Source organism: Trachypithecus francoisi, unplaced genomic scaffold, assembly GCF_009764315.1.
Source record: "Trachypithecus francoisi isolate TF-2019V2 unplaced genomic scaffold, Tfra_2.0 Contig00812, whole genome shotgun sequence".
NCBI lineage: Eukaryota > Metazoa > Chordata > Mammalia > Primates > Cercopithecidae > Trachypithecus > Trachypithecus francoisi.
In genome coordinates this window covers 1-57,691 of record NW_022680918.1, presented here as the reverse complement: position 1 = coordinate 57,691, position 57,691 = coordinate 1, and the positions used below count along the sequence as shown (strand labels likewise).

Sequence of the window (57,691 nt, the reverse complement as noted above, 5' to 3'; positions counted from 1 at the left end):
CTCACCAGGGCCCACCCTCAAAACGTGGGGACTATGGGGATTACAATTCAAGATGAAATTAAATTATCCAGTCTCAGCCAAACCATATCACCCAGTGAACAGTGAGGGGGGTGGGGACAGAGGGCCAGGGGGGAAAGAGCCACTGAGCTGTAGCCAGAGTGATAAGCAGGGAACTGTGCTGAGGTGAGGCTGGCGGCCAGGCCAGAGCAGCTGGGTGTGCATGGTGCATTTCACAGATGCCTGGAGGGAAAGGGCAGGGCCTGGGGGAATGTGGAGCAGCAATGACTCTCATTCACTACTGGGGGAATGCAAAATGATACAGTCTTTGGAAGAAAGTTTGGCAGTTTCTTACAAAGCTAAATATATACCTACCATGGGACCCCAAAGCACTCATAGATATTTACCCAACTAATTGGAAAAGTATGTCCACATAAAACCTGCATGCATCATTCACTGCTTTGTTCGTAGTCATTAAAAACGGGAAGCAGCCAAAATGATCAACAGGGGAATGGACAAACTGTGGTACACCCATAAAACGGAATTCAATTTAGTGATAAAAGGAACAAGCTATTGATCACACAGTAACATGGATGAATCTTTTTTTTTTTTTGAGATGGAGTCTTGCTCTGTTGCCCATGCTGGAGTGCAATGGCGTGATCTTGGCTCACTGCAACCTCTGCCTCCCAGGTTCAATCGATTCTCCTGCCTCAGCCTCCTGAGTAGCTGGGATGACAGGCATGTACCACCAAGCCCAGCTAATTTTTATGTTTTTAGTAGAGATGGGGTTTCCCTGTGTTGATTAGGCTGGTCTCGAACTCCTGACCTCAGGTGATACGCGCGCCTCGACCTCCCAAAGTGCTGGGATTACAGGCGTGAGCCACTGCACCCAGCCACATGGATGAATTTTAGATGCATTTTGCTAAGTGAAAGAAGCCAGATCCAAAAGGCACATGTGATATGATTCCATTCATAGAACATCTTGGACAACGCCAAACCATAGGGATGGAGAACAGATCAGTGGTTGCCAGGAGCTGATGGAGTGGGGAGAGGTTGGCTTCAAAGGGAATGCATGGGAGACCTTGAGGATGTAGGAACTGCTCCTTATGTTGCTGGAGTGGTAGATGGGAGACTCTACAAGTTGACTCAGATCCTGAGATTGAACTTTCATGTGTACAAACTAAAAAAATCAACCAGGATGGAAATAAAAACTCATCAAACGTATACCTGGGACACTTGCATTTCACTGTATGTAGATTTTACCCTAATAATGTAGAAACTGAGGTACCCTGCAGACCTCACTACTCACTTGGCAGACAATAGGGCCTCGGTTGCACTGTCAGGGTTTGCTACAAAATTAAACAGCATTAGCACAAAACAAACACAACATTCTTTTGTCTCTTCTAGGCAGCAGGCTTTATTTTGTGTGCTTTGGGCCTATTCTGTCAGGAGAAGGGTGCCTGGTGTCAAATCCTGCAAGGCCTGAGGTGGGGGCCTCTCAGGTGACCTTAGGCCTCCCAGGTGACCTCAGATCTCTCAGGTGAAGTCTGGTGTCCCAGGTGACGTCTGCCCTGCCAGGTGAGGTTCTAGCAGAGTGACTTTGACTCTTGCAGGAGATGGGCTACTGCCAGGGTGTGAGCCAGGTCGCTGTTGTCCTGCTGATGTTCCCCAAGGAGAAATAGGCCGCCTTGGCACTGGCTCAGCTGCTGACCAGCAAAAACCTGCCAGACACTGTAGATGGACAGCTGCCCATGGGGCTTCACAGCTGGGCCAGGTGATGGCTACACTGGCCCAGTGATGGCAACTTAAAACTATAGTGCCTTCTGTCCCTGCCTCATGTGGTGGGCTGGGCAGGGCATCCTCCCAGACACCAGGCTCACCACGGACACAACACAGATAACAGGAATATGGTGGGTGCTTCCCTGGCCAGGCTTCACACCAGTTGTGGCTTCCTGTGCACAACTGTACCCCCAAGGGCAGGTGATCCAGCAGCTGCTCAGTGCAAAGCACTGGGGAGGGAGCAGGGTTTGGGCACTGACCCCTCCCAAAGGGCCCTTCCCGGCCTGATGCCCACCCCCATGCCTAGAACGCCTCCTGAGGCTGTCCCTGGATGGATTTCTATAGAACACGCTATACCAGGCCTAGGCCCGGAAGGACGATGTGGTGCCGAGGCACCCACAGGCCTCCCTGGTACAGCTTCAAAGAATAAAGTGCAACCCGCCCCCAGGGGGCTCCAGCCTGAGGTGCCCTCCTGCTTCACCATCTGGAGCAGAAAACAGTGGGGAGTGCCTGGGGTACCCCCAGCCCTGCTTCCTAGGCCTTCCTCCTCCTCTCCTCCTCCTTCTGTACTCCAAGAAGCTTCTGAAAACCAGGCTGGCTCGGCCTCTGGCCAGGTGCTGACCAAGAGGTTACTGGATATGCCTGGAAGAGGAGATGGGGGATGTAGGCCGGACACCACTGAGCCCCTCCTCCACACCCTTGAGGGCCACCTGAAGGGCACAGGAGCCTTCAGACCCATCCAGGAGCTGCAGCAGCCCCCCAGAGAGCAACAGGGACCCCTCACTCCTGAGCACCCCTCCAAGGGGGTCAGGACAAGCCCTGAGCCAGAGAGTAGAGAGAACCAGTGTTCAGAGCCAGACAGGATTCAGGGAAAGGACAGAGGTGGGACCGTGGGCCAAGGGGCAGAAGTGAGGGTTCCACTGAGTGTGGGAACAGTCCAGGCCTGGCTTGGAAAGGACAGAGGGCAGAGGGGGCTCCAAAGGACAGGGGGAGCCCAGTGCCCTGGGGGCATCTTACCCACGGTGGAGACAGGCCCCAGGTTAGGTGGCAAGTGGGTTGGATGACAGTTAAGGCCTCTCCCACCTGCTCTGAATCAGGGCTGAAGCAGAGGTGAGGGCAAGGGTGTGAATCAGGGAGACTGAGCCACCTGAACCCCACGGGGCCGTCCCAGGAGCAGCCTGAGATGCCCCGACAGCTCCCATCCCCGGACGGCACACACCCTTCACTCTGGGATCAGGGCCCGCAGCGGTGTCCTCAGTGTCACTCAGGAGGGCCATGCAGGGACCTCAAGGACTCCAGGGATCCAGGTCCATGGGGCCCATCCCTGCGAGGGTCAGATAGGCTGGGTGGAGAAGCTGACCGAGCCTCCTTTCCTTTCAGGGAAAGCTGAAGAGTCCCCAGGATGGCCCTTGGCCTGGAACGAGTGTCCCAGCCCCCAGGCCTCTGCTGGCCTCCCCCAGCCTGGAGACCCTCCCCAGAGGGCATGGGCTGGCTTTCCTTGGCCCAGCAGCCCATAAAGGTAGTCCCACGAAAACAGGAGCCTGGTCCTGCCCGACCCTCACCTGGCTGGGCTGTCCCCATGGCTGAGGCCCTCAGTGGCACCAGGGGGTCTCCAAAGAGCCTGGGGCCACAGGCCTTTCTCTGGGGGCCCTAGGGGCTCAGGGTCTGGCCAGCCTGTCTCCAGCCCAAGACAAACCACTCATTGTTTAATGGTTAGTTACTGCAATGCAATTCCATGGTCTGGAAGGAGCCAGGACAGCAGCCTACCCTGCAAGCTGCCTGGAAGCCCCAGACAGCCTATCAGCCAGCTGAAACCAGCATCCACAGGGAAGCTGGATACTTGGAGGCCTCCGGAGGGGAGGGTGTGTATGTCATCCTCATAGCTCTGGCCAGCCAGCAGCATGTCCTATGTCCTCATGCTGACCTCCTATGGGACACCTCAAATGCCCCAAGCCTGAAATCCAGAGGTGTCCAGCCAGCATCAAATGAAGCCCCCATGGGACAGAGACACCAGGGTTGTCATGGGCACTCCAGCCATGACCTTGGAGGAAACCAAGACTGCTGTGGCCCTGGCCAGTGACGGAGTCTGGCCCAAGGTAGGGTGAGTGGGTGAGCCCTCTCAGAGCAGCGCATGGCTACGGGGCTTGTGCATGTCCCACAAAACCAAGTTGGTGACCTTAGCTAGCTCTAAGAGCAACCAGCCGCCTCAGCAAGGGGGCTGCAGAAGCAGAGAGGCCAACCGCTACCCTTGTTCATACAAGGAGGCAGGAATGGTCAGGCTCCAGGACCTGGGTGGTCACCTGATCACCAATGGGGCAGAGTTCTATTCAATATTGAGAAGCTGGCCAGGCGTGGCGGCTCGTGCTTCTAATCCTTGTAATCCTAGCACTTCGGGAGGCTAAGGCAGGAGTATTGGTGAAGCCTGGGATTTTGAGGCCAGCCTGGGTAACATAGTGAGACCCCATCCCCACAGAAAATACAAAAATTAGCCAGGTGTGGTGGCATACATGCACCTGTAGTTCCGGTTACTAGGGAGGCTGAGATGGGAAGATTATTTGAGCCCTGGAGGTCAAGGCTGCAGTGAGCCATGAGCATGCCACTGTATTCCAGCCTGGGTGGCAGAGCAAGACCCTGTCTCAAATAAATAAATAAGAATGAAAAGAAAATATACTGACTTCATGTAAACTGTTCGGGACATATAGAGTCTAATCGACATGTCTTAAAAGACAAGACGAATGTTTTTCATGAAATAGGTGAGGCTAACACATTTTCTTGGACAAACCTGCTCCCAGCACGGGGAGGCTGGCTTGCTGCGGTGTGGAAACTGTGCTTTGATTGCTCTCTTCTGTCTGTCCGTTCCCCTAATCGATGCTCTTCTCTCCCTTTTCAGATCCCTCGTGATAGAGCTACTAACTCAACTCTTCTTTCCACAGCTACCAACTCAGATTTTCATGTTCGAAAACGTCTAGTGAAGTTCCAAGCCAAGGAAATGAAGGTGTGAAGGACATGGCATCCCAAATATGCCAGATTGGTGTATGGATTATTTTGAGTTGATAATATTGGAGAAACTGTAGTTTCAGAAAGGGCGAGCTGACATGTCTCTTATCAACAAAACAAGCCATAAAGCTTCCTCTGGAAGGGGCACCCTCACCATACCAGGGTGAAGGAAGAGCCCTATCCCCAGAGACTGGGAATTGGAGGCTGCAATGGACCTAAATACATGTACTTAATGAATAAGCCCTATCTTCCACTAGTTTGACAGCCCCCATACCTCCTAGTGACTCCCCTGGGAAATTTACTGCCTGTTGCCAGGTTATCTGTGTCCTGTCGTTTTTTCTTAAATTTATCGCTCTTTATCTAAAAAGTATAAAAGCATCTTGCTTTGGCCAATTCTTCAGACTTCACTCTCTTGTAAAGATCCTCATGTTCATGTAAAACTCATGAAATTTGTATACTTTTCTTTTGTTAATCTACCGGCTGTCAGGATGGGCAGTGGCTCATGTCTGTAATCCCAACATTGTGGGAGGCCAAGACAGGAGGCTTACTTGAACCTTAGGGGTTCGAGACCAACCTGGGCAACACAGTGGGACCCCATCTCTACAAAAAATGAAAAAAATTAGATGGGCGTGGTATGTACTTGTAGTCCCAGCTATTCAGGAGGTTGAGGTGGGGGGACTGCTTGAGCCCAGGAGATCAAAGCTGCAGTGAGCTGTGATCGCACCACTGCATGCGAGCCCAGGCAGCAGAGACCCTGTCTCAAAATAAATGAATAAATAATAGGTTAAAAGAAATAAAAATGATTTGTTACATATAAAAAAAACCAATCGGCCTGGTGTCAATTTGGTTTCTAGATCCAGATGAAGAGCCCACTGAGAACTAAAACGGGGGCTAGAGGTGATCTCTGGCTCCCCTAACAGTCTTTTTTTTAATATTTTTATTTTTTATTTTTTTGAGATGGAGTCTCGCTCTCTCCCCCAGGCTAGAGTGCAGTGGCGTGATCTGGGCTCACTGCAAGCTCCACCTCCCAGGTTCACGCCATTCTTCTGCCTCAGCCTCCCAATTAGCTGGTATTACAGGCACCCACCACCACACCAGGCTAATTTTTGTATTTTTAGTATAGACGGGGTTTCACCATCTTGGCCAGGTTGGTCTTGAACTCCTGATCTCGTGATCCACCCACCTCAGCCTCTCAAAGTGCTGGGATAACAGGCGTGAGCCACCACGCCCGATCACATCTCCATTTCTTCAAGAGAGGAGGCCAGAGTCCAGACTGAGCTCCTTCCCTCAGAGCAGCCCTGGGATTCTGGCCCGTCTCAGCCACCATGAACTACCACACTGAACCCAGGAAGGGCTGCTTTCTCCTCTTACAGGCTAGCAGGTGTGGGAGGAGAAGAGCAAGGAGGGAGTTTGTGTTCACTTTTCCTGTGCTGTCCAGGACAGCAGCCCTGGGCCACACACGATGATTGTGCACCTGAACATCGCGAGGCCAAATTGAGCTGTGCTGTGAGTAAACAACACGACACACACCACATTTTGGAGACTTACCATGGAAAACAGAATGTGAACTATCTCGATGATTTTTATCTGCATTATATGTTGAAACAATAATTTTTTGACATATTGGGTAAAATAAATATTAAAATCAATTTCACCTATTTCTTTTTAGTTGAATGTTGTTACTGTAAAATTTAAGGTTGCATATGTGGCTCAGATAATATTTCTTCTGAGCAGCATGGCTCCAGGAGTGTGGACATTGAAACTACTCTCAACCCGCACGGTTGTGCAGTGGAGCTGTGCTGCCAATTCAGACCTGGAGACTGGTGTTGTCCCCACAGTTCCATGGAAACAGGTATTCCTAAGAGAAACACCAAGCCTCTTCCACCTAGGGACAGCTGTTTGTTTTATTTTATTTTATTTTATTTTATTTTATTTTTTTCTTAGTTGAGATGGGGAGGTCTTGCTATGTTGCCCAGGCTGGTCTTGAACTCCTGGCTGCAAGGTGAATCTCCCGTCTTGGCTTCCCAAAGTGCTAAGATTACAGGGGTGAGTCAATGAGCCAGCTGGGGACAGATGTTCACGTCCTCCTCTCATCTTTTCCCCAAATTGCCCTTGGAAACTCTTGACACGTCTTGGCCCCAGTTCTCCACCTCTTCCTCACCTATCTAGAAAAGGCAACTGGAGCCCAGAACACTAGGAGAGATGACAGCTTTCAAGGTGCCGAGATAAAGAGTTCCCAGAAAGGAGATGCATTTTGGAGACTGTGAGTTGTCTCCGTAGTGGAGAGAAGGACAAGCTCCCGGCACCTTTCACCCTCTCGTTTGTTCTGGGACCTGCCGCTGCCTAAGGAATTCTTTGGCAAAAGACTGCTTCCTGGGTGTCAGGGGTCGGACGTGGGGCGGGTCAGGGCGGGGTCAGGGGCTGTCTTGGGACGGGGTTAGGGACTGGGTTCAGCGCCAGTCTGGGGCTGGGGTCAGGGCGAGGTCAGGACCTGTTTCCCAGGAGTCAGGGCCGGGAGTCACCGCCTGTTTCGGGGGCTGGGTCGGCTCCAGTTCCCCTTCCTTCTGTCCTTGCGTCAGGCGATGGGTGTGGGGTCAACGCGGACCAGAGCCCAGCCGGGGCCCCTGCTGTGGTCTCTGCTGCCGCTGCTGCTCTGAGCCCAGAGGCCGCCCGTGCCCCACAGTCCCGCGCCCCCAGCCCCTCGCAGGCTCCGGGGGAGACCAGAGAGAGCTCCGGGGCGGCCACAGAGAGCTTGGGGGCGCAGCCGGGCCGGGAGCCCGCAGTCAGAGCCCAAGGTCTGTTTGAAGCAGAGGGTGTGGGGCCGAGCCGGCCTCGGAGGCAGGGGGCAGGGGGCAGGGGGCATTCGAGGGGGCCACTGGGCCACGGGGACAGGGGTCGAGGGCTCGGCAAGACCGGGTGGGGTGAGGAGTGTCCGGAGAGGCGGGCGTCACGGAGAGATGGGGGAACCGCAGGCCGGAGGCGGTGGGGGGGAGGGCGGGGCTCTGGGCCTGGTGCCAGGGCCCGAAGTCAACCCAATCCGTTGTCTGGCTCCCCTCCCCTCCCCTCCCAACCAGGTGGCTCCAGAAATGACATCGAGCAAGGTGGGCCAGGCTGCCCGCTCTCGGTCCCAGGACTGAGTGTGGGGCCCACGGAACTGGACGGGGCACAGGGCCTGGTGCGGGGAGACAGCACCAGGACTGCTGCTGGGCACCGGGAGTAGGGTGGGCCCTGGAGTCTCATGTCCCCTTCTTGAGGCCTGGAAGCGTAGGCCAGGGATGAGGACGCTGGGTCTCAGGGGTCCAGGCCCACAGCTCCCCCTCCCAGGTGTGAGTCTCAGAACCAATGTTGTCCACATCAGCCACATCCCCTCACCTTCTAAAAATCAGGAATCAGAGAGGGGTAGCAAGTTTCCCCAAGTCACACAGCACAACAGACTCCTGCCTGAGAATCTCTCTCCCTGGGGTGCTGGGGTGAGATGCAGGGGGCACAGTCACTTGGACACCCCCAAGACCTTCAGTTCTTTGATCTGCAAAGTAGGCATACAGGTGTTCTGAGGGAGGGAAATAAAGTCCCAGGGCTGGATTCCAGTCCACCAGTCCTTGGCAGGTCCGGATGAGCTGCTGTGGCCACCCTGGGTCAGCCTTGCCCTGCCTGCCAGACCCCTGGGCCCTCATTCCCACAGAGCCTGCTCAGTTGTACTCTCATCTGGTCCTGGTAGTGGCCATAGAAGGCAGACGCTGGGGAAGCCCTCAGTCATTTTGGCCAGGTCACCTATTCTTTGGCCTTGGTTTTCCCATCTGTGAAGACAGCAGAGGCCTCACTGGGGTGGCATTCATGGGCACCACTAGTGTCTCTAGCAGGTGGACCGGGGTGTCTCCACAGTGTGTGGGAAGCCTAAGGTGCTGGGGAAGATCTACGGTGGCCGGACGCAGCGGCTGGTCAGTGGCCATGGCAGGCCAGCCTTCGCTACCGGGGCTCGTACCTCTGTGGAGCTGTCCTCATGGACTCCCGCTGGCTGGTGTCGACAGCCCACTGCTTTCTCAAGTGAGTCCTCCTTCCCTGGGCCCCAGCAGAGGGGCTGATGGGGAGGAAGATGCAAGGGACAAGGGTTAGCGGGCTGGGGGGTTATGCCTTTCTCCTCTGGGCTTTGCTCTGGGCAAGTCTGCTGCCACCAAACTGACGCAGTGCCTGCCTTTGACCCGCAGTCCCCTCCACCAGGACTGTCCTCCCCACTCTCCACCCACTGTCCCTCCATCTGCCCAGATCCTCCTCATCCTTCATCCTCAACTCTGGCAGGGAGTCCCCTGGCTCCTATGTCTGTCTGTTCAATCCAGACACGCCTGAGAGCATTGGCAGCGTCTGTGCTGCCCGCCTCGCCAGTGTCTACCATGCTCTTGTGAGTCAGACTCCAGGCAGGGACTGGGGACTCTGCATGTAGCTAGCAGCCAGGCAATGCTTTTTTTCTGTAAAACTGTGTGCCTGGAAGGAGCTGTGCCAGACTGCATGCATGGGTGGGAAGAGTGGGGCCCAATGACATGGACAGTCAGGGGTGCAACTCCTCTGACCCTCCTGAACCTGACTCTGTGCCCAGCTTCTCAACAGTCATGGAGGGACCCAGAGGGAGAGGAAGGCATCACAGTCCAGGTATGGAGTCAGCTTGGGCACTTAGTGGCTTTGAGACTCCAACTGGGCGCTGTGAGCATCTCCTGGGTGTCACACCACCCAAGACTGTCTATGGCACAGGGTGTGGCAAGACCCCAAGTGAAGGTGCCTCTATGGGAAGGCGAGGCACAAGCTCCAACAAGCAGGATGCAGGAGAGAAAGCCCACAGTGAGTGAGAAGAGCTGACGTGAGGCCGGGGCATCCAGAGAGATGCTGCAGTCTTGAGGGAGGACGAGGAGCTGCAGGCACTTGCCAGAAGGGGAGGCTTTGGCATGGGGAGTGTGGCAAGGGCTTTCCTGGTGGCTGACCCATGTGAACAAAGTCACAAAGGTCAGAAGTTTCATCACTTGTGTTCAGGAACAAGGAGAGCATCAGTTTCATGCACTCATCTGGACATTGAACAAATCCTTTATGAGTGCTTACAACAGTGGGGAAGACACCCTTGGGGAGGGCAGGAAAGGTGGTTAGGCCAGGAAGCGGGTCATAGGTCGCCTTCGGAAGGGTCAGGCTGGAGCCAGAATTAAGCCAGAGCTCCTCTTGTGTAAAATAAAAGGGCTCGATGTGATGACTCTGCCAAGGACATTTCTGGCACTGGGATTCTCTGCTCCTCTGATTCAAGGGTGTGCTGGGGAGGCCACATGTCCTGAGGTTGTGAGTAGAATATCCATTAGCCTCAAAAAAAGAAGAGCTCCTGAAAGGGGGATACAAAGCTACCTGGAATCGTGTCAGGGGAGAAGGACCCAGAGGTGTGTGGGCAGTTACACGTGGATGTAAGAAGAGAGTGCTGCCCCGCACTCCCAGAGGATGGTAAAAATGGGCCCTTCCTCCTCCAGCAAATCCCAGGCCCCAGAGAACTATCAGGTTCTGTTGGGAAACACCCAACTGTATCATCAAACCCAGCACACCCAGAAGATGTCTGTGCACCAGATCATCACCCATCCAGACTTTGAGAAGCTCCACCCCTTTGGGAGTGACATTGCCATGTTGCAGCTGCACCTGCCTATGAACTTCACTTCCTACGTTGTCCCCGTCTGCCTCCCATCCCAGGACCTGCAGCTGCCCAGTAACGTGTCCTGTTGGATAACCGGCTGGGGAATGCTCACCAAAGACCGTGAGGAGGTGTGGGAGAGGCGGGAGGATGAGGGAGGGGAGGGAGAGGGAGGCAGAGAGGAAGAAGGAAGGATGGCTTAGCCAGGCAAAGAGGAAGCCACTGGACTTGGCCCTCTGTGCCTCATTTCCGTGACCGGTAAGGTGAGGACCACCACGCTGGGGCCCTTCTGGTTCTGAAAGTGTGATCCCGTAGCTTTGAGTCCCAGGCTCTGAAAGTCTGGGAATCTTAAACTTTTGAGAATCCAGAATCTGGGTTCTTTGAGTCTTCGTGGTTCTTCATCTTAAGGTTTTATTGATTGATTGATTGATTGAGATGGAGTCTCGCTCCGTTGCCTAGGCTGGAGTTCAGTGGCATGATCTCGGCTCACTGCAACCTCCTCCTCCCCGGTTCAAGCAATTCTGCCTCAGCCTCTCGAGTAGCTGGCATTACAGGCATACACCACCAAGCCTGGCTAATTTTGTCTTTTTAGTAGAGATGGGGTTTCTCTGTGTTGGTCAGGCTGGTCTTGAACTCCTGATCTCAGGTGATCTGCCCACCCTGGCCTCCCAAAGTGCTGGGATTACAGGCATGAGCCACTCTTTTAAGGTTTTAACCAGTCATGGGTCTGAGATGACTCGACTGAACTCCAAAGACATGCTTGGGAGCTGGCCCATTGTAGGTCACCACCAAACACTTGGATCGTCCCTTGCTTGGGAAAGTGCTTGGGAAGAGTGGAGAAAAAACACGTGGTGGCTCTGCACTCTGAGGCTGCGTGATCCCGTTAGAATGATTGCGACGTAGAACTGTTGACCATCTCTAAACCTCACTTTGCTCTTATCCTAACCTGGGCCATTCATCTACTTCACAGTCTTGTTATGTGACTGAATGACAGAGGAGAGAGTCGTGTGTGTTTTCACTGTTAGATGGGTAGAAAAGAAATGTAGGCAAAGACTTATACACAAGAGCATTTATTGAAGAAAGGAGTGTTTATAGTTTAGGGAAATGCTTATGGTATGATGTTAAGGGAAAAAGGAAGAACATATGTTTAATTATGTGTAGGGTTAGTATTTCTCAACAGAGGTGCTGTATGTATTTTTGATAGAACATGTCTTCACTGAGCGGGGCTCTGCCAGCATCCATGACCTTTGACTACTAGATGGAGGGGGCTTTCCCTGATCATCTGCTGGCTGGCTCCCAGCATTCACACACACAACTGCTTATGACTTCAGGGTAGAGGCAACATATACTTGTTTTAATATCCCAACTGGCGCTCCTGGGCTGGTACCACTGTGCTGCATGACACTGATAGACCAGCATTTCTTGCCTGTAGCTTCAGAACTGGTCACCCAGCTTCCATTCTTCTGTGCCCCCACTTTAGGCTCCACGTGGATGTCAGAGTGTTACTTTAAATATTAGTCATGTCACTTCCCTGTTCAATACTCTACAGTAATTTCTCATTTATGCCTAGAATGAAATCCAGACACCCGGCCAGGCCGGGTGGCTCATGCCTGCAATCCCAGCACCCTTCACATCCCCCACCTCCCACTGTGCCCTTCACGTCCCCCACCTCCCACTGCGCCCTTCACATCCCCCACCTCCCACTGCGCCCTTCACATCCCCCACTTCCCACTGCGCCCTTCACATCCCCCACTTCCCACTGCACCCTTCACATCCCCCATCTCAACTGCACCCTTCACATCCCCCATCTCAACTGCACCCTTTACATACCCCGTCTCCTGCTGCAGTCAATGACATCCCACCTTCCAATGCACCCTTTCCATTCTTCATTTTTTACTGCAGCCATTACATACCCCATCTTTTACTGCAGCCTTCACATACCCCACCCCATCCTCTTGGGCCTCCGGGGTACTCCTTGAATATCTCAAGGCTATTTCTATCTCAGGCCTTTAGCTGCGGCTTTTTTTTTTCTTTTTTTTCTTAGCTTGCTTGTCATTCTCATCTTTGCATGAATCACTTCTTTGCATTTACTATTCAGCTTTTTTTTCTCCGTTTTACTTAATCATATGAGCTAAAATAGGCAACCCCCTCTATCACATCTTCCTGTTTTATTTTCTTCATATCACTTAATCGAAAATATTTTTAAATTTATTATTTCATTTAATCTGTCACTTTCTACTAAAAATTATCTATATCATTAGCATGTAAAATATAGCACCAGGATAGCTGAATAGATGAGTGAATAGATCAGTGATTGGGTTAGTAAATGGGTGGATGGATGGATGAATGGATGGATGGATAAATGGATGGATAATGGATTGATAGAAGGATGGGTTACTGCATGGATGGAAGGATAAGTGGAGGGATGGGTGGATGGATGGATGGATGGATGGATGGATGATATTTGAGTTGGTAGATGGATGTTTGGATAGATGTGTAGGTAGAAGGATTGGTGAGGGGGGATGGATGAAGTGGATAGATGTGTCAATAGGTGGAGAGCAGGATAGGTGGGTGAGTGATGGAGGGCTCGATGGAGAGATGGATGAAAGGATGGATGGATGGGCAAATGTGTGGAAAGTGAGTGGAAGAATGGGCATGTGTGGAAGATAGATAGATGGAGGAATGGGTGAGTGGAAGGGATGATGGGTGGAGAAGAAAGGTTAGTGATAGATGGAGGGAGAATGGATGGGACGGTTCATGAAAGGATAAGTTGGTCAGTGAATAATTGCTAAGTCCCAATAAATGAGTCATGTGTTGGTGGGATTTGCCTCTTGTAGAATAAGAGGTGGATCTATTGCTATGAGAGAGGTAGAGGGAATAGGATGACTATGTGCAAAGGTTTGAGAAAAAGAAGAGAAGCTTATCAAGGATGGGTAGCAGAGTGAAGCAGCGTTGAAAGCTCAGCAGTTCTGAGAAAACCTGCATTTGGGGGATTGTGGTTAGCAGTCAGGCAGAGCAGGGGCTCAGAGTAGCCTCAGCTTTCTTAGTTAACCTGCAGGGCATGTCACTGACCTCCCCCTTATCTCTACAGTGCAACTGTCTCCACCCTTCTATCTCCAGGAGGGCAAGGTGGGCCTCATTGAGAACACACTCTGTAATACCTTATACGGGCAAAGAACTGGCAAAGGCGAGACCTACGCTGTGCATGAGGAGATGCTGTGTGGGGGGGACTTCTCGACAGGAAAGTCCATCTGCAAAGTGAGTAAGGTCATTTCCACTCTTCCTTTGCATATTCTCTTGGCCTCAGTTTCCCTTGGGACGGTCTCTGTGTTGCCTCTGCTCGCTTTGTGGAGTCCCGTGGACTTCCTGTTTCCTCTCCTCTGCGTGTCCTCCTGGGCTCCATCCCTCAGAAGTCTCCCCTAGACTAGCCCCTTCCCCAACCCATCCCAGCAGGAACATCTGCTGGAAGGATCCTCAAACAGCATTTTAAAATACATTTTAAACTTTTTATTAAAGCATAATATATACACACGAGAGTACATAATTAATAAGCATATAGTTTGATGAACTTTCCTGCACTGACACAACATGTTACCAGCACCCTAGAAGCACCCATGTGCCTCCTTCTTATCACTAACGCCCAAGGGTAACCAACACCTTCACTTTTAACACCTTGTATTCTGAACTTCCTATAAGTGGAATTTACAGTCAGCACTCTTTCGTGTCCTAACAGTGTATTTCTGAGATTCGTCCATACTATTACACGTTGTTATGGTGTGTTCCTTCTCATTGCTCTATAGCGTGCTGTTGTGTGAACTGAATTCTACATTGGATAAGTATGTGAGTAGTTTCCAAGTTGGAGGTATTATGAGTAGCTGTGCTATGTACATGTTTGTATGTGTCTTTGGGGCACAGAGGAATATATTTTATTACATAGAAGTCCATGAGTAGAGTTGCTAGATAAAAAGGTGTGTCTGTGTGTTCAGCTTTGGCAGAGGATAGCAAACAGCCTTCCCTCTAGCAGAGGATAAGAGCTTCTTTTTTCACCACTTATTCCTTTTCATCTTTTCTCATTTTGGCCATTTTGGTGAGTGTGTAGTGGTTTTTGGCTTAAATTTTTTTGTATGTTTATTATTATTAGATATCTTCTATGAAGTTTCCCTTCAAGTCCTTTTTCTCCTCTCATTTTTCTGTTGGGTTGTCTGTCTTTTTCTTCTAGGAGCTCTTTATATATTCTGTACATAAGTTCATTGAATTGAGGCCCAGGGAGGAAAAGTGGTTAGTCTAAGTGAGGCAGCACAACCTGGGCCCAGGTGTTGTGACTCCAAGGCCAACCCTGCCTCCACAACCTCTCCCACAGGTTGTAGCCTCCTGAGCTGACATCTGTGGGCTGAGCTTTTGCGTAGACACCACTGTGGGGCAGACAGGAAAGCGCTGGGACCCTGGAATGAGAGACATTGCTTCACCACATGTGCCTGCGCTGTGACCTGGGATAGGCCCTTCACCTCCTGAGCCTGGGTCCTCATCAGCTGTGTCAGGATTCCAAGGCCTCCTCCATGAGGTGGTTGGAAGGATAGCGTCCACTTGGAACCTCAGAGTGTGACCTTATTTGGAAATAGGATCTTTACGGATGTAATTAGTTAAGAATCTCAAGATGAACCCATCCTGGATTTAGGGTGGGCCCTAAATTCAATGACTGGTGTCCTTAAAAGAGGGGAAGGGGCCATAGAGACACACATGCAGAAGATGGCCATGTGCGGACAGACGTGGAGAGGGCAGGGATGCCACCACGAGCCAAGGAGTGCCTGTGCTGCCAGGGGCCGGAACAGCCAAGGGAGAGTCCTCCCCTAGAGCCTTTGGAGGTAGTGTGTCCCTGGAAGCACGCTGACTCCAGATTTGTGGCCTCCAGAACTGTGAGAGAATACATTTCTGTTGCTTCTAAGCCACCAAGGTGGTGGCAGTGTGTTATGGCAAGCCCTTGGAAATGAATATGCTTGTCTAAGGCCTCAATGCTAGCAAAACGATAGATTGAAAACTAGAACCAGGTCTTTCCTGCCCCCTAGTCTGAGCCCTGAATCCCCCGGCCCATGGGTTGGGTTCATTGGCAGCACTGTTTTCGATACTGCCAGGCAGGCTCGCTGAGTAGTGGGAGGGAGCTCGGCCCATCTGCCTGCCCAGCGGGAGCCAGCTCCAGGCTTGTTGGTTTCCCGTCCACCTCCACATACTTTATTGTTCCTCCTTTCTGGCTGTGGCCTGGCCCCTTCTCCTCACAGAGTCATCTGTACCCCAGGGGGAGCAGGAGCTTGCCCAGTGCCCAGCCCTGGTGCAGTTCAGCCAACAAGTCCTTAGTCCAGCTCCCTTCCAGCCTTGTTCTCCATCAGCCTCTCTTGCGAAAGCCATGTCCCTGGAGCCTCAGGACCAGCACACTTTGCCTGCCTGCTGGACATCCCACAGTGCCCTCAGCCCTGCCCCTCCTCTAGTTCCTTGCCCAGGCCGAAGACACCACTGAGGTGGACATCTCCTGAGCCTTTCAGCCACCACTGCCTGTCTGAGATTCCATCTGGATTCATCTCCTGCTGAGTCATCTGCTGTGGTCCCCACCTCCATCCCGTGGCTCTCTTCTCTTCCCTGCATGGAGCACGCAAAAACAGCTTTGAGGAGAGACAGAGCTGAAGGGTGACTCAGTGCTCAGACTGTGGGCAGGACAGAGCTGGACAGTCTTCACTCTGTCACTTGCATGTGCTGTGACCTTAGCCAAGTTTTCTCACCTGTGCAGTGGGCTTGCTAACAGCCTCCACTTCATAAGGTTCCTGTAGAAAATGTAGCACCATGCCTGGCATTAAGCAGGTGCTTAATAAGTGTTGGCTTGCATGTTCTTGGCCTTGCCTGTTTTCCTCTATCTGAGTTGCACTCATTCTTCTGGGCCTATCTTAGACCTACCCTTTCACTCAATGTGGAATTCACCACCAGGCCCACCAGTTACACGTGGCTTCCTCTGTCTCCACAGTAGTCATTAATGTTGGGACTTCCTCTGCCTACTCAGAGCTCCCAGGGGTCAGGGCCAGGAGACCCTTGGAGTCCTTCCTGTCTTTCCCAGACTGGCCCAGAATCAAGCGTGATGTTGGCAAGCAGGTGGTTCACCTGCATGGATCGCTGAGGCCTGGAGTAGCCAGGGACCATTGCCTGGAGGACCAGGCCTCCTCTTGCCCTCAAACAAGCTGGGTGGGTACTCTGAGGAGGGAAGCACTGAGGGCGGATCTGAGACAGCGAAGGCACTTTCCACTCCCAAGAAGACCCCAGGCATGAATTTGCCAGGGCTGCAGGAGCAATCCCCACAAACTAGGTGGCTGACACCACAGATACATGAATTTTCCAGGGCTGCAGGAGCAATCCCCACAAACTGGGTGGCTGAGACCACAGATACATGAATTTTCCAGGGCTGCAGGAGCAATCCCCACAAACTGGGTGGCTGAGACCACAGATACATGAATTTTCCAGGGCTGCAGGAGCAAATCCCCACGAACTGGGCTTCTGAGACCACAGATACATGAATTTGCCAGGGCTGCAGGAGCAAATCATCACCAAGTGGGCAGCTGAGACCACAGATGTCTATTGTCTTGCAGTTCTAGAGGTCAAAAGTCTAAAATCAAGGTGTCTTCTGGAGGCTCTAGAGGAGATTCAATTTCCTTTTCCAACTTCTAGAGGCTGCCCGCACTCCTGGGCTCGTGGTCTCTTTCTCCATCTTCAAAGCTGTCAGTGTGACCTCTGTGTCTGTTGTCATATCTCCTCCTCTGACTCTGACCCTCCTGCCTCCTGCCTTCCCTTATAAAGAGCTTTGTGATGATGTTGGGCCTTTTGAGACACTCCAGAATAGTCTCCCATCTCAAGAGTCTTCACTCCAGCTGCAAAGTCCCCTATGCCATGTAAGATAACACAGTCACAGGTTCCAGATATGAGAATGTGGATGTCTATGGGAGCATTCTTTAGTGACGGCCCCATGTCACCCCTTCCCTCTCCCCTGGCCTCCACTCCCCTAGACCAGGCCCCTCCCTGTCAGTGTGCTGTCTTGCTTCTCATCAAACTGAGAAGATGAAGCCATGAGAAGCTCCCTCCTCTTGGCCCCACATCTGCCCACCCCGATCTGTCTAGTCTCTCCCCCTTGCCCTGATGGCTCACCCTGGGCCAGCCCATCCTTGAGCACTGGGTCGCTGGGACCTTTCCCCTGCTCCTGTGTCCCCTGCTCTCCCTCTCATGCCTCCCACGTCAAGGCAAGGCAAAAATCTCCTCCAGCTACTGCCCATTTCTCCACCTTTCTTCTCTGAAGACTCCTCCCAGGGCTGACTGCACTGAATCACCCAATCCAGGCTTGTCCCTCTCATGCCACCAGAGCCACTTTGTCCACAGCCTCTGCCTTGCCAGAGTCACTGCTCCCTTGACACATCAGTGTGTCTTGCACTCAGTTCCTGCTGCCAGGCCCCAGCCGCTCCACTCCCACTTTTTGCTACCAGCTGCCTCTGGGGAGATAGCAGACTGGAGGCCCCCCGGCATCACCCTGAGGACAAAGAAAGAGGAGTTAGCTTTGGGGGCAGGGGCTGAGTGTGTCTGAGACACCAGGTGGCACGGTCGGACGCTCTGTGCCTCTGCTCTCTGAGTCAGGGTCCCACTGCAGACCCACCAGATAGAAATCTCCAGGCATCAAGCTCCTGAACGGACCCTCAGAGTGGACAATTATGGATCTGAATCTATCACACGTGGACCCACCCTCTGCCCTCTACCCCTGGGACAACACACTGCTTGAAGCCTAGAGGGGACAGCTGTATGTACAGGGCCTGAGAGGGGCTGGGCCTCCCGGCCTCTCAGTGCTGGAGACCCCGGAGCTGAGTTCTCAGCCTTCTTCCTTTTGTCTCCACACCATTTCCCTGGTTGTGAGAAAAGGCCAGAGTCCACAAGTCCTTTGGCTCCTCCTTCAAAATGCCATTCCAAATCTGACCATTTCTTCCCTCCTGTAGTTGCCTCCCTGGTCCCTCCTCTCTACCTGGTGCTCAGCAACTATTCTCTCTCTACATGGCACCAGACTGATGGTTTAAACAGGTGCTGTGTCCCCCACCCTCCGACACACAGTTCTCCAAGCTGCCTCTCTGCGGCTCTGGGACCTCCCTCTGCCCGCTCGCTCCCTACTGCAAGGTTTGCCCCGTCCTCTCCTGGTTTGTACCAACTGGGCCCTCTCTTCTGGACCTCACAGAGGTGGATTCTGTTTCCTATGTTCAGTGTAAGCTCAGGAAAGCTTTTTGTGATCCATGGATATGAAATGTCCTCCCACTTCCATAGCGTCGGTTGGCTTATTTATCTAAGCACCGTGGGGAGGGGATTTGTCTTTTCCCGGTGTTTCCCAAGAGCAGTGCCTGCACTGGCTGCCCCAGATGCACACTGGACTAACAGGTGGAAGAGTCGGCTGTGGGCCCTGCCTCCCACCACCCTGAAGATGAGACCCTTTCCCCTTCCCCTTCCCCTTCCCCTTTTTCTTTTTCTTTTCTTCTTTTTTCTTCCTTCTTTTTTCTTTCTTTCTTTCTTTCTTTCTTTCTTTCTTTCTTTCTTTCTTCTTTTCCTTTCTTTCTTTCCTTCCTTCCTTCCTTCCTTCTTTCTTTCCTTCCCTCCCTCCCTCCCTCCCTCCTTTCTTTCTTTCTTTCTTTCTTTCTTCTTCTTTCTTTCTTTCTTTCCTTCTTTCTTTCTTTCCTTTCTTTCTTTCTTCCCTCCCTCCCTTCTTTCTCTCTCTCTCCTCCCTCCCTCCTTCTTTCTTTCTTTCTTCTTTCTTTCTTTCTTCTTTCTTCTTTCTTTCTTTCTCTCTCTCTCTCTCTCTCCCTCCCTCCCTCCCTTCTTTCTCTCTCTCTCTCTCTCTTTCTTTCTTTCTTTCTTTCTTTCTTTCTTTCTTTGTCTGTCTGTCTGTCTTGACAGAGTCTTGCTCTGTTGCCAGGCTGGAGTGTAGTGGCATGTTCTTGGCTCACTGGAACCTCTGCCTCCTGGGTTCAAGCAATTCTCCTGCCTCAGCCTCCCGAGTAGCTGGGAGTACAGGCACATGCCACCACGCCCAGCTACTTTTTGTATTTTTAGTAGAGATGGGGTTTCACCATGTTGGCCAGGATGGTCTCCATCTCTTGACCTTGTGATCCACCTGTCTTGGCCTCCCAACGTGCTGGGATTACAGGCGTGAACTACCATGCCTGGATGAGACCCTTTCTTTGGGTCTCACTTTTTGGCCCATGATATAGGGGGCTTTCAACTGCATGATCCCACCCTGACAGCATTTCAGGACTCCAGTAACTCCCAGCAACTTTCTGGAGACGGCTGCCTGCTTCCCTAGTGATGTGGACTGTCTCCACGGGGCCTGGGCATAGGCACTTTCTAAAGATACTTTACCAAAAGGTTGAGAGAAAACCAAGGCCCAGATGAACAAAAAAAGGAAGGGGCCCCCGGAGGGGATGTTCTGCTGCAGCTTAGGGTGCACAAGAGCTGTGCTCTGCGCAGAGCTTTCAGCTGGCTGCGCTTTGCTAACAGACTCGGCCCCTCTCAGGCCCTGTACATACAGCTGTCCCCTCTAGGCTTCAAGCAGTGTGTTGTTGCGGGTGTAGAGGGCGGAGGGTGGTTTCACGTGTGATAGATTCAGATCCGTGATTGTCCTGAGGGTCAGCTTGGGAGCTTGATGCCTGGAGATTTCTATCTGGTGGGTCTGCAGCGGGACCCTGACTCAGAGAGCGGAGGCAGAGCGTCCGACGGTGCCACCGGGTGTCTCAGACACACTCGGCCCCCAAAGTGAACTCTGCTTTCTTTGTCCTCAGGGTGATTCCGGGGGGCCTCTAGTCTGCTACCTCCCCAGTGCCTGGGTCCTGGTTGGGCTGGCCAGCTGGAGTCCAGGATGCCAGCCTGGACTGCTGGCATCCTGCCTACCCCAGCATCTTCACCAGGGTCACCTACTTCGCCAACTGGATCGACGAAGTCATGAGGCTCACCCCTCTTCCTGACCCCGCGTTGGCTCCTCACACCCACTCTCCACCCAAGCCTCTGAGGGCTGCTGGCCTGCCTGGGCCCTGCGCAGCCCTTGTGCTGCCACAGACCTGGCTCCTGCTGCCACTTACCCTCAGGGCCCCATGGCAGACCCTGTGATGACCACAGTGCCCCTTGACCCCTTCTCTCTGCTCAGGCCTGGGTGTCCATGCTGGACCCTCTCTCTCCCCAGCCCACTGTCCCTCTAAATGGTTCCTAATCCTGGCTTTTCTGTCTGTCAACTGCCATTCCCCAAATCAAGCTTGGCAACATAAAACCAAACCCAATAAAAGTCATCTGCTCCTCCTCCAGCCCGCACCACCCTCCCAGGCCCCTCCTGCTCCTTAGTGCTTGCCCTCTCCATAGGATTCATTGTCTGACTCCCAGGGCAGGAACCTGGGACCTCACAGAGAGAATCTCAACTGTGGGCTCCTAGGAGGAAAGCAGGGGTCAGGGGACACTAGGGATGCTGAGGGAGCTGAGGCCACCAGCTGGGAGGGAGGGGTCAGTCTGCATTCACACCGCTCCTGCCACAGGAAGCGCCCAGGCCTTTAGAGGAACTGACACTGCAGCTGGTGTCCACAGCGCCAGGGAGCAAGGGCTTCTCTGAAGTAGAGGAACAGCGCTCCTGGGGCATGGAGGAGGGAGGTTCGACGCGACTCCCAGTGGAGACGGGAAAAGGGAAGTGGCTGGTGCACAAAGTAATTGAGCAGGACTGAGGAGCAGGATCCCAGCCATGAGAAGAGGGTTCCAGCCTATAGCTAGAGTGCTTTCAAAACATGAGGGTCTGGGAAAGACTGACAGAAGCAGATGGAAAAGGGTCCTGATGCCAGGCCAAAAGCTGAGGTCTAGGTCAGCCATGCTCAGAGCTCTGCTCCCAGGAACAATTCCTGCTCCTCCTCACCTGTCCCCATAGGCCCTGCTTTCCCCAAGTCTGCAGGCACCTGACCCACTGCCCATCTCCCCAGCCCCCAGTCCTGCATAAACCTGCTCCCTCCTGTCCACGGCCCTTGGCGAACCCTGCCCCAAAAACTCTGCACTCCTCCAGCTGGTAGAGCCTGGTGTTACCTTATTTACTTAGCTGACCCAGGATTTCGTGCCCCGGCAATAAGCCTCAAAATAGTGTCCTAGGCCATCCTTCCTGCAAGCCTGCTGGACACAGACCTGTGCAGCCAGCAGGACTCCTAGAGGTCTCTCAGCACAGCCTACCCCCAGCCTTCAGAGGCCACAAGAAAACGGGAGAGCTCCCATTTAGCACATGTCCGTGTGGACAAGGCACCATCCGAAAGGTCCAGTGCACATTGTCCCCAGTCTTGGTATTGGCCACATTTCCTGTACCCTCACAGGCAAGGGGCACAGATGGACTCACACGCACGTCAACACCAGGACCGCACTGGCTTAAACCCTCTATTACTCATGCAGGAACTCTCATCCCAAAATAATATTGTAAGGCCTGAAGAAAGTGTCTTCAAAGTATCCACTCCTGTAGGGGTATTTCCAGCAGTCCCTGCCTCTGATCAGAGTTCCACCACTGAGGTACTGCTATGCCTAGTAATATGTCCACTAATAGTGTCCAGCCTTGGAGCTCAGCGGTCTCCGGAAGTGGAAGAGAAAGTGTTCCCTGCCCTGGCAGTAAGCTCAGTTATGGGGTCTCACAGCAGGGCTGCTCGGGAGTCTGAGAGGTCAGTGAGTTACCAAGACAGCATGTGCTCCACGCATGTTCTCCACGAGGCTGGGGGAGCTTGGGCAGTTCTGTTTAGAGTATTAGCCACTCCACTGGCCCCAGAGCCACTATTCTCCTCCTTCGTGGCAGCTGCAGGCTGGCTGTGTCCTGAGGGCCTGCCTGTGATACACCTTATTCCAGGGATTAGGTGATTTCCTGTCCTCCCGGATGCTTTCAGGCCTCTAAACCAAAGGATGGGGATACATACCTAGCCCACACGACAGATCAACCAAGTCTCAGTTCCCACACAGTTGGTTTCCCTATTACTTGAAACCAACGTAAGTGCTCAGTAAGTGGTTTAGTTTCTTTCTAAAGATAAAGTGCATCCTGTTAGGGTTGAGTAGCTTTTTTTTTTATTGAGATGGAGTCTCGCTCTGTTGCCGAGGTTGGAGTTCAGTGGCGCGACTGGAGTAGGGCATGGAGGGGCCCTAGAGGCATCATCAGGGCCACCCTATTTTCCCAGATGGTGCACTGGCATGGGCTGCTGCTTTTGTTGCCAAAGTCATCCCCAGACAAGCTATGGGAGGGAAATGAAATGAACCAAGATCAATGAAAGACTTCCAGTTTCCAGTCTGGAGAATAAGAAGCTTGGAAGTCATTACTCCCACTCTCAAAACAAGAAAAAAAAAAAAGCTGAACAAACTGAAAATCAACAACTCTTCTTAGATCTGTCAGAGAATTGAGGTCACAGGGCAAACTACTACCCTCAAAACTGGAGACAGGCAGATACAGAGAATCCCAGTCAATCTGAAGGGAAGCTGAGATGTAAAAGCTGGCCATTGGAGCCAATCCTGGGGTAGGAAAACCTAAACTGTAATTGACAAAGTGCTGAAGGTTCAATGTGGATGAGCTTGACAGTTAAAAACTCCACATCCAGTCTTAGGAGAGCCTCAACTTTCAGGAGTTTTACCTTCGGTAGCCTTACCAGATTCTCAGGGTGTAGATCAGAGAAAAATCCCCTCCTGATTTTGGCAGGACTATGGGAAAATAACCATTTTGAAATAAGGGCAGAACATTAGTTCTACTTTCCTAAAGCCTATCCTTAAGAGAAACTATTTTTACCAGAGCCTAATGTATTGGGGTTTTATCAGAGCCTAACTGACTTGGGGAAAGAGAAGTGTTAAACTCCAGTTCCCTGTGCCTTCCTGTCCCACCAGGGACACGGGCTACTGAGAAGCACATGTGCAGGTCACAGCCTGGGAGCATAGACTCACTGTGCACTGTGCCTGGGACCTAATCACAGGACTACGGAACATTTCTTCTCCCACATAAGCACCTCACCACCACATCAGTAGGACTTTTGTATAATAAGGGAATTATAAGGGAAGGAATTGACTGCCTCAGCACTTATTTAATAAGGAGTCTCTAGGGAAACTCAAAGACAACAGGGGAGATACTAACAAGGACACAAGAGTAAATTTTGCCTCTGATACCTACAGCAACACCAAACATTAAAGACAGTCTAACTACCAGCTAGATAAACACAGAGCCTTACACAAACAACCTCTTCACCTCTGTTCCTTTTGCCCAGTATATCATGTCTCGCTTTCAACCAAAGAAAGGGAACTAAAAGGTACTAAAAGTGTACTAAAGTGTACATTTAAATCTATGATTCATTTTTAGTTAACTTGTGTATTTCTTAGAAATACAATTCCTTTTTCCATTATAGTGCTTTTCTACTTTTGTGAAATATCAGTTTTTTGTTTTTGTGTGTATCAGTTTCTGCACTCTTTTACCCTGTTCATTGATCGATATATCTGTTCTTCCACAGTACCACACTGTCTTATACTATAGCTTTGTGGCAAGTCTTAATATCCTCCAACTTTATTCTAACTTCCCAAAATTGTTTTAGCTATTCTAATTTCTTTACCTTTCCATACACATTTTGGAACAAGCTTGTCTATATTGACAAAAACAAATTTTGTTGGGAGTTGATGTTTTACAATACTGAGTCTTCCAATCTATGAAAGTAGTATGTCTCTCCACTTATTTAGGTCTTGTTTGGTTCCTTTCATTAGAATTATCTTGCTTTTATCACACTAAAATTTACATCCAAAATATTTCAATTTGGGGGAACTATTGTGTATGACATTGTTTTTAGTTTTGTTTCAAGTTGTTCATTGTTAGTATTTGGATATATGATTAATGTTTGTATAATGCTCTTGCATCCTTAGACTTTGATAAAGTAATATATCACCATTTATTAAGAGTTCTCTTGCAGATTCCTTGATATTTTCTATATAGGCAATCATGTCATCATCCATCAATATTAATGGTAATATTTCTTCTTTTCTAAACTGTATGTCTTTATTTCCATTTCTTGTCGTACTGCACTGGTTAGGACCTACAGTCCTAAGTTGAAAAGAAGATGAGAATGGACCTTCTGGCCTCATTTTGGAACTTAGGAGAAAAGCATTAATTCTTTCACCATTAAGCATGATGTTAGCTTCTAGTTTTTTGTAGGTGTTCTTTATTAGGTTGAGGTTGTGACCTTCTATTCTTAGTCTGTTAAAAATTTTTAACATAAGTCATGTTGATTTTGCCAAATGCTTTTTCGCCTTAATTGAACTGACCATTTTTGTTTTCTTCTTTAAATTGTTAATATAGTGGATTACACTGATAATTTTTGAGTATTGAACCAGCCCTACATTTCTGGAAAAAATTCTTCTTGGTTATAGTGTTTTATTATTTCCTTCCTTCTTCATGGTTTTGTTTTATTTCGCTCTTTTTAGGGAGGTTTCTTTATGTGAAAGTGTATATTATTGATTTTAAACCTTTGTTTTTTCAAATATAAGCATTCAATGCCATTTAATTTTCCACTAGCAATGCTTTATCAGGATCTTATCACATTTTATGTATTTTATTTTATATTAATTCAGTTCTATGCCTTTTTAAATTTTCCTCAGAACTTCCTCTTTAATCAATTAAAAAATGTGCATTTTTTTTGTTGTGTTGTTGAGACAGAGTCTCGCTCTGCTGCCCAGGCTGGAGTGCAGTGGCGCAATCTTGGCTCACTGCAAGCCCCACCTCCTAGGTTTAAGTGATTCTCCTACCTCAGCCTCCCAAGTAGCTGGGGTTACAGGTGCGTGGCACCACGCCTGCCTAATTTTTGTATTTTTAGTAGAGCCGGGGTTTCTCCATGTTGGCCAGGCTGTTCTCAAACTCCTGACTTGGTGATCCACCTGCCTTGGCCTCCCAAAGTGCTGGGATTACAGTCATGAGCCACTGTGTCCAGCCTAAAAATGTACATTTTAATTTCCAAGTGCTTGCACGTGTTCTTCTTCTCATTTTTTTTTTTTTTTTGAGACGGAGTCTCGCTCTGTCGCCTGGGCTGGAGTGCAGTGGCCGGATCTTAGCTCACTGCAAGCTCTGCCTCCCCGGTTCACGCCATTCTCCTGCCTCAGCCTCCCGGGTAGCTGGGACTACAGGCGCCGCCACCTCGCCCGGCTAGTTTTTTGTAGTTTTTAGTAGAGACGGGGTTTCACCGTGTTAGCCAGGATGGTCTCGATCTCCTGACCTCGTGATCCGCCCGTCTCGGCCTCCCAAAGTGCTGGATTACAGGCTTGAGCCACCGTGCCCGGGCTCATTTTCCTTTATATAGTTTAAAGTTTATACTGTGAACACATTCAAGTAAAATTCAATTATGTTTTTATGTTTGTTTAGTTATTTATATAGGTTCTTCAAATATCATTGCAGTAAACTTTTTCAAACGTTTTATGTAGTGGTTCTCAGTGTTTTGCATCAATAAGGAATGCCCTGAAAATATGATCGCCCCGTACTCCCCCACCCCACCCACCCTGAGGTTACTGGAGATGTGTTTATGACGAGAAGCTCATAGAGACAGGAATCATATGAAATTTCTTTCTGGTGTTTTGTTTTGTTTTGAGACAGAGTTTTGCTCTTGTCTCGTTTAGGCTGGAGTGCAATGACACGATCTCGGCTCACCACAACCTCTGCCTCCCAGGTTCAAGTGGTTCTCCTGCCTCAGCCTCCTGAGTAGCTAGCTGGGATTACAGGCATACGCTACCACGCTTGGCTAATTTTGTATTTTTAGTAGAGACGGGATTTCACCATGTTGATCAGGCTGGTCTCGAACCCCCGACCTCAGTTGATCTGCCCACTTTGGCCTCCCAAAGTGCTGGGATTACAGGCATGAGCCACTGCGCCCAGCTCAGTCATGTGAACTTTCTAAGTCCCCAGGGCACATAGCCTTCTGGGCTAGCATATAGACATCTGGCAGGGATCCAGGGTCCAGGAGTTAGATGCAGTCCTTGAGCTCTAGTACCTTTATATTGCATGATCACGGAAGATCAGACCATGTGTGGGCAGGGACTAGGACCAGCACTGTGATGGGTAGGGCCCAGGCCCAGCCCTTCTCCATCAAATGAGCACTCAAGGTGAGGGGAGCACCTGCCTTTCCTCTGCTGTGGTCAGGGCTGGAGTTCATGCTTTTGGTTGTAGGGGCTGAGTCACTCAGCAGCACTCACTCAGCTTTGGCCTGAAGCCTGATTTTGTAAATAAAATATTAATGGAGGAGATCAGATGTCTACAGTGTCATATTGCTGGAGATGTGAGTAACCGATGAAGATCAACATATTTTTGGTTCATTTAGATGATTGACTTAACAGAGAGCTTCCATACCCTCTCAAGGCCTGCATTTTAATCTATTTAACTTTTTTTTTATGCCAGGCTGTGATATTTTCTTTGTTATAGGGAAATTCTTTTTAAAAAAAGAATGCACAGGGAGTTAATGTGAAATATTGTGTTCTAATGAAGTGAAGGCCAAAAGATTTCATTACAGGATGCACACAGGAAGCCTCTGTGCAACTTACATAGGAACAAGTGGTGGAAGCATCCAGTTACTGCAAAGCATGGCACCAACAGGTGGATCTCAGGAGAGTCTGCACGTGGGCAGGGAGCTCCATTTTCTCACTGTGGAGGGGAGTGACTGTTCTGCCTTTGTTCCATTACATCAAAATTGTCATTTGAATTTTATGAGGTCCCTACATTTGTTGATCTGCAAGTTTCTTTCGGTTTCATTGTTGCAAGATATCTATATGCCTACATTCTTTATATCTAGTTTTCAGGTTACATATAATTAATATATATAATATTTAATAAAAAATAAAAATATATAATATATATATTATAAAATATATAGACACATGAGCAGAGGCAGAGCAACAAGAATAAAGTTTTAATACACACGATCAGGAGAGAGAAGGGCCCATCAAAGTAAATGGACAAGGGGAAGACGGGCACCTGTAAATAGCAGCGGGCATCCTGCCAGTTCAAAGAATAGAGACCTGGCTGGGGGCTTGGGTCAGCCAGATTAACAGTCAAGCCAGGGAGGGCACAGTTGATGATGACACATGCTGGCTGCTGCTTCTGCCCACAGGGGAGTGTCTCAAATACACTGTGGTTCTGATTGGGCTCATCAGTCCCACACCCTCCAACACACACACACACAGACACACACACACAGGCACACACACACTTTGAGGTTTTGGGCCTCTGGCTTCTATAAGGAGAGAGCAGCTTCAATTTAACTTCAAGGGACCGAGCCCCTTCCTCCAGGAGGAATGTCCATTCATGGGGACCATATGTGGAGGGAGACGTGCTTCTTATTTGTTCCCCGTCATAACACCTGTGTGTACCAGTGGGCCTCAGGTGCTCTTTCTGAATGGGGACCCTAATTGTGTCCAGTCGCAGTAGTTGTGGTGCCGTCCCTACCATCCGTTCTGGGGGAGGATGCTGCAGAGGCGCTGCTCCCTAAACCGGAGGTGCCTGGAGAAGCCCTGATGGGAAGGCTCGGATAAACGGGGGTACTGGGGACAGAGGCTTTTCATTGCTGCCCATTGGGAGGCCCCAAGTGTGGGCCGAGGGGTGGGGCTGGAGAATATGAATGTAGCCAGGCAGACGCAGGCCAGTGTCTTTCCAGGGTGCCTCTACTGCGCACTGAATTTGGGAAATTAAGAGACTGCTCACTCTGGAGCTTGGTGAAGATCTGAAAACCACAGCATTAGTAGCGGGAGTCATGTCCATAGCACAGAGCTGAGGGCCTAAAGGAGGCTGCGAGGTCAGGTGGTCAGATGCCCTTGCTGTGATGGCGGAAACGGCTGCTGTGGAATTCAACAGCTGATGGGTGATAGCAGGGATCCCGGTGGAAGGGGCTGAAAGAGGAGCAGGGGAGGAAAGAGGAGAGGAATGCACACATATGGGTGTAGGAGGCTCCCTTCTGAAGGGAGGCTGGAAGGAGAAAGATGTGGGGCTAGGAGGTATGGGGCAGGGGTGAGAGGTCAGAGGCACTGAAACTGTAGCTGAATGAGAGCAGCCTTCTCATTAGGGGGAACCCCCAAAATGGGGGTCAGGTCAGCAGGAGGAGCTGGGGGGAGAGTTAGGAATTATGGATATCAAATTTTACTCAATTCTTGGTGTGGGCGAAGGTGGAGGGACAGGCAGGGTGAGGGACCCAGCAGCCACATGGGTCAAGTCAGAGGTAGGAGGAGGAGCTGGGATCTGTGAAGTGTAGGTGGCTAAGGGTAGGGAGTCTCAGCAGGTGTGGAGACAGCAGGGGCGGGCTGGGTGGCATGGCAGTTTTCCACGTCTTACTATTTTTTTTTTGAGACGGAGTCTCGCTTTGTCGCCAAGCTGGAGTGCAGTGGTGCAATCTCGGCTCGCTGCAACCTCCACCTCCCAGGTTCAAGCCATTCTCCTGCCTCAGCCTCCCAAGTAACTGGGACTACAGGCAGGAGCCACCATGCCTGGCTAATTTTTGTATTTTCAGTGGAGAAGGTGTTTCACCATGTTGTCCAGGACTGTCTCCATCTGTCAGTTTTGTTGCTGTTGTTGTTGTTTTATTATTTTTTATTTTTTAATTAAAAAGTAAACTTGAGCTGGGTGTGGTGGCTCAAGCCTGTAATCCCAGCACTTTGGGAGACCGAGGTGGGCAGATCACAAGGTCAGGAGTTTGAGACTAGCCTAACCAACATGGTGAAACTGCGTCTCTACTAAAAGTACAAAAAAAAAAAATTAGCCTGGCATGGTGGTGTGCGCCCTCAATCCCAGCTACTCAGGAGGCTGAGGCAGGAGAACCGCTTGAACCCCGGTGGCAGAGGTTGCAATGAGCCAAGATCACGCCACTGTACTCCAGCCCCAGCAACAGAGCGAGACTCCGTCTAAAAATAAATAAATAAATAAATAAATGTAAACTTTAATGTCGAAAATGCAAACTTGGGGAAGGCAGAAATATCACACACAAGGATATCACTTCACACTTGGAGGGTTGCACAGCAGCAGGGTGTGCACACACCACCCACACCACACACATCACATACCACATCCATCACACTCCACACACTCTCCACACATACACAACTTTTTGGGGGAGGTTAAAGAGAGCCCAGCCTTTCCCACGGAGGCAGCACATTCTCCTTTTTTTTGAGGAGTCTGGCCGTGTCACCCAGGCTGGAGTGCAATGGCACGATCTCAGCTCACTGCAACCTCTGCTTCCTGGGCTTAAGTGATTCTCCTGCCTCAGCCTCCTGAGTAGCTGGATTACAGGCATGTACCACACCGGCTAATTTTAGTACTTTTAGTAGAGACGGAGTTTTGCCATGTTGCCCATTCTGGTCTCCAACTCTTGGGCTTAAGTGCTCCACCCACCTGAGCCTCCCAAAGTGCTGGGATTACAGGTGTGAGTCACTGTGCCCGGCCTAGGAAGCACATTCCTGCTCCTAGACAACCACCAGTTCTGCAAACCTCTTCCCAGCTCTGAGGTGCAGAGAACTAAGCCAGGAGACAGAGACTCTTCCTGGCTGCCGCTCCAGTGGGAGAAGCGGACCCTGAGCCTTCAGCCCTCGCAGGCACCTGGAGCTGGGGAGGGAAATGCAGGGCTAGGGCGGCGGCCAAGGGAGAACTGGGAGGCCTGGGGGTCCGCTGTTCTAGGGTCCGCGGGCGGGGTGAGGCTGCCAGGTCTGCGCAGAGGCTGGGGATGTGTCCTTGTCTCAGTACTGAGGAGGATGTGGGGAGGGTTCACGTGACCCCAGAGCAGGGTATGGTCAGGCCCCTGTCTCCTGTGCCCCTAACCATAGTCCAGGTTCCCAGGGAGAGCAGAGCAGCCTCAGGCCTGCGACTGAGGCGTGCTCAGCTCCCCGGGGCATGCAGGATGCTATCTTCCTCCAGGGGCCTGACATCAGGCTGTTCTCTCCCAAGAAACCCTCACCAAAGATGTCCCCCAAATATCGTGATTGTCTTTGGTAACTGATCATGCCTCGGTCGCCCATTCATTTGTTTAACCCTTTGCTGAAGGTGGCTGGATTTCCAGCCAGATCTGCCTTCTGGGGCCTCGAGTTCCATCAGTTTGCTTGTTGTGGGTGTTAAATGAGGTTTAGCCTGAAGCTGCCTCCTTACATATTTAAGTTGGGCCTGAAGGTGTCTCTGTACATTGTGAACTATAACAAGCGGAGGTGTAAACAGATCATAGCCTACACTTGCGCCAATCACCAGAGTGTTGGTCAATTAAATGCAGCCAACTATTCGAACCATCTTCAAATAAGGCAAATCATTCATTGCTCAATTAAACTCCTATAAATTTAATTTGGCCGAAGTTTTTCTTTTGTTATGGGACATGGAAGCTCCTCTTGGCCCTCACCGGGGGATGTAGGAGCTTGAGAGCGTGCCTCCTACCTCAGCCAATCTGGCTACGTATCTTTACAACCACAGCCTGCCACCCAATTCCATTTGAAACCTCAACGTATCACAGAAGGAAGGTCTACGGGAAATTTCCTGATGACCGACCGTTGTTACAAAATGACAGGCTGATGCAGAGATTTCCAATCTTAAATCTCAGATGGTATCTCAGAAAGCTTTGCCATGTATCAGATTTCTCAAAACAGATCAACTGCTTTATCCTAAATGGAGACTTTATTGGATAATGGTGCCAGCCCTGCAGAGCACAGCATAAAACACTCAGGTTTGGCAGTCAGATCGGCATAGGCTGCTTTGCTTTGCTCTTTCCTTTCCACAGGTCACACTGGGCCTACCAGAGGGACCTTTCGGACCCCTTCACTGGCTCTGCCACCTCCCATCCCTCAAGTCCATCCCAGGCCCCAGCCTCATCCCACTTCAACATAGGGCACCAACTTCTCCTCCACTGGCTTCCCCGAATAATCATTGGAAGTTGGCAGAGCCGCTTAAATGCAAAGTCATGCTGTTGGATCAGTTTTTCTGAGCACTTTTCTCCCCCACAAAAGAAGTAGACAGAGCTGTTGTAGCTAATTTTTTGATGCCAAGATAACGAAATGCAGGGGCCTGCAGCCCCCAAGAAGGCAGAGAAGGACGTACCAGCCAGGCTTGCTGGGACTGCCTTTTATGGTCTCATGTGAGCCTGGACAGATCCATCCGGGAGGCTGAACTGGCGTGCTTACTGGCTGCTGTCCATCCGGCATCTGATACTTAGGCCTGGGGGCGGGGGTGGCCATGGGAACAGAAACAGAGACTGCCTGGCTCAGCAGCTCAGATCCCACAGGGCCTTTGTTCCCAGGTGGAGGCTCCTGCCCCTCTGCCCCCATGGGGCTAGGCAGGCTCTATCCCTCCAGGTGCTGCCTTGACCAGCCTGGCACACAGGCAACCCATAGAAGGCCCTGACTGGACACTGGCCTGAGGCTTGGCTCACCACAGGAGGTGAGGAGAAGGGTCCTGTGCCCTCTGCATGTGGGCCCCGCCCTCACCAGAACAGCCTCAGGCCTGCAATGATGTCTGTCAGAGCAAAGTGGAGCTTCCTTCCTCCCAAGCTCCAGCTGTCAGTGGCTGAGCTGGGCCATCAGGGGAGGGATGGTGAGGCTCACCTGCCAGGACGCAGCTGGCCGTGTCATCCCATCCACCCACAAACATCTCAAGTCATCCCATCCACCCACAAACATCTCTAGAGACCCTGGTGATGGCTGTGCTGGACACAGCCCAAGCTCACGTAGACCACTCTCCTGACATAGCCTCCTCCTGATGCCGCCTCCTGAGCAGGGCCCAGCCCCTGCACCAGCACAGCCCCACCTTCCTCCCAGCCCCAGGGTCCAGGTTGCTGGGGGTGCCGAAAGGGTGGTGCCGCAAACGGAGATGAGAAGGGATGGGCATGTGGGCCACACTCTCAGAAGCATCTCAGGGGCCTCTCCATTCCCCTCACACGCTGAGCCTCAGATCAGGTTCATGTCTCTGCTGCAGTTATCTCAGGCGATGACAGCTATGGGGTCTCTGTGTGTGTGTGTGTGTGTGTGTGTAAGACTGGAGAAGAAGCAGAGAGGGGAGAAAGACAGAGAGGAGGGAGACAGAGATCTGGAAAGAGGGAGAACCAGGGGAAGGGATCAGAAGGGGAAGGAGGAGGAGAGAGAGAAGAAAGGAGAGGGATGGGGAGAGGAGGAGGAGGTGGACCCAGTTAAGGAGAGAGGGAGAGAGAAGAGAAACAGAGGGGGTGTGGGAGAAACAGAAGGTGAGAGAAAGAAAGGGATCGGAAGGAGAAGGAGGAGGAACCTCTCCGTAGCTTTCTCCACCATCTCTCAGAAATGTTCCTGGGGCTGCCTCTGCTGAAGAGGGTGCTGTGAGCTGGTGGAGGGAGTGAGGGTGATGGGCGGCAGGGGCAAGGCAGTGGGGAGGTGAGACAGAAGGAGCTGAGAATTAGAATGTTCTAGAAGAGCAGCTTCAGCAGTGTGCCTAGAATAGGGTGCAGAGCATGGCAGGCACTCTGTGAAGATCTGTTGGTCATCAATGAATGAATGAGTGAAAGATGGATGAATGAATTTGGAGGGGAGCAGAATGCTTCCATCTACATAGACCTTGGTGAAAATGCACTCCTGGCAGCTGGCCATGGATATGTGCTGCCTGCTTCCTGTGCCTGTGGGCACCAGTGGGGAAGAGTGGTTGCCAAGGCCTGTCCCCATGTCCCCTGTGTCACCCAGAGTCCAGGCATGTAATATGGGGTAATATGGCAGGCTAGCAAAGAAGTGTCCCCAGGTGCCCCAAAATGAGGGCCCCACCCACACTCCACCAACCCAATCCTGGGGAAAACTCTGCCCAGATCAGCTCAACAGCAAGGGAGGCCAAGCCCTGGCCCTGAGCCTGGCGTTTTCAAGCCTCTGCAGGAGCCAGTTCCTTTTAGGGCAACTACAAGCCTGTCCCCAATAAATTCTAGAGCACTTTTATGTTTACTGGTTTATTACTGAGGTGGGATATTAACGAAAGAAAGGAGAAATAAAAATTAAAAGAGCAAAAACAAGCTGCCTGTATTAGGCTGGCTCATCTCAAAGGCCGTAACAGGCAAAGTTTCAATAATGTTATCTAAGGGCCAGAGCTCAAAGGATTGTGCTCTGAAGACCCTCCCAGCACTCCCTCAACATAAGGATAGGAGGAGATTAAATTCTCCTATCTCTCGTTTGAGTATAAGCAAACCTCTGCTTAAATCCTATCTCCTCTGCTATGTAACTCTACCTTGCTCCTTGCTCTGTAAGTTTTATGAGTTCCTGTTTTTCCTATAGTTAATGATTGTAGGTTCCTGTTTTTCATCTAAGCAGTATAGCAAAGGTTACCAGACATGCCTGAGCAGGTCTAGCTTGCAGCCTGCTGGATGCCATGGTGGGGATCACAATATGAGTGTTTGCAAAACTCCTTTGAACCAATCTAGATAACGACCATCTGGACTGAGTAGCAAGGAGTATATGTAGACCTGAGTTATGAACGTGTCTTAGTTTGATTAACTGCCTTTGTCTTGCTTCTGTACATTCATGTTCACACCACTTAGGAGTAGGTGTATAAGCAAATCCCTGTCTTTGTTTGGGGCCCAGTCTTTGGATGTTGAGTCCGCTGGGTCTGAGTGCACTCAATAAAGATTCTCCTGCTTTACCCGGAGATCTCTCTTGCTCTCCTGATTTTCTGCAACATTATAAATAATATTACAAAGGATACAGAGAAAAGACACGTAGGGGAAGTATGGGAAGGGGCATGGAACTTCCATGCCCTCACTGGGGGCACCACCCTTCAGGAACCTCCAAGGGTTCCTGTTTGGAAGCTCTCCCAGTCCTGATCTTTTGGGCTTTTACGGAGGCTTCATGATGTGGGCATGAATGATTAAACCACTGGACGCTGGTGATCACCTCACCTTCAGCTCCACTCCCCTCGCAGGAGGTTGAGGCTGAAAGTGTCAACCCTCTAATCCAGCCCTGGTCTTCCCAGGGCCTGTCTCATCCTGAAGTTATCTAGGAGCCTTCAGCCACCAGTCAACTCATTAACATACAAAAATACATCACTGTGGAGATGCTAAGGATTTTAAGAGTTGTATGCCAGGGAACAGGGTCAAAGACCAAATACATATTTTACAACATCACAGTCTGTGTGTCCAGCAGCACCTGACACCATTCTCACTATTTTAATGCTTTCCATGGAACAGTGAATAGCTCCAACCATGTGAAAATTGAACACTAAGGCAGATGAGGATGGGCAAAGACTAGAGTGAATCAAATAAGAGTCATGTGCATAATTTAAAGGGAGTAAAAAAATTGGTAGTCAAGACAAATAATATTTTAATGCAATATTTCCAAGAACACAAATTTAGGCAAAAACTTCATGATGAACTTCAAAATATCAAAATTTTAAACAAAGACAGATCAGCATGGATATTGTTCAAAACTTCTAACCACCAGAATGACATAGTCCATAGCCTCTAAGAATGGACTCTGTCTGCAGCACTGGAGTTGACCCAGAGGGCTTTAGCTGTCTGGAGAATAGGGAGGTATAGATGGTCCTAGAGAGAAGGCAGGGGCAGTCCAGGTAGAGAGGGGCATGCGGGGACTCTTTACCACAGCACATTGAACTATGTTCACAGCTAATTCTAAACACATCTTCTAATTTTGGTGAAGAGGAAAGGGAGAGAAATTGGCAAATATCTATAGAGGTAAGTGCCAATATTACATAAATAGTAACAAGAGTTAAGCCTAAGTCTTTATATTTCCAAATTTATAGAAAATTTTAAAAACTTATATCTGAGTTCTGTTTTCCTGGGACCACAAATGCTCTTTTAAATAAACTGGTCTAAGTAGGCAACAAAGTTAATTGAAAATGGGAAAGAAAAATTTTATGAATTGAGGTTGCTTTATAGCAGCTGGAAGACTTAACACAACAGGAGGCCTGGACCACCCAGGCGGGACCTGGACGGGAGGGGAGTGCATGGAGCATCTGCGGCAACTTGGGGACTGACGAGGGAGGGGAGCCTGGGTTTTCCGTGTTCTTGGTGTTCTGTATACCTCTGCCCCTGCCTCCACAAGGGGCATCCAGGGACCAACTTTGAGAACCTACCCTTGTTCCCCTGGCTTTTGGGGAAACATCCTCGAGCCATCCTGGAAGATAGGGCTGGATGAAGCCCCAGCAGCAGCAGAGAAGAGGCTGCATTAGGAACAACTGCTCAGCCCCCACCAGGTTAGAGCAAAAGTGGGCCCAGCTTCAAAGCCAGGATCTAAGGGGAGGAGGATGGCTACAGATAGGGCACTGCCTGATGACGAGGGGGTTGATAGGGCAACTAGGGGAACTAGCCAGAGGAAGCGCTCCCCCTGACAAAGAAGGGCAAGTGCAAGGCCCCTGGCAGTGGCACAGAATGCTCCTATGAAGTCCTGGCCAAACCCCTACCATCGGGGGTCCTGGCAGCCCAGCGCCCAACACAGGTGTTTTTCTTGCCCTTCTACTCCATCCCCCACACCCTCCTACTGCTGAACTTGTAGGGATCAGAAGCCACGGTCAGTGGGTGTGGCTGATTAGAAGAGATTCAGGCCCCAGGTGTTAATGAGGGAGGCTTCAGTGACAGGTCTCTGGGAGGCCCATGGGAGGCCTCTGTGTGCTCTGAGGTGAGTTCTGTGGGGAACTTTCTAGAAGTCTGTAGAGCTCTGGGCCAGGCTTCTGTGAAGAGGTCTATGGGTCTGTGCTCAGGAGGTCGTGTGGGAGGTCACTGTGTGAGTGCCCGGTGACCATGTGTGGTCCCTGTGCGAGGTCACTGCCTGGTGTCTCTGTGCAAGGTGTCTGGGGAGGTCTCTGTGCAAGTTCTGTGAGGGAGGTCTCTGTGTGTCTCTCGTTCGAGGACTCCCTGTGAGGTCTCTGAGGGAGGCTGTGAGGTTTCCGGAAGGCCCAGGAGGCTGCATGATGTCTTCCCAAGAGAGCTCTGGGAGACGCCTGTGTGGTGCAGAGAGATGCACTCTCCGTGGGAGGTCTCTGCATTCAAAGACCTCGTGCTCATCTCCAGGTCTCCTGTAAGGAAGTCCTCGGGGAGCTCTCAGGGCTAGGTCTCTGAGTTCTCTCTGGGTTTGGGTCTCAGGCAGAGGTCTCTCCATGTGAGTCTCTGTGGAGGTCTCTCAGGGCCTCTGTGGGGTTCTCTGTGGAGGTAGCTGCATGGGTCTCTGGGAGACCTCTGTGGGGGTCTCTGTGTAAGTCCCTGGGAGTCTCTCTCAAGTCTCTGTGTGGGTATCTGTAGTGCCTCTCTCACAGTCACCGTGCGGATTTCTGTGGGGAAATCTCTGTAGGGGTCTCTGGTGGGGGTCCCTCTGTGGGTCTCTGGGGGGGTCTCTGTGTGGGTCTCTGTGGAGATCTGTGTGGGGGTCACTAGTGGATCTCTGTGTGAGTTTCTGGGCATCTCTGTGCGGGTCTCTCCCGAAGGTCTCTGTGTGAATTTCTGTGGGGTCTGTGGAGGTTTTTGTGTGGGTCTCCATGGGGATCTCTGTGGAGGTCTCTGTGGGTCTCTGGGGCTGTCTGTGTGGGTCTCTGGGTATCTCTTTGGGGTCTCTGTGTAGGTCTTTGGAGGGGTTGCTGGGGGGTCTGTGTTGGAGTCTCTCTCAAAGGTCTCCAACCCTAATAGGGCCTTGCCTGGAAAAAAAAAAAAAAAAGCCTAGGTTCACAGAAACTCAAGGTACCTCTGTGCTGCTTGAACTTGAACAGGTGTTTCCTCCAAAATAGCTCCTGTTCTCCAGAGATCTGCCATATTATAAAAGAGTTAGATATAACGGTAGATGATTCTGCCACCAAGCCCTTGCCACTGATTTAACAGACATTACAAGGGGAAATGGAATGATGCACATGTGGAAATTTACTCTAGGTTCTCTGAAATCCTCCACAAGGACGTTTTTAGGGAACTAAACTTTGAATCAAGGTGCTGAATGTGTGTGTTCCTCCTAAATTGTCAGACTGAAATCCTAACCCCCAAGATGATGGTATTAGAAAGAGCGGCCTCTGGGAAGTGATTAGGGTGCGAGGGTGGAGTCCACATGAATGGGATTAGTGCCCTTCTGAAAGAAGCCCAAGGGAGTTCAGTTATTTCTTCTTCAACACGCGGACACAGTGAAAAGTCAGTCATGTATGAACTAGAAGGCAGGACCCCACCAGATACCAAATCTGCTGGTGTCCCCATCCTGGACCTCTCGGTCTCCACAACAGTGAGAAATACATTTGTTGTTTATAAGTCACCCTGTTGAATCCATCCCTATAAACTTCATAAAATTCATTAGGGAGGAGGGGAGAGGGAGAAATGAAAATAAGCTAAGCTTGCAGCACATTCAGCGTAAACCGTGAGGGCAGCTGCTCTCTGACCCCCTTCCTCATAGTGGTTGCATGCTGATTGCCTCAGTGTCACAGCGACCTCATCAAAAGATTACAGTCCCCATAACTGCTCTACAGGCAGCAACTTGAACATTATAAAATGTTATGTTTTCCAGGTGAGGGAGTCTGCTGGGTCCTGCATACAAATGGAACGACTGATGCCAGCTGGTCTGAAGAACCCCACAGGAGCTGGCTCACCAAAGAACGCAGCTTGTACACCCTGATGGTTTCACCCTCCTTTCCCGGACCGGTCAACAACCCCAATCTTCTACCCCTCACCCTCCACAATCTCCTTAAAAATCCCAGCTCAGCACTCCTCCAGAAGATGAGTTTGAGGGTCTCCACTCATCTCCTTGCTCCCTCCCTGTGATCATTAAACTCTTTCTCTGCTACAGCTCTTGCTGTCTCGGTGTAATTGGTCTGTTACTGTGCAATGGGCATATGCACCTGTTGGTCCTATAACACCATTTATGGTGCTGTGTTATAGCAGTCTGTATGGACTAAGACACATGGCTAAGAGGTTACAGAATTATGGGGTAGAGGCAGAAGGAAAAATTTGATCAAAACTGCAAAGAAGAGTTGACATGCATGGCCTCTTCAGAAATGGTAAGTGCACAACGTGTTTTGGTGAAAAGTAATACAGTAGGAACTTGCCGGTAAGAATGATTCATCAAAACGCAGAGCTACAGTTTGACTCAGGCCTAACAGTAATTCTATTTTCCAGACATGCTGGTGATGCCCCTTGGTGCTTCAGACCCTACAGGTATACATTATTTATCCCATACTTCAGCTTTTATTATTTAAGTATTCAAAGATTTGCATTTTAAAGGTACTTAGAACTGTACTTGATTCTTCATGAGTGCTGCATAAGTAAATATAAAGTGAATAAATAACTTCCCACTGTAACCACCAGCTTCCTTGCTATGCTCCTGTTTCTTAGTTCCAACTAAGCCACTTGCTATTTGGCAATACAGTAGCCTTGAGTTTGAGTTATAGCTCCACTGAAAGATCTTCGTTCAACTAATTAAGGATGTATTTGTTTGAGTTTGGTGATTACTGAGTTAACTACGCAGCAAACTCTTCTGTGATAGAAAATATGTATACATTGGAAATGAATTTACTCTGTCCCCCAGACTGGAGTGCAGTGGCACAATCTCGGCTCACTGCAACCTCTGCCTCCCAGGCTCAAGCGAATCTCCTGCCTCAGCCTCCCAAGTAGCTGGGCTTATAGGCGCCCACCACCAAGCCTGGCTAATTTTTGTATTTTTAGTAGAGATGGGGTTTCACCAAGTTGGCCAGGCTGGTATCGAACTCCTGACCTCAGGTGATCCACCCACCTCAGCCTCCCAAGAATGCTAGGATTACAGGGGTGAGCCACCGCGCCCAGTCAATAAGAACAATTTATCTGTTGGTATAACCAAGATTATCTTTTTTATCATATAAAAAATTGTCTTCCTATAATCTGTAAGTGTGTGCATGTATAATTGCATAACAACTATAAAATTTGGATGCCTAAGCATTTAGGTGCACCAAAGAGTTCATAGAATCAACAATCCATACTCAGTGTTTCCACTGTTCTTCAAGTAGATTTCTAGATTAACTATGAAGTCCAAAGGAAGATTGTCAGCAGGGTGATCATTCTTTCTTGCCCACCAGATGCACAGTCGCAGCACTCTCCTGTCAGCCCGCATTCCCCCATCTGTTTTCCTCATGCAGAAATTAGGGAAGCATGAGTGCACAGGGGTCCACAAAGGCTGACAATCAAAACACACTAGGAAAGGTACCTCAAGGTCTCTACTGAGACAGACAGACATTGACTATGATAAGGTTGTGCAGCTGAGGTGCATGCATTCCATGTGTATGCAACATGAGAGATATTTGCAGGAAGTTCAGCTTCACCATGGGAAATGCCCGTGTGGGTGTATTTGTTTGTTTTAAATACTTAAGGATGGTCAGAGACTATGTGGGGCGGGGGCTGGGGGGGAAGCTGTTCTTCCAAAGAGACATTCATTCTCATTTTCTAAGGAATTCTTCCCCTTTCCTCTGCTTCCCTGCAGTGGAAACTTGGGGTGAGATCAAAGCTGCGACTCCAGTCCACACCAGAGCCCAGGAAGACTCCCAGGACTCTGGAGATGCCTGAGGACCAGGGACTTGCGGTGTGCAGGAAGGAGGGTCCTACAGGCACTGTGAGGAACAGCAATTGGCTGTAGTAAAATACGGGCTGACAAAGGCAGGAAGGCAAAAGAAGGCACCCAGGTCGGCCCAGGGAAGATGAGAGGCCCAGTTCTTCCCAAGCAGGTGTGGTGTCCCACAAAAGCCCGCAGGGGTCTGTTGTGGGCACCACAGTGTCTGGAAGTGTGTGTGTGGTTGGGGGGGGTGGTTGTCAAGGCAAGGCCATGAGGTTCATTCCCCCTGCAGCAGCAGGAGCAAGGGGCTGGCACTGGGAAGCCTCGCCCTCGTTGCAGCAGGCAGGTGGGTGGGTGGTTGGATGAACAGCAGTTGAGAGTTGAACCTGCAGAGTGAAGTCTGTGGAGGGAACAGAGGCGCATGGATGGAGACATGCACACGGCCCACCAGAGACTGGGAACCCCCACACCCACACGGTCCTCTCGTTTATCCAGAAAGGCGAACATCAGGTTTGAGGAGGAATGGAACCTAAAACGAATCTTTTCCCTAAATGTGGAGCTGATGTGAACCAGTTGTCTCTGATCTCCAGTTCCTGTTCCTCACGCAGAGCGCACCTACTGACCTGGCAGCGGCCTGTTGTGGGGCAATTCTTTGCATGCCCAAGCCCAGTTGTGCAGGTCAAGATGACACCCGCTTCTCAGGCCTAAGCTCCCTGCAAATGAAGTAGAACTTAGAACCCCCATACTTCCCAGTGATCCTAGCTGGTGTCACTGGGGTCTCCACTCTTGCCAGTTAACCCAGTTAACTGGCAAGGGACTGTCACACATTAGGGACTGTCATGTCTCCCCAGGGACAATCTCATAAAGGAGGAAGAGACTGTAGGCAGATAAAAGCAGCAGTAGATGAAGCAGATGTGCTCTTGAAGGTGCCTATTCATGAGAACAGACCCAAATAAACTCAGATGGTCTCACTTCCATTGAGGCTACATAGAACACATGACAAAGATGTACATGATTTTCAAGGCCATTTTTCAAGTATTGAATAAATGTTTCACACAGTGATTAAAAAGTGCAATCTCTAATCCTGAGTTTCAGGTGCCCAAAAGATGTCTAACAGTATAAGGAGATCATTTCCTCCAGGGTTCAAAGTACCCTACCTATCAGGTACAGGCCAGACACGAGGCCCCAGTGGTCTGGAGCAGGCAGGAGGTGAAAAACAGGACACACTGTGGAGCAAAGAATACGAACGGGAGGCCGAGGCGGGCGGATCACAAGGTCAGGAGTTCAGGACCAGCCTGGCCAATATGGTGAAACCCAGTCTCTAATAAAGATACAAAAATTAGCTGGGCATGGTGGCACACACCTGCAGTCCCAGCTACTCAGTAGGCTGAGGCAGGAGAATCGCTTGAACCCAGGAGGGGGAGGTTGCAGTGAGACGAGATTGTGCCACTGTATTCCGGCCTGGGTGACAGAGTGAGAGTCCATTTCAAAAAAAAAAAAAGAGTATGTACAGAGGACATGAGTGATATCAGAAGAGGCTGCTGAACACTGGACTCCAGCCTGGCATGGAGTGCCCAGCCCTACTCTCCACCCAAAGGAGCTGGACCTCAGATCACCCCAAACCACTCCTGGCTGATGGTGGAGCACACATGTTCCAAAACTTCGGAGAGTGAGGACTGTATTTGGGGCAGAGAAAGAAAAAATGGATCAGGACAACATATGAAACATCTAAAGAGAATAAGTAAAGGCTTAATTATTGTTTTGAAAATAATGAAGTGTTTGAGGTTTTGTTACAGCAAGCTCCATAAGCTGGTAACTCACAATTATGATCCTAACATAAAAATGTCATTTGGACGTTTAATTATTTGTGTTTTCATTATATTTTTTAGTTTTGTGAATTTAAAAGTTCTATTCTGGGATGACGAAAGTAGAAAACATAGGGTGTGGGAAAATTACGAAAACAGAGGAGATTCTAAAATAATCCTTAGGAAACCACCTAGATTGCTAAGAGAATTTCAGAGTTTCAAAGGCTGTGAAATGGGTGGGCTCAGGCCTGGATCTCCAAGGCATAAGGAGAGCCAGGTTACACCTGTGTTCCAGGAGAAGAGAATGGAAAATGGACCCAGGGCTGTCTCTGACAGGTGAGCAGCTAGAGTGGGAAGGCCCTAGGGATCTGGGGGACCCAGGAGGGTGGAGGGACCCAGGGCTGGGAGCTGAGGGCGGGGCTGTGCTTCAACCTCCTCCTCCCACTGCCCCTCCCCTGCCCTTTGTGAGGAAGAGGCCCCAGCTCTGTGATGCAGGCCTGGGCCCCACTCCCTAGACCCAAAGGGGATGCCCAGCCCTCAGTTGCTTGAAGGCGACATTGCACTTCAGATGGAGACAATGCTCTTTCCTCTGAAGAGCCCTAGTGCCACATGGCTGAGCCCCAGCTCCACTCCCTGGATGATGGATTTCATCCTCACCAGTGTGTGTGGCCTGGTGCTCCTCTACCTATTACACTCCTACCTCCACAGTGACCCACCCTCACCCCCGCCCGGGAGGAAGAGGAGCAGCAGGGAGGTGAGGAGCCCTCAGCCCAGCCCCACAGAGAAAGATTCTCTCTTCTTTTCCGCCCCTCATTTCCACTTTTCCTAAACAACGAGAGACGCTCCCACGATGGGAAATCTCGTCATCCCTCTAGGGCAGGGCAGGGCAGGGCAGGGCAGGCAGGGGTGAGAGTGGGCGGAGGATTCCACCCCCAGCTCCCAGACCATCTGTGGGGTGCGCAGGGGGCGTCAGGGCAAAAACCAACACCAGACTCAGTGGCGAGGACTGGGTCAGGCCCCAGCCTCATCACCCCCTTCCTGGGCCAGGTGCCTGGGGGCCCAGCCTCCTCTGTGTGATCTGGGAGCTGTGCTGAGCCCCCGAGAGCCTCCCACGAGAGCCTGGATTCGCCTGTGGCTGCACCCCGGCCACATGTGCTTTTCCTCCTTCACCACAACCCCATGGTCCCTGGCCTCCTCTCCATTCTCCTCCGAAGCAGAATCCTACCGGCAGCTCAGAGGCGCCTGCAGACCTGAGCCTGGGTGTGCCTTCGGGGAGGAGCAGGGACTGGGGACACCAGGGTGGAGTCACACAGAAAACGCCTCCTTGCATTTTCCTAAGAAGGAAAACGGAAAACATTTCATTCATGGTGAACATGAGTAAAAAGCACACACAGAGCTCCCTGAGCTAGAGGCAGGGAGCCGTGTCCATGAGTACTGCATGTGCAGCTGGTCTGGGGAGAGGAGACTGAGAACTGGTCCCAGCCCCTCATCCTTTCTTGCCTCTCAGCCTCAAAGGGAGAGAAGGGGGAGGTCCAGGAGCAGAAAGAAGATCTCAGCTCTGAAAGGTGAGGCTCTGCTGCTTCCCGGGACTCCCCAGAGGTGACAGCATCGCCTGTCCCTGAGGAAGTCATTTGCAGAGGCCTGAGAGGGAAACTCCTGGGAGGGAAATCAGAACCTGGGGCCTCCTCAGATTCCCTGTGGGAATGAAGCCATGGGCCTGGGACTGGTATTGCCCATAAGGGGGCGGTGTGGGGAAGGGACCAAGGCCTGCCGGGATATGGGGGGAGGTGAGGGAGGCTCCAGGTCCATGTGGACAGCTGTTTACCTCGGCCATGGCTGACTCCTCTTTGAGACCACCCGTTTGCTCTCCCAACAAGATGGTTGTGACACCTATGAAGGGGTGGACGTGGAAGCACTTTTTGCAAATGACAAAGTGCTGCACAGTGGACACCTTCCTGTCATCATCAGGCCCATGTGGCTTTGGCCACAAATGTGTAGGTTTCAGAGTCTAGTTCCCTGTGGTGTCCCCTAAAGAGACATCCACTCAGCCTCTGTGAGGTTCCCAGGCACCGCCCTCTCCACCATAACCCTGTCTCGTGACTTCCAGCTTGCAGAATCCTCCTGAGGGAGCTGGAGGAGACCCGGGACTTGAACTACCTTCTGGAAAGGTGAGGAGCTTCCTCCTTCTCTCCATGTCCTCCTTCCTACCAGGGCCTCTGATGCAACCCTAGGGCCTGCTGGTGATTGGGAGGGAGAGGTCCTGGGAAGGGGAGAGGAGAGGACTGAAGCCCTGGGGCAGGCTTAAGCAGAGCTTTGTGAAGTCAGTAGTGGGGGAGGTGGAGGAGCTGTAGGCCCCAGGTGCCCACCCCTCCTGGCTTCTCGGCCCCACCTGCCCCGGCTGCAGCTTGTGCCTCTTGTCTCCTGCAGCCACATGAGGAAGCTCGCTGGCGAGGGCGGCTCCCATCTGCCCTTAGGTGCAGAACCCCCGGGTGACGTGTGCAAACCAGCGCCTGCTAAGGCCCACCAGCTGCATGGGAAATGCATGCCAGATCCATCTCCTGCCAGCTTGTCCCCAGCAGCTCCCCCAGCTCCTCTGGCCTCCACCCTGTCACCAGGCCCGATGACCTTCTCAGAGCCTTTTGGACCACACTCAACCCTGAGTGCCTCCAAGCCTCCAGAGCCCTTGCTTCCCCTAAAACGCCCTGCATCCCGGCCACATGTGGTTTTTCCTCCTTCACCACAGCCGCATGGTCCCCTGACCTCCTCTCCACCTCCACCCGACTCCAGCCTGGCTGGACTTCAGTGTGACTCCACAACACGCCCCGTCCCCAAGAGCTCCCCTCTACACAACCAGGGGCTGCCTTCTCCAACCAGGGTGATCACTGGCCTTGGGTGCTCCAGCGATCCCATCCAGGAACTCTATTGCTGGAGGGAGGCTGCCACGACCTGGGGCCTCTCCACCTGTTCACATGGCAAATCCCAGCCACAGCATCTTCCCGACCACCCCCTAGAGGCTTCCTTCTGGGGAGACCCCACACCCAGGCACGTGGAGGTAGGTGGCTGCACATTCATCCACCATGATGTGCAGAAGCTGCTGGAGACTCTCATCACCAAGAGAGCACTGATGAAGATGTGGCAGGAGAAAGAAAGGGAACGGGCCGGCCACCCGCAGATGACATCACTGGGGAAGGAGGGGGACATCACGACTCTAAATCCCTTCTGGAACATGTCAACCCAACCACAGCAGCTGCCCTGTCCTCAGCAAGTCTCTGACGCCACAGCGGTGGGGGACCACTTGCAGCAGAAATGCAGCCAGCTTTTCTGGAACCTCCCATCTTTCAACAGCGAGTCCCTAGTAGCCACAGCCTGGGTTTCTAGCAAGACTGCCTCACAGAATGCGCACTCTGTATCACTGGATAAAGCCTCCACTTCTCCTCCAGGTGAACCTGAGGTTGAGGCATCCTCACAGCATTCCCAGGCACTGCCTGCCTCACAGAATGCACACTGTGTATCACTGGATAAAGCCTCCACTTCTCCTCCAGGTGAACCTGAGGTTGAGGCATCCTCACAGCTTTCCCAGGCACCGCCTTCCTCACAGAATGCGCACTCTGTATCATTGGATAAAGCCTCCACTTCTCCTCCAGGTGAACCTGAGGTTGAGGCATCCTCGCAGCTTTCCCAGGCACCGCCCCAGCCCTACCACATGGCCCAGTCCCAGCCTTTCACTCCAGCCTGGCCCCAGTCCCAGTGCCCGCCTTTGGCTGGGATCCAGACCCAGGCCCACCTCTCACCCCCTGTCCCAAGCCTACCGTGCTCTTCTCCACCCCAGATTAGGGACTGTGGGGCATCTTACCCTACAACCCAGGAGAGGACAGAGTCTGTCATCCCCGCTGGAAAGGAGAATCTTGAATGGACCTTGAAGAAGCAACCAAAGTGGAAGAGGGTTTTGCCCTCTCTCCCCAAAAAGTCTCCGGCTGGCCTGAACCAGCCCACTGCCCACCTTCCCCAGGAGAGGCCAACCTCCTGGAGCCCCAAGTCAGGCCCTATCCTTCCCGGGGTTACCACCAGCCCTGAGCTCCCAGAGCACCGGTGGCAAGGAAGGAGTGCCATCCACCAGGAGCAGTCCTGCGGCCCTCCCAGCAGATTCCAGGCATCTGGGGACCTGCTGCAGCCCCAGGGGGAATTCCCAGGGAGGCCCCAGAGTCAGGCAGAAGAGACACAGCAGGCCCTCTCGCCCTCCCAGCCTTCTGAATTTGCAGGGAAGGGCAGGAAGGATGTGCAGAAGACCGGGTTCCAGAGCTCCAGAAGGTTCTCTGGGAAGGGGTGCTTACGGTCCAAACTAGGGCCAGACCCAAGCCGGGATCGAGGCCCAGGAAGGACCTCAGTGAAGTTTCTGGAGGAAGACAAGGAGGAGGCAGAAGGTGACATATGGAGGCCCTGGAAATACCAATCAGTAAGTTCCACACCCGGGGACGCAGAGAAGAAGCATCTGGAAAACAAGCTGCAAATCCATCTGGCCAGGAAGGTGGGGGAGATCAAAGAGGGCTGGATCCCCGTGCCTGTGCGTCGCTCCTGGCTCATGGTCAAATGTGCTGTTCCCCAGTCTGACACCCACAGGAAACCCGGGAAGCTGGCATCCTGGAGGGGTGGGAAAGCCCACGTGAACACCTCCCAGGAGCTTTCCTTCCTCCAGCCCTGCACCCAGCAGATGCTGGAAGTGCATCTTTTAAAGTTCCGTGTGAGACACAGGTGGGGTCCAGACCTCCAATCCCTGGAGCCCATAAATGTCCGGTCAGGTGAGGCTCGGGCCCCGCCCTTCCCACAATCCACCTTTCCCCCCTGGGCCTCCTGGGAATCTCGGAATGAATCTGCAGCCAAGGTTCCCATTTTCCCGGGAAAACGTCCTCAGAATGGTCCAGGAGACAACAGAACAACAAGCAAGTCAGTGCTGGCCGTGAGTGGTGCTCTCGCTCCCGCACCACCTGAGCAGGAGGAAGCCCAGAGGCTCCTGAGAGGGTCCCAGTCAGCTGACACCCGTGGGCGACCAGAGGCCTTTCCACCTCGACATGAGCACAGGGGGTCTTCTCAGCCCCCCACATGCAGCCTTGTGGGCAGAACCTGGCAGAGCAGGACTGTCCTGGCATCCGGGAAACCCAAACCCAGACTAGCGGGGAGTATGGGTTCAGAAATGGCTGGGAACGAGGCAAGGTTTCAGAGCCAGAGCATGTCCCCAGGAAACGTGTGTACTAGCAGAGCCCTGCAAGAGCTCAGCATAGGGTCCCAGTGGGCAAGGGCCAAAGACGCCCTGGAGGCACTGAAGGTGGGGGAGGAGAAGCCCCCCACTAGGGACGTCACCGTGGGAGCCACTGTGAGGGCAAGTTCAGGAAGCGTTCAGGTGGATCTGAGGAGCACGGGGGCTCTGGGGACCACTGATAACCCCTCAGGGTCTACAATCTGTGTTGCTCAGGATCCAGAGCAGCTGCGCCTGAAATCGCAGGTGATCAGTGAGATTGCGCTCCTAGCGCAGGTGGATTCAGAGGAGCAGCCGCCAGGCCGCGCCTCAGGCGTCCTCCTCCAGGATGGCGCCATAGATCTGTGCCTTCCAGGCCGCCATGTGGACATGCTCCCTGCCGCAGACAGGCTGCCCGCTCAGGCCCCTCTGTCCACCTCCCAGAGTGTGTCCAGTAAGAACACGACGGCTTCGCAGGGGCCATGGGCCCTCCCATGGAAGGGAGGGGACAGCCCACGGCAGCGGGAGCCTGGGAGCCGGAAAGCAAAGGCCCCACAGAAGAGTCAGAAGACGCTGGGCTCTGCGGACAAGGGCGAGGCCCGCAGGAGACCCAGACCAGGGGAGCAGGGACATGGCTCCAAGGGACCAAGGACCTCTGAAGCCAGTGGGAGGAGCCACTCTGCTCATGCCAGGGAAGTAGGAGACAAACAAGAAAGGAAATACAACCAGCGTCAGCCGGAGAAGGGAGAGACGCCACCAGAAAGCCACTTCCGGAGAAAGATCGGTCACCATCCACAGGGTCTACACCCCAGGAAAACAGGCGCAGGGTGGGAAGACGTCCTGGAGAAAGGCAAGCCTGGGGCAGATGCTGTCCAGAGCTGGGGGTCTGGCCCAGCAAGGCTGTTTACGGACTGCATGGTTGATGAAGCCTGGACCATCAGCAGAGGTGTGAGGCAAATCCTGGTGGACAAACTGGGGCTTCGGTGGGGACGTGGTCCCTCAGAGGTCAGTCGCCACAAAGGTGACCTCCACGCTCAGGAGAATGTGCCTTCCTGTGGCCACAGGGGTCACTGCCACCAAGAACATAGCAGAGAGATCAGAGCTCTGGCCTGCAGCCCCAAAGCCACCCCCAGGGGCCACCACTGTCCTGTCAAAAACAGCAACATCAGAGACAGAGACAGCAGATGGGCCCCACCTCCCCGGGAGTCTGTGTCCCCAGCTGGCCCCCACCACCACAGGCCACGAGTGGCAAAAACCTCGAGTGGCCCCATCCGCAGCCCGCAGGAACTGAGGTCTACACGAGATGTCTTGCCTCCTGAACCAGAGAAGGCTTCTTGCACGTCTCCTGGGGGAGACGGGGTTCTACTTAAATAAAACTGACACCTACATGTTAAGCCTGTCCTGCCTGGGTGATCACAGCCGCCATGCGTTCCCGACTTTCACAGAGAAGTTCCCAATACACTTGGTTTCCCTGCAGAGGTGGTGGCTTCTGTCTGTGCCATGCTAGGGCACAGGAACGGGCTCCGTGTCCACTCCTCCTGAGTGCGGCTTCTAGAATGGCTGGGCCTGGAGGAGGCTGGCAGGGACGTGGAGGACCCCCTCTTCTCCCTGTCCAGGGAGAAACCGGGTCTAGTTTCCAAGCTGGATCATGATCCAGAGTCTTCAGGACGTGTAAGGACAGCAAACCCTATGGAGACCCCACCGGGCTCTGGCTCACTGCATCCCCGTTCTCACTAAGGTAACTTCTGTGCTGCTGTGGGGCTGGGTCTGCAGGGACCTCACGGCCTGAGGCAGTGGTAGGCTCCCCTGAGGCTGGAGGAGTGATGGATTCCAGCAGCCTCCCTGCCCCGTGGTAGCCTGGGAATGTGGGGGTGTCCTGTACGGGCCCTGGGTCAGAGGCGGGACAGCTCCTTCCCAGATGTCCTGGTGGGGAAGAGGTGACACCCTCCCCAGACCCTTCCCTGCCTGCTGAGTTCCGGGATGGACCTGGGCCCCGCCAGCACTTGGCTCAGCCTTGGTAACACCCCTGGGTTTGCGTCTGGTGTCCCCTGCCTCACTCTCCAGAGCAGTCTCCCGGGCCACTAGTGTGGGGTGTCTGTTTCAGGAGGCGCCCAGGGCTGCTGCCTGCCCCCCTGGCGGGACCCTGTGGTCAGGAACCACAGGAGGGGTCCTTAGGCCCAGGGTGGGAGGTGGGAGAAGAATCCGGGAAGACGAAGATAAGTTCGCAAGTGCAGGATCCACAAGCTGCCCACAGCTGTAACCAGGGTCCTCACAGTCCGGTGATCATTACAAGTAAAAGTGGTCAGTGCCACTCCCAGGGCAGAGGGACCCAGAAGGCAAGGGCTGGCCTGGGTGACACAGCACATCTATGGCTCCAAGCCCAGGTGCTGGCAGGGGACACACTGGGCCTCAGAGGATCTGGTCACATGGTTCACAGGGAGAGTTCCCACAGGGCACGGTCCTTGGCTCCTCCGTCCTGGTGCTGGGTCCCTCCTGGCCATCCCCAGGGAAGGCAGGAGCAAAGGCAGGAGCTGGTTCCCCAGAGGGCTCTGTCCAGGGGCCTTCTGCCCAGGGAGAGCTCTGCACCTGCAGGGGTTGTGGAGGCTGAAGACAAGGGGACAGGCCTGTACCCAGGCGTGGCGGGACTCATGCTGGAGACCTGTTTGGAAAAGGCCCCTGGTGTCACTTTGGGCGCCCAGGCTACTGCTGGAGCCAAGTCCTGTCTGGGGTGGTGACCTGGGCAGCTCCAGTGTGGGCCCAACATCTACGGGACCCCGGATCCTGGGACCTGCAGCAGAGGAGCACAGAGACCCCCATGTACACCCCACACTCAAAGATTCCCACATTCATAGAGATTCCAGAGATTCCCCATAGTGACCCCCACAGACCCCAACAGAGAATCTGACTGAGATCCCCCCATGAAGACACCCCAGAAGGACCTCCCCACAGAAACCCCTGACAGACTCACACAGAGGCCTTTCAAAACCAACACGGAGACCCCCACGGTGACTCTAACAGAGACCTGCACGAGAAAATATATCAAGGTCACTTTGCCACCCCCTAAAATCCCAAGCACTGCACTTGGTGGAAACGAGCGGCATCTACCTCATTCCCAGCAGCGCTTTCTCCTGGTGGCCTCTGCCCTCTTCTAGATACGATTCCGTGAGAAACCCAACAACAGAAAAGCCTCCTCTATCAGACGGCGGCCAACTCAGAGCGACCCCCGACCCGCTGGCAGACCCTTCCCCAGATCACCCAGGCCCAACGCCCCTGCTGATATAAAGGTGCAAGCGTTCCTGATAGGAGCGGTGGGAGCTTCTCTGACGCTGTGCTTCCGAGGCCGCCCTCAGCCCCCCAGGCCCGGCTCCCCCTCACTGCCTGGGGAATCCGCCCAGCTTGTCTGGGTTGGTCTCACTCACGCGGCTCCTCCTGCGGGCCTTGTGCTGGAGCACATGGAACAGGAAGGATCTCGGCTTGGACACGGCTTCCTCAGAAAACCTTGGACTCCCCTGTGAGGCCAGGCTGCCTGTGCTGGGTTCCCCACCCTGGCCCTTTTCCCCTGTGACAGCCTCTGCAGGCCTGGACATGTTTCTCCCAGAACCCTGAAAGCTTCTGGTGGGCCCGGTGAGGAGGGAGGCGCGCCTGACCACACTCCCGGTACTGTCCTCTGTTAGAAATTATTTCATAAAATCTTAGTTAATGGGCACAGGGATCAATGCTTCCTTATCTGCCTCGTACATAAGTTGCATCACTAAAATCATATTTTCATAAAGGGTCTTAACTCTTTCCAGTAGCCAATATAATGTGTCAAGGAAAATCTGTAAAAATAAAATGGCATTGATAGTTCCAATTTAGTGGTATAAAGAAATTTCCAAATTCAAATTATTCCATCTAAGTTACTTATTTTATAGGTCAAATATGAATATTCTAGTAAGTTTTTTAATTCTTCAGAGTAAACTTCTGACGTTTAGAGAATACAAACTAAAAAGCAATTTTGCTTTAAAACATTCTTTCTAATGTGCCACAAATTCATTTAAAAAACTATTACCAAAGAGGATATATTTTTAAGTAATTTAAATATACAATTTGCAACAGACACACATACTGTAAATCCACTCTTCTACAAATGAGGAGCAGCTATATGTTTACCTTAACATCCAAAATGCTGAATCTATACAATGGGTTGCTTATTTACAACCACGTGTAAAATAGGGTATTAAAATAATTCAGCATGCGTATTCTGTTGGAAAAGTTTTTTAATTATTGAAAAGAATTGAAAATCTTCCAAAACATCATCTGTTTGAGAGATGTTAGAAAAGAGAGGGTAGAAAAATAGGACTGCATTCTTATTGCCTAACGGTTTAACCTCAGTTGTAAATACACACATATTACACATATCTATGTGTATGTATGCACATGTCTGTATCCTCGTACATACATATGTGTGTGTTGTAACATCATTTGATTAATATCATCCATTCTATTTTTTGCTGGAATACACTGTTTTTATTATTCTACAGAGCAGAGCACATCACAATTAATCTCTAGACTTGAAGCCTGAGTAACTATTCTCTCTCCCGCAATTTCTGCCAGTTCTTGGGTTTGGAAAAATGAGTTGGGCATATTTGCTTGGGTCCATTTCTGAGTTCTGTATTCTGTTCTGTTGACCAATGTGTCCATCTCTCCACCAATATCATGTGCCTTTCCATATAAACTTAAAATAAGTTTATCTATATGCATAAAAAATCAAACTGGCGTTTTGATATGAATGTCATTAAGTCTACTCATCCATTCGAAGACAGTTGACATGTTTGCTATCTTGAGTCTTCCAAACCATTAATAAGGTATGTGTGAATTTATTTAGCTCTTCTCTCAATTCTTTCACGCACATTTTGTAATTTTTGCCATCTTGATTCTGCATGTCTTGTCAGATTTCTGCCTAAGTATTTTCTTTAGAGCAATTGTAAAGGTATTTTCAGTTTCCACACATTCGTTGTTAGTTTATAGAAGTATGATGAGTTTTGTAAGATGGATCATTTATCCTGTGAACTTGCTAAATAACTTATTATTATTTCTACAAGACTTTTTTAGTTTCTCTGAGACATTACAAAGACAATCGTGTAGTCCGCAATAGAGGCCGCTTTCCTTCTTTCTTTTTTTTTTCAGTCAGTATGCCTTACTTGTTTCTTGTCCAGTTGTGCTGACTAGAACTTTCGGTGCTCTGTCAAATTGCAGTGGTGAGAGCAGATGTCTCTGCCTTGTCTCCACCCTTAGGGGAAAACCATTCAGTCTTTCACCATTAAGTATGACATAGCTGTTGGTTTTTGATAAATACTCTTGATAAAGTTAAGGAAGTTTCCTTCTAGTTGTAGGTTTCTGAAGGTTTTTATCATAAAACTGTGCTATACTTTGGCAAATGCTTTTTCTATATCAATTGACATAAGTAGCATACGTATTTTTGAATCATGTTTGTTTGTCCAGGTTGATATTCCTTGTCCTTTAATCGACAAGTGTTCACAATTTATATTTAAGTTAACTGTAACATATATGTTAAGGCCTAGGTGTTCTACTTTATAATTTATTTTCTGCTTGTTCATTCTCTTTATATTTCCTCTGCTCTTTTTTCTTACCTTCCTGTGAGTTACTGAAATAGTTTTAGGATTACATAATTATTTCCTTATATTGGTTTCTAGTACATCTCTATATATTTTCTTACTGTCTTTACTTTATTATCATTATTCATTTGTAACTGACCACAGTCAACTGATATTGATGTTTTACCACTTTAAATGAAGTGCAGACACCTTATTTTCATGTAGGTTCCTTTACCCACCTTATTTTTAAAAATCGAATTGCACTGAGTAACACATCTAATACACAGCATGCTTCTACAGGCAGTGTTATAATTTTTGCAAAAACAGTGAATATGATTTTGAAAACTTCTGAGATGATGCATAACCTGTTATATCTGTTTACATTTTCCCATTCTCTTATTCTTTTCTTTCTGAAGTTCCAGTCATTCTTCTGATATCATTTGGTTTCTGTTAATAGGACTGTTCACATTTTTAAGAGGAGTTTTGGTAAAAAACAAATTGTGCCAGTTTTCCTTCACATAACGATGCTTTTATTTTTCCCTTTTTGAATGCTATTTTTGCTGGACATAGAATTTGCAGTTAACAGTTCTTGTCTTTCAGGACATAAAAAAGGTTGGGACACTTCCTTGTGTCCTACATGGTTTCAGATTGGGGGCAGGCTTTCAAAAGTTTTTGTCTTCTGTTTTCAGAAGTTTTTATATGATATGTTTCAATATGAATTTATTTGGGTTTATCTTATTTAGGATTTACTCAGCTACTTGATTCTGTAGATTTCTGTCTCTGTCGAAATTAAGATGTTTTCAGATATCAATTTACTGACTGTTTTTCCAGTCCCACTATTTCTTTCTACTTTCCGTCTGGGTCTCTGATGATACATATACTCAGTATTGTGATGCTGACAGGTCCCTGAGGCTGTTCTCTGTTGTTTCGTTTTGTATCTATTTTTTCTCTTTTGTTCAGAATAGAATCAGTAAATCCTACTGATTTGTCCTCAAGTTTACTGATTCTATCTTCTGTCTTCTCCCCTTTACTTAAGCTTACCCAGTAAAGTTTTATTTCAGTTGTATTTTTTAATTCTATAATTTCCAATTGGTTCAGTCTTATAACTTACTTTTTTTTTTTTTTGCTGAGATTTTCAATCAGATTTGCATTTGGTTCAAAGGAATTCCTGTTAATAATTGCCCGCTGGTACCATCTCACTCAGTCTCCTTTCAGCTGGTTCAGTATGGAGGTTTAATTCACCACTGGGCCCTGCTGACACTGGAAGCGGGGGGGGGGGGGGGGGGGAATTGGAGTACTAATTAGCCTAGATGTGACACCTTGTCAGTGTGGTTGATTTGGGTGGCAGCAGAGGCTCAGCTTCCTGCTGGTCTCCAGTGACAGCAGGGTGGGGAGGGTGACACTAGCCTACTTCCCCCTGCCTCAGTCAATGTCACTGTTGCTGCATAAGTTTGAGGAGTTTGAGGCTAAGCTTGCCTCTGGCACCACCAGACACCACCTTGGCAAGGGAATTGTAGAACTATCTGCTTTTGCCAGACAGGAAATGGAAGAACAGCTTCTTTCTTGGTCTGTTGACACCACCTTGATAGAAATACCGGAATGCCACCTTCTTTTGCAATGCGGGAGAGAGAAGATGTACCTCCCTGCTTGGCCCCCCTTCAGGCAAGGGAATCAGAGCACTGCTGCTGCCTTCCACTCCATGGAAGTGAAGTGGATCATCAGCTCCACACTGGACTCCACTGAATTATGGTGTTTGGGGGGCTTTTCCATAGATGTTTGGCTACAGTCAGGTGGGTATTCCTTGCTAGGCCATTATTTTCCAGGTTCTTTGGCTGAGACAACTGGGTTTTTGTTAGCTTTGGTTTTGTTGGGTGTGGTTTCTGGTTGGAGGCTTCTGTAGCATTCTCCCCAGGGCAGATGAGAAGAACAGGAAACCCAAGGAATGTACCACTGTCATTCCCCAGGGAGTCTGTCTTGCTTATTATACTTTTCCAACATTTCCCGTGCTCATGTGTTGTTTTCTGTGCAGGGTTTCAGTTAGAACACAAAGGATGTGATAGTAATGAGACTTCTCCAGCTGGGCTGAAAACAGATGTGTTTTTGTCTTAAAATCATAAGAGCAAGTATTTTTAAAAATACTTGAATAGGTTGGTGAGAATTCTGGGGAAAATTAACATACCACTGGGAAAGAAACATTTCACAACAATGCAAGAAAAAGTCATTTCACAGCAGTGACAACTCCAGCTCACATAATCTACAACTGACTGACTCATTTGTTCTCGCCTAGTGTCAGGATTATCATTTGCCTCTGTGATAAACAAAATTACCAACTAGAGTGTTTCTATAAAGTTTGTTTTGTCTTAGAGTATCCAATCAAACTTTTCTAAGTGTCTTTAATCAGTTTCTTTTTCCTCCTGAAATACTCTGATATTATGGTTGTTGTTTTTTTTAATTTGCAAAAAATTAAGGTGAGTTTGTGTGGTGTAGCTTGTAAGTTTTGAGAAACCCATAGAGACATGTGTCTACCGCCCAGCACTACACAGAGCAGCTGCATCGGCCTAAATGTCTCTGTGTGATGCCTTTGTGATCACTACACTCCAGCCTAGGTGACAGAGTGAGACCCTGTTTCAAAAAAAGCAAAAAATACAAAAGGTAAATCTATGCATTTTCACGCTGAAATCTATATTTATCCACTTATTTTCTCTACTGTGGAGTTACTAAGATTTTGAAGCCATTTGAGCTGACTGTCCCCATAAAACAGTTGTTGCTCTAATAGTAAATGAGAATGGTAAGAGCATAGGTTCTCTCCCCAAAGACCTTCAGACATATATAGTTAGTTCACACTCTAAAGGCGGTAATGGCAAAGCTAGTGATTACGGTCACCCCACAAAGTAGGACCAAAATGCCACATAAATACTTGACTGACTAGGATGTTAGTGTCATGTAATTTTCTGATTAATCAAAATGAAAATTTTTGTCTAGGTTAGATTTATTTCCGGATGCCAATAAAAAGAGACATAGAAAATCTAAATTTAATAAAAGAGGAGTAAATAAAGTCCTCTAATACAAAGAAAGCAATATGCTTCAAAGATTAATTATGAGCTGGGGGCCTGTGGCTCATGCCTGTAATCTCAGGACTTTGGGAGGCCGAGACAGGAGGATAACTTGAGTCCAGGAGTTCCAGACCAGCCCAGGCAACATAGGGAGACCCCATTTGTACAAATAATTTAAAAACTAGCCACGTATGGTGGTGCACACTTGTAGTCTCAGCTACTCTGGTGGCTGAGGCAGGAGAGTCACCTGAGTCTCAAAACAAACAAACAAACAAAACGGATAATTGTGCTTTTCTGTTAAAATTGATCCTTAGGGGAGTGAAGTCAAGAAAAATGGTAGAATAGGACACACCCACCAGGAATCCATCTCTCCTCCTGGACAGCAATTATACTGAAAGGGGCTCTCTGAAGTGAGTATTTTGGGACTCTGTAGTTGATGTGAACACTTGCAACTCCCGGGGAACAGATTGGCTGCTAAGTTATGATAATGTTTGCTCTATTTCAGCCTTCAGCACAATGGCAGCTGTCTATCACCAACCACAGTTCCATGTCAGGCAGCTATGGGGGTCATAACTGACATTTTGGGGCAAGGGAGCTTGCTGGAGCCAGGGTGGGCAATAAAATCCTGTCCCTGCAAATATCAGGTCTCCGTGTTGAGATTGTGGAATGTTTCCCTGATCACTGAGGTGTGGGCATGGAGGCTAGTCACCACTGTTCCAATCTGCATTCACCTGAAATGTCTCCTAGAAGATTTAAAGCAGTTACACCTGTTTTTTTGAACTTCCAGAAACAACTGCATTATGTGGGAAATTGAGGAAGCTACCATGCATGCTAGGAAAGAAACAAGCCCAGAAAAGAAATGACGAAGACCTTAAGTTCTCAACTCAGATTTAGTCCCAACACAGAGACATCATATAAAAATTTTTTTAAGCCCAGAAAGCCACAGAAAAAGGGGGAAATTTTGATTTCCAGAGTTCCTACTGTTTGGACAAACGGAGGCAAGATGGCGCAGTTCCGGGTTCTTCGCCGTCAACTTTCCCGCTCCCGGGAGAGACACGGGTCGACTGCGCAGGCGCAACCTGACCTCCGGCGGAGAAGAGCCGGAACCCACCTAGCCACGCCTACTGACCCACCCCTGACCCGCCTATGTCCCACCCACTGCCCGCCCACTCCCGGGCCCAGGACATAAAAGCCGCTCCCAGCGAGCGCCTGGAGCGAACTTCCTCGGCCCCTCCTCGTGCGCGGGACCCGGGAACCTTGTCCGAGAACGCCGGAGCAAACTTCCTCGGCCCCTCCTTGTGCGTGGGACCGGCAACCTCCTCCAAGAACGCCGGAGCAAACTTCCTCGGCCCCTCCTCTTGGGCGGGACCCGGGAACCTCGTCGGAGAACGCCGGAGCGAACTTCCTTGGCCCCTTCTCGTAGGCGGGACCCAGGAACTTCGCCCGAGAATGCCGGAGCAAACTTCCTCGGCCCCACCTCCTGCACGGGACCCAGAAACCTCGCCCGAGAACACCGGAGCGACTTCGTCGGCCTCCACCACCGGAGACCGGCGAACCTCGCTCCCTCCTTCACATTGGCTTGTAAATAAAGGTTTTTTTTGCCTTGCCTACTTGCCTTTTCTCTGGCATTTGCTCTGGGGGTCGCATTAAAGCAAATCACCTACATTATAAGTTTTAATGTCCAGTTTTCAACTACAACAAAAAGCAATGCATATAACAAAACAGGAAATTACAACCTGTAAATGATACCAAATAAATCAGCACAAAACCTGTGGAAGCCCAGATGTCACACACACACTATACAAATACTTTAAAACAGTTGTCTTAAAGATGCTCGAAGAGTTAAGGGAGACATGAACAACGAAACAAGTTATGCCTGAAAAAAATAAGCATATTATTAATAAAGATATAAAATTATAAGGGGGAACCAAAACAATTCTTCCTATATCTAAAAAGTATACTACCTGTAGTATATCTAAAGTATATCTAAAAGTATACTACCTGTGATGATAATACACTAGAAGGATTCAAAAGCAGATTTGAGCAAGCAGAAGAAAGAAGAAGTAAACTTGAGCAAACCA

At 50.5% G+C, this 57,691-nt stretch overlaps 1 protein-coding gene, 1 long non-coding RNA gene and 1 pseudogene across 2 annotated transcripts; all 3 read left to right on the top strand.

Moving 5' to 3' along the window:
- The first annotated feature begins 936 nt into the window (after positions 1-936).
- On the top strand, positions 937-20,767 carry LOC117089241 (annotated as a pseudogene).
- Positions 20,768-35,963: 15,196 nt separating this feature from the next.
- LOC117089236 lies at positions 35,964-38,196 on the top strand. The gene is made up of 2 exons (XR_004439520.1): positions 35,964-36,064; positions 37,919-38,196. It is a non-coding gene; the product is annotated as an uncharacterized LOC117089236 (long non-coding RNA).
- A 4,004-nt stretch (positions 38,197-42,200) lies between these two features.
- Positions 42,201-48,337, top strand: LOC117089248 (spermatogenesis-associated protein 31E1-like). The gene is made up of 5 exons (XM_033220286.1): positions 42,201-42,487; positions 43,241-43,298; positions 43,841-43,901; positions 44,161-45,173; positions 45,378-48,337. Exons 1-5 carry the CDS (start codon positions 42,260-42,262, stop codon positions 48,335-48,337), a joined length of 4,320 nt encoding a protein of 1,439 aa, XP_033076177.1. The 5' UTR covers positions 42,201-42,259.
- The last annotated feature ends 9,354 nt before the right edge of the window (positions 48,338-57,691 follow it).

Excerpts from the sequence above, each read along its gene's own strand:
- LOC117089248 (XM_033220286.1), top strand. The coding sequence starts at position 42,260 with ATGCCCAGCCCTCAGTTGCTTGAAGGCGACATTGCACTTCAGATGGAG. Across the intron at positions 42,488-43,240 it reads GGAAGAGGAGCAGCAGGGAG|CCTCAAAGGGAGAGAAGGGG; the intron begins GTGAGGAGCCCT and ends CTTGCCTCTCAG. Across the intron at positions 43,299-43,840 it reads GAAGATCTCAGCTCTGAAAG|CTTGCAGAATCCTCCTGAGG; the intron begins GTGAGGCTCTGC and ends CGTGACTTCCAG.